Here is a 72,089-nt window from a genome sequence, read left to right on the forward strand (position 1 = left end):
AACCATCTCAACAATCCCATAACACCTGGAGAAATAGAAGCTGCCATCAAAAGCCTCCCAACCAAAAGAGGCCCAGGACCAAATGGATTCAGTGCAGGATTCTATCAGACATTTATTGACAACATAATACCAATAGTCTTTAAACTATTCCACGAAGTAGAGTCATATGGAACACTACCCAACTCTTTCTTTGAAGCCACAATAACTCTCATTCCTAAAGCACACAAAGACCCTACAATAAAAGAGAACTTCAAACCAGTCTCCCTTATGATCATTGATGCAAAATACTCAATAAAATACTTGCAAACCGAATCCAAGAACATATAAAAATGATCATTCACCATGATCAAGTAGGCTTAATCCCTATGATGCAGGGATGGTTTAATATATGGAAATGCATCAATGTAACCCAGCATATAAACAAACTCAAAGAAAAAACAAAACACATAATCATCTCACTAGATGCTGAGAAAGCATTTGACAAAATTCAACACCCCTTCATGTTAAAAGTCCTGAAAAGAGCAGGAATCCAAGGTCCATACTTAAACATAGTAAAAGCAATATGCAGCACACCAATAACCAACATCAAACTAAACCGTGAGAAACTTGATGCAATCCCACCAAAATTAGGAACTAAACAAGGCTGCCCACTCTCCCCCTACCTATTCAACACAGTACTGGAAATCCTGGCCAGAGGAATTAGACAACAAAAGGAAATCAAAGGGATACAAATCAAAAAGGAAGAAGTAAAAATATAACTATTTCCAGATGACATGATAGTATACTTAAGTGACCCAAAAATTCTACCAGAGAACTTTCACAGCTGATAAAATGCTTCAGCAAAGTGGTTGAATATAAAATTAAGTCAAACAAATCAGTAGCCTTCCTCTACTCAAAGGACGAACATGCAGAGAAATAAATTAGGGAAAAGATACCATTCACAATAGTCACAAACAATATGAAATATCTTGGTGTGAGCCTATCTAAGCAAGTGAAAGACACGTATGACAAGAACTTCATATCTCTGAAGAAGAAAATTGAAGATGATCCCAGAAGATGGAAAGCTCTCCCATGCTCATGGATTGGAAGAATCAACATTGTAAAAATGGCCAAGTTACTAAAACCAATGTACAGATTCAATTCAATCTCCATCAAAATTCCAACTCAATTCTTCATTGAGTTGGAAAAAGCAATGTGCAATTTCATCTGGAATAACAAAAAGCCTAGAATAGCAAAATCTATTCTCAATAGCAAGAAATCTTTGCAGGACTCACCATGCCTGAACTCAAACTATATTACAAATCAATTGTTTTATAAACAGCATGGTACTGGTACAGAGCTAGGCAGGTAGATCAATATAAGAGAATATCCAGAAATAAACTCTCTAATGTATGGTCACTTGATCTTTGAAAAAGGAGCTGAACATTTTCAATGAAAAAAGGACAGCCTCTTCAACAAATGTTGTTGGCTCAAATGGCACTCAGCATGCAGAAGAATGAAAATAGACCCTTTCTTATCTCCTTGTAAAAAGCTCAAGTGTAAGTGGATCAAAGATTTCCACATAAAATCAGGTACACTGAAACTATTAGAAGAGAAGGGGAAAACTTTAGAACACATAGGCACAGGGGAAAGTTTCCTGAACAGAACACTAATATCTTGTGATTTAAGATCAAGGATCAAGAAAGGGATGTAATGAGATTGCGAAGTTTCTGTAAGGCTAAGGACACTGTTAAGAAAATAACAACCAACATATTGGGAAAAGATCTTTACTAATCCCACATATGATAGAGGTTTAATTCCCAATATATATACAAATAACTCAAGAAGTTAGATTCCAGAAACTCAAACAATCCTATTAAAAATGGGGTACAGAGCTAAAGAAGAATTCTCAGTTGAGGAATATTGAATAGCTGAGAAGCACCTACGGAAATGCTTCACATCACTAGTCATTAGGGAATGCAACTTAAAACAACTCTGAGATTCTATTTACACCAGTCAGAATGGCTAAGATAAAAAACTCAGGTGACAGCACATACTGGCAAGGATGTCGAGAAAGTGGAACACTCCTCCACTGATGGTGGCGTTGTAAACTGGTACAACCACTCTGCAAATCAGTCTGGCGGTTCGACAGAAAATTGGACATAGTACCACTTGAAGATCCAGTGTTCCACTTCTGGTTATATACCCCAACGATGTTCCAACATACAATAAGGACACATGTTCAACCATGTTCATAGTAGCCTTATTTATAATAGCCAGAGGCTGGAAAAACCCAGATGTCCTTCAGTAGATGAATGGATACAGAAATTGTGGTATATTTACACAATGGAGTACTACTCAGCTATCAGAAACAATGACTTTATTAAATTCCTAGGAATATAGATGTATCTAGAGAATATCATCCTGAATGAGGTAACCCAGTCATAAAAGAACATACAAAATATGTAGTCACAGATAATTGGATAGCCAGACCCAGAAAGCTCTGAATACCCAGGAAAACAACTCACAGACTATATAAAGCTCAAAAAATTAAAAAGGTCAAAAAGTAGAAGCCTCAGTTCTTCTTATAAAAAAATAAGTGTATAGCACCCTGTCAGAGTGGGGTACACCTAGACTTTAAACTGTTAATTACTCAAGAGCTAAGAAGATAGCCTTGTAGCAATTTTTAATTAAAAATTATGTTTAATCTTTACATACCAAAAAATTTGAGTATTTCCATGCCGTTTTTTACATATATTTTATGATCTTTGTATATAATAAGATTTCAATGCATATTATCAAACCTTTAAAATAATCAAGTATTTTAAAAAATATATTCATAAATATTTACATTAAAATGCTTTAATAATCTTTATATGTATCTCTGTGTTTTTAAAATAAATTTGTAAAAAAAAAGCTAGTGCCCCCCAAAAAATTTGTTCATTTTACTCTGTGGTTTTAAAATACTTAGCCTAATTCAGAGCAGCACAGTCCTGGCAGCCTGTATTTTGTCTGAAAGAATTTATTTGCTATAATTGCAAGAAAAAAAAAAGAATCCAAAAAAGGTTCTCTTAAGTCTCTTAAGATCTTCTGCAGCATCAGGAGCTGTAGGCAGTTACTGGATCCAAGAGTCAAACTCAAGAGAGCACAAGTTGATGTTTCATTATGATAGGACCTGCAGGGGTCAAAGTCTCCTTAAAAAGAATGCTAAAATTTCAGAGTGCTCCAGAGATATGTTACTGTTTCTAATCCTCATGTTTAAAAACATGTATATTGGGAGAAACAGTGCTTCATGGCCTTATCAAGTAGGGCATAACAAGATTAGAAATTGGTTTGTGATTTATTGCACCTCTGGCAACACAGTGAAATGTGTAGTGAAATTAACTTTTGGTGCATATAGTTGCTGCTTGCACACCATAACTAAAGAAAGACCCAGTGAGGGGGGAAAGAGGTCATAGAAGAGTGTGGGCAGAAATGGAAAACTTCTACTAGCTTTGACAGCACAAGTGCGTGTTGTTGGGCTCTGCTAACATTTGCTTTCACTCTTTGAGGCTGCATGTTCCCTCTATTCTGTCCTCCAGCCATCTGGCCTTCTTGAAGTCCATCTAACACAAGGATCTCTTTCTCTGTTGACAAGTGGGGCTACCATTGGTTGGTAAGCAAAGAGAGTTGACCAGAAGTCCAGACTTCAGTTGCACAAGACCATACTATTGCAGCCATGGAGTTGTGAGACATGTTTTTGGCATGCAAGACACATTGAACACCCACAGGAGCTAGGGGTTGTGGAGTTTGCCACGAATAGCTAAAATATTTGATAGCAGGGCTTTATGGAAAGTCCCCTGTGGTAAACAAGAATGTGCAGTGTACTTTTGGTTTCATATTAAAATTTCTTGAATTAGACCCTAGGTCTGTATTGGGCTCTCAGATATTTTCCTTAATAAAACTCCCAAATGCAACATGTTAACATCATAATTGCATTTTGATAATATAAACCAAAAAGGGACTAATTTACATTTGTGCTTACACCATTAATATAAATAGGTTAATCACTCTTTCTGCTAAAGAGCAGCAATATAAAACATCAAGGTAGTTTTATTAACTGCATCCTGCCTTCTGAAATGTGCTGTGCACAAGGGTTACAATCAGTGATTTCTTCTGTATGCCAAAAAGACATTTACTGCACCTAATTAACATATTTATTAACAAATAACAGTCCCTTTTTCCATATTTTGTATTTTATAACATATCACCACAACAAAATTAATAAAGCAGTTCTGTGTCTGCTTTTGAGTTTCTACTGAAATACATTGTAAGCCTTTGTGGCTTTCCTTGTCTTCATGTCTCTGTAGGTAAGGGTAATTAAAAAAAGATGGTGTTTGCAAACAATGAGAATGGAAAATCAATAAAGATGTAGTTGTCTTAGCCATCATATCCTTTTCCTGAGACTGTGGACAGGTATGTGTAAGCAGGGATGAAGAAGGAGAAGGGACCAGATAGTACAGCTTTGTCCTCCACATTGACTCCTCTAGACCAACCTGGGAAGCTGTCATAGTTTTTTGCACTGTCTGCTTGAAGACACAGAAATCTTATATGATGTTGAGCAACAGAGATGGGAGAACAGTTTTTGAACATTAAAAAATAGTTTAAGTATATATTTTTTATCAAAATACTTCTAGCACTGAGATCTTAACATTTACAGTACTGATACCCAGGCATCAAATTTAAATAGAGCTCTCTAGAAGTGTGTCCTAGAAGTTCTCAAGTCACAGATGGCATATTGATGGCCTCTTGTGAGAAATTCTAAGTTCTTTCAAAATGTGGAAATACCTTTTTTAGGTATTTATTTCAAAAATCATATCACCACACTGAAAGTATGTACAACTTTAACATTTATTCCTAAAATTAAAATGGAAAAAAAGTGAATTTAGTTTGACAATTAGATATACAATTTAGTATAAAACCTAACTGGAATCTCTACTTGAAGGTCACTGGCCCTGGGCATGGGCCTGTCATACAATGAGCCCTTTTCTTTCATAGTGACTTCTTTTTATATTTAACCTTTAACACTTCTGAATTTAACTGAGTGGTATACCTGCTTCCAACACATCTGCTGGTCACACCTGCTGGTCACCTGCTGGCCATACCTACTGGTCACACTTTCTACTTTTCCACTGAGCACTTTCCTAATGGTCCTTTTCACTAGTCCTATGCTTATATCTAATTTCTTGACTATCCAGTTGGCAGTTCTTTGTTTCATTTGGAAAAAAATAGTTGTCAAAAGGGAGATTTGATATGAGCACAGTGGGATACTAAGAACTCTTCAGTGCCATCACCAATTACATAGTATCTAATATACGTAGTATGTAATGACCAATTTTAATTGCTATAAGAAGCACCTCTGAAATTCATCATATATTGGTGTTGGGAACATTCAAAATTATCTGTAAAGAAAACCTCTTGTTCTGTATGGAAACATCACTTGTCAATCAAAAATGCTGTTGGCCTATTAGCTGGAAATAGTAGAGTAGAAGTTCTGATACACAGAGAGAAATTCTTGGAAAATAGCAGACATGAAAGGTTTACCAGACACAGAAGAAAATGGTCATATGAAACTGAAGACCATGTAACCAGTCATATAGTATGACATGAACAATATAAATGAGTAATTACAATATAAGTTAGTCTGGAACATGCCTAAACATTCATACACATATAATTTGTTTATATTTCAGGGGACTTATATGAATAATGGCAAAGCTTGCAGTTAAAATTCTCTCTAGTATCTATGTTGAAAATCCAGTTACTATCAGACATATGTACACTAGTATACTGTATAATAGTAAAAGTTTTCCTCATTATAAGAAAGAAATGAAAGGCAAAAGGTAACTTTTCCTCTCCTTGCATCCACGAACTTCCCCCTCTTTTAATTCTTCCTTCCTACTTTCCGAAGGCATTGGCAACCACTATTTGATTCTCTGCATCTTTGATATTGACTTTTTAACTTCCCCATAAAAGTGAGAACACATATTATTTCTTTTTCTTGTGACTTATTTTACTTAAAATCATGTTATCCAGTTTCACTCATGTAACAAACAAAAAGACTTCACTTTTAGCAACTGAACATTGTTCTGCCATTTGAACACAACATTTTGTTTATTTATTAACTGATGAATCCTTGGCTGATTCCATATCTGGGCTAGTCTGAAAATTGCTCGAATAAACATGAATCTAGATTTCTCTTTAGCAGTCTCTTCATGTTTCCTGGGGTATATATGCAATAGTAGAGTTGTTGGGTTGGGTGATACCTCTATCCAGTTCCAGGTTTTAAAAGATTGTCAGTACCATTTTGAATATCATGTACTCTATTTTATGATCCCACCAACAGTGTATAAGAGACTTTATCTCTCTATCCTCACCAACACTCATTATTTTTGCTTTATCCCTCTGAAACTGTCTTTCTATATAGTTCTGGACAGCGTAGGACTCACTATGAGATCAGGCTGGCCTCAAACTTACAGAGACCTGTCTGCCTCTGCCTCTGGAGTGTTGGGATTCAGTCAGGCACCATGTATAACATGAAGATGCACCATACTGTAGTTTGGTGACTATTCCTATGTACTCTGATATTCATAGTTAAATGTCTAGGACATGGTCCAGGTTAAAAGTTACATCTTCAAGTTCTACCATGACCTTTTCTTCAGTGACTCATCTCCATGTAAGGATGATGGGAAGAGACCTGATGTGGAATGCTGAAAGGTATATATATATAAATCCAAAACTCACAATGAAGGGTGATTCTACTTATGGCTTTCTAAGGGTTTCTAGTTCTGAGAGATGATTTATTTAAGCCATTCTAAACTCATGTAACTGTCTGTTCTGACTCCATGACACTTAGGTACCATTAAAACATAGAGTCCTTTATGCTTTAAAATTAGAATTAGATAAGGATTATGTTTATTTTTTTAAGAAAAATAGATATCTCCAGGCCTTCAGAAGATACTAGGGTTTGTGTTCCTATTTCTAGATGAAGGGGATTTCTGGAGTATGTGCCACTTATCCATGTGTCTCATTTTTTTCTTGCCCTATTTTGCTTAAGACTTCATAGTTGTAGCTATGTCAGGAAATTCCTGAGGTAGTCTGTCCAGCTTCATCAGGAAGTAAATTCTTAACTGTCAGGTCATAGGTAATTCTACAGCACTAGTTTCTTTCTCTTCTGTCTATCTTGACATTAGCAAATTATATACATATATATATATATATATATAATTGAGTATGTAATAATAATACATATAATTATGAAAATAATATTATCAATTTAGCACTTTAATTTGGGGCTTAAAATTATGCCAGTTAGTTTTAATACCAAATATTAAGGAAAAGCAAAATAGCCATAAAGCACTTCATGGGCCCTTTGAAGGATTTGGCTGAGCTTTAGTGTGTGTGTGAAGTTCTTAGAGTTAGATGAAAAAAAAAAAAAAATCAAGTGCTTCTGCATATATTTCATGAGAGTCCTCCATCAGATTCTTCAGGTTACTTGTGGTCATGAGCAGATTAATGCCCACTATTGATTTTATAAGACATGGAAGCAATAACTGGACAGGGTAAGAATTTTCCATATAAGCTTTTTTCCATATATATATACATATATATTTTTCCATATATATATATATACACACACACATATACATATATCTTCCATAGACATCCTAAATTATAAGGATCTAACTTTCCAGTTTCAAAGCTCTTTAGACTGTTATTCTTAGTGTCCTGTCAGGCTATTCAGGATGGGGACCCTCTAGAACTACATGGATGCTGGGTCTACAGAGAGGTAGTGGGTATAGCGATGGGAGACTGTCATGAGGGATAGAGAAGCTGCTGAGATTGACACTGTCATTTGTGGGAGTGAGTTTTTAAACATGGAGTGACTTCATTCCTTTGAAACAGTAGATTCCAGGGGTTCTCTGAAGAAATGGAGAGCCCCATGGTGCTCCATAAATTTTATTACTCTTATTATCATCATTCTGATTTTAATTTAATATAAAAATTTTATTGGTACTAATTGGAGCAGCTATGAATGTTGATGTTATTTTATGCCATTTCTTTTTTTATTCCCTTGACATATTAGCAGAGCTTCCCTTAGGTTTTTTTTTTTTTTTTTTTTTTTTTTTTTTTTTTTTTTTTTTTTTTTTTTTTAAGGATTTCATAGTATGAATTGAAATCTTATTACTAACAATGAGCAGAGAGTACATGTAAAACAAAAATAAGATGGAAATAGTGAAAGTTTTCTTGGTGTGAAAAGATTAAACATAATGATTTTTAAATACTAAAAATTGCCACAAGGCTATCTTCTTAGCTCTTGAGTTATTAATGGTTTAAAGTTTAGGTGTACTCCACTCTGAAAGGGTGCTGTACACTTATTGTTTTGTTTTGTTTTGTTTTGTTTTTTCTAGAAAGGACTGAGATTTCCACTTTTTGACCTTTCTTTTTATGAACTTCATATTAGTCTGTGAGTTGTTTCTTGGGTATTCAGATCTTTCTGGGGCTAGTTTTCAGTTATCAGTGACTGAATATTATGTCTGTTCTTTTGTGACTGGGTTACTTCACTCAGGATAATATTCTCTAGAATGAAGAAAACATTTTCCATTAGCACAGCTAAGTACTCTCTGCGCTTTGGGTATTCAGAGCCAGAGCCTGTGTCCCAGGTTCTTTGCTGGAATTTATGCCATTTCTAATTTCTATAAAGAACACAGATCTTTGTTTCTTAATAATTAAAAAAATGTGTACTTAATGGATTCAGGCATTTGTATGAAATTTCAATCTGTGGATTTAAAATTATGGATTAATGCACAGAGTCTCAACTCTTCTTAAAATTATCTGAACACAGTAAATGTCCTATATGTATGTGTTAATAATCAGCTTTATTTCATTATTGAGGGAAATAAGTCATTTTAGCAAAAACAGTTGAAATAAACATTTATATGCAAAAATAAATATACTTTGTGAGTATACTTTGTCATTGGCTTTTGGTAAAGATTTTTTTTTTCCTGTTTTCATTATTGCCATATTGGAATCTGTCTTAGTCAGGGTTTCTATTCCTGCACAAACATCATGACCAAGAAGCAAATTGGGGAGGAAGAGGTTTATTCAGCTTACACTTTCATATCGCTGTTCATCACCAGAGGAAGTCAGGACAGGAACTCAAGCAAATCAGGAAGAAGGAGGTGATGCAAAGGCCATAGAGGGATGTCTCTTACTGGCTTTCTTCCCATGGCTTTGCTCAGCTTTCTTTCTTATAGAACCCAGGTCTACCAGCCCAGGGATGGCACCACCCACAATAGGCTGGGCCCTCCCCACTTGATCACAAGTTGAGAAAATTCCTTACAGCTGGATCTCATGGAGGCATTTCCTCAACTGAGGCTCCTTTTTCTGTGATAACTCCTGCATCTGTTAAGTTGACACAGAACCAGCCAGTACAATTGACCCCTTGTCAACTTGACATGTAAACATATCAATATTAAGCTTCAACCCTTACTTTCTTATTCATCCCCAAGATCTAGATAACCTTAATAGTCCCACAGTCTCTATAAATTCTTACATTTTAAAATTGCAATACTTTTAAAATATTAAGTCTCTTTAAAAAAAAGTCTTTTTACAATTCAAAGTTTCTAAACTGTTGGCTCCTCTTCTTTCTTCAAGAGGTAAATATATCATGGCACAGTCACCATCAAAGCAAGATCAATCTCTAACCATCCAGTATCTGGGAATCCACTTATGAACTTCTGGGTTCCTCCAAGGGCTTGAGTCACTTCTCCAGCTCTGCTCTTTGTAGCACATACTTTATCTTCTACGCTCCCGCTGCCTATTCTCCACTGCTGCTCTTGTTCTTGGTGGTCATCTCATGGTACTGGCATCTCCAAAATACTACTGTCAGTCCTGGGGCACTAATTGCCACTGAGGATGTACTTTCACCAATGGCCTTTCATTGCCTCTCACAGTGCAGAGCATCAGCTGCTATCCATGACCCCTTCATTCCTTCAAAACCAGAACCAGTTGGGTGACTCTTACACATTACCAGGTCCAGCCACAGCATGAGGTACAACCTTGGATATCTCTGGAACATATCCTCTTTGTGATCTCAGAAAACAGTTCCAGGAAGATTTCACCTCAGTAATGCTGGTCTTTTCTCAATCACCACTAATTTCTTAGCTCCAGCTGAACAGCATCAATACTCCCAGTAATGCAAAGATTTTGCTTTAGGAGTTCTGTTATCTTGTTAATCACAGCTGATTCTTCAGCCCCAGCTAACCAAAACCACAGAATCTTCACAAACAAAACAGCAACAGCCCTGATCAAAGAACTATTAATCTTCCCTCTGAAATTTCACAAGCCACAAGCCTTCATCTTCTGCACTGTTCTCAACATTATCATCCAAGCTCCTACTGAACAACACACAGAGATCTTAATATGCCCAAATGGTTCCTCTAGCTCAAAGTTCTAAAGTCCTTCCACAGTTCTCCCCAAAACATAGTTAGATTGTCACAGGAATACCCCACTATGCTTGTACCAATTTGTCTTAGTCAGGGTTTCTATTCTTGCACAAACATGACAAAGAAGCAAGCTGGGGAGGAAAGGGTTTATTCAGCTTACACTTCCATATCATTGTTCATCACCAAAGGAAGTCAGGACAGGAAATCAAGCAGGTCAGGAAGCAGGAGCTGATGCAGAGGCCATAGAGGGATGTCACTTACTGACTTTCTTCCCATGGCTTTGCTCAGCTTTCTTTCTTATAGAACCTGGGTCTATCAGCCCAGGGATGGCACCACCCACAATGGGCTGGGCAGGGCCCTCCCCCCTTGATCACTAGTTGAGAAAATGCCTTACAGCTGGATATCATGGAGGCATTTCCTCAACTGAGGTTCCTTTCTCTGTGATAACTCCAGCTTGTGTCAAGTTGACACAAAACCAGCCAGTAAAGGATCTCTGTAGATAATAGGTGGGATGTGTGTTCCACTGTGCATCATGTGCACCATAAGCATGAAAGAGATAAATCACACTTTGGCCCTTATTAAGTAGCTTACTATAAATAGAGGAATACTCAGGAAAAGTCTTGCAAAAGAGTATCCTGTGGCACTCTGTTTAGTGTTATGGTTATTTATGTAGAATTTAATTTTAAATTTTGGAATTCTAATTATAAAAGACTACTTCCATGAAGGGAAGTCATCTCAGGAAGGCAGAGGATGTGTACCTTTGAAATGAGACAGGTCTAGAGAGCATGTATGTAGGGGTGGAAATTAACCAGCTTATTTCTTGTAATCATATCATTTTTGGGGGGACCACTGTGTCTTGGGTTTAATTTAGATCATGGTTCTGGGATGGTGCACATCAAAAGACAATCGCAAATTGACCAAACCAAACCAAACCAAACCAAACAAAACAAAACTAACCAAACCAAACCCACAATGCAACTGTGTCTAGCAACAGGGAGGGAAGGAGATGACTGGTTGATATATGTGTGTCATACAGCAACTGGTGTTGGTAGAGAGTTGTTTCTGAAACTCTTTTATTTTTCTTTTACTTTTCTTTAAAGGGACTTTTAATTTATCTGTTTTTAAATTGAATAGCTTTATTTTATAAAACAAAGATAAATGTACAAATTTTAAGCATTTTTACATAAAAGTATATGAATACCTTTTTGTCATTGCTTGGCTTTTTTTTTTTAAGGTTTGATTGTTTGGATTAAGATCTTACTACTTACAATGAGCATAAAGTACATGTAAAACAGGATGTAACATGGAATTAGTCAACGTTTTCTTGGTGTGTAAGGAGTAAACATAATGGTTATTTCTTTTTTTTTTTTTTTTTTTTTTTTTGAACTTCACACAGTCTGTGAGTTGTCTCTGGGGTGTTCAGAGCTTTCTGCGGTCAGTATCCAGTTATCAGTGACTGCATATTATGTCTGTACTTTTGTGACTGTGTTATCTAACTCAGGATGATATTCTCTAGATGCATCCATTTTCTTAAGAATTTCATAAAGTCATTGTTTCTGATAGCTGAGTAGTACTCCATTGTGTAAATGTACCACAATTTTTGTATCCATTCATCTACTGAAGGACATCTGGGTTTTTTCCAGCTTCTGGCTATTATAAATAGAGCTGTGGTGCATTGTGGTGCATGTGACTTTGTTGTATTTTGGAGCTTCTCTGGTGTAAATGCCCAGAAGTGAAATAACTGGGTCTTCAGGTAGTATTATGTCCAATTTTCTGAGGAATCACCAGGCTGATATCCAGAGTGGTTGTACCATTTTACAATGCCAAGAACAGTGGAGAAGTGTTCCTCTATCTCCACATCTTTGGCAGCATTTACGGTCGTCTGAATTTTTGATCTTGAAAATCTGACTGGTGTGAGGTAGAATCTCAGGGTTGTTTTGATTCTCATTTCTCTGATGGCTAATGGTCAAACACTTCCTTAGATGCATCTCAGCCATTCAATATTTCTCAATTGAGAACTTTTTGTTTAGCTCTATACCTCATTTTTAATAGGGTTGTTTGATTCTTTGGTTTCCAGGGTCTTGAATTCCTTGTATACTTTGGATATTAGGGCTCTATCTGATATGGGGTTGGTAACAATTTTCTTCCACTCTGTTGGCTGCCATTTTGTTTTCTTGACAGTGTCCTTAGCCTTACAGAAACTTTCAATATCATTAAGTCCCATTTGTCAATCTTTGACCTTAGAGCAGAAGCCATTGGTGTTCTGTTCAGGAAATTTTCTACTGTGCTTATGTGTTCTAAGATTTTCCCAATCTTTCTCATCTAATAGCTTCAGGGTATGTGGTTTAATGTGGAGATCTTTAATCCACTTGCACTTGAGCTTTGTACAAGGAGATAAGAAAGGGTCTATTTTCATACTTCTGCATGCTGAGTACCAGTTGGACCAACACGATTTGTTGAATAGACTGTCCTTTTTCCATTAAATGTATACAGACCCTTTGTCCAAAATCAGGTGACCATATATGTGAGGGCTCATTTCTGGACCTTTTATTCTATTCCATTGACCCACATGCCTATTTCTGTACCAGTACCATGCAGGTTTTAGCACAGTTTCCTTGCAATATAGGTTGCAGTAAGGGATAGTGATTCCTGCAGATGCTTTCTTGTTATTGAGGTTGGATTTAGCAATTCTAGGTCTTCTGTTATTCCAGATGAATTTTCCACATTGCTCTTTCCAACTCAAAGAAGAATTGGATTGGTATTTTGATGGGGATTGCATTGAATCTGTAGATTACTTTTGGTAAGATGGCCATTTTTACAATGTTGATCCTTCCAATCTATGAACATGAGAGGTCTATCCATTTTCTGAGATCTTCCTCAATTTTTTTCTTTAGAGGTTTGATGTTTTTGTCATACAGGTCCTTCACTTGCTTAGTTAGAGTCACACCAAGGTATTTCATAGTTTTTGTGACTGTTGTGAATGGCATCTTTTCCCTAATTTCTTTCTCCATGTTTGTCCATTGAATATAGGAACACTACTGATTTGTTTGAATTAATTTTATATCCAGCAAATTTGCTGAACTTGTTTATGAGCTGTTCTCTGGTGGAGTTTGTGGGTTTCTTAAGTACACTATCATGTCATCTGCAAATAGTGATGTTTTTAGTTCTTCTATTCCAATTTCTATCTTTTTGAGGTTTTTTTTTTTTTTTTTTTTTTTTTTTTTTTTTTTGCTGTCTAATTGGTCCAGCGAGGACTTCCAGTACTATGTTGAATAGGTAGGGGGAGAGTGGGCAGCCTTGTCGAGTCCCTGATTTCAATGGGATTGCTTCAAGTTTCCCACTGTTAAATTTGATATTGGCTGTTGTTTTGCTGTATATTCCTTTTATTATGTTTAGGTATGGGCCTTGGATTCCTGTTCTTTTCAAGACTTTTAACATGAACAGGTCTTGAATTTTATCAAATGCTTTCTCAGTATGTAGTGAGATGACCACTTGGGTTTTTTTCTTTGAGTTTGTTTATATGGTGGATTTCATTGATGGATTTCCTTATATTAAACCATCCCTGCATCCCAGGGATGAAGCCTACTTTGTCATGGTGAATGATTGTTTTGATGTGTTCTTGGATTTGGTTTGTAAGGATTTTGTTGAGAATTTTTGCATCTATGTTCATAAGTGAGATTGTTCTGAAGTTCTCTTTCTTTGTAGGGTCTTTGTGTGGTTTAAGAACAAGGGTTATTTTAGCCTCAAAAAATGAGTTAGGTAGTGTTCCATCTGATTCTATTTTGTGCAATAGTTTGGAGAGTGTTGGTATTATGTCATCAATAAATGTCTGATAAAATTCTGCACTGAACCCATCTGGAACTGGGCTTTTTTTTTTTTTTTTTTTTTTTTTTTTTTTTTTTTTTTTTTTTTTTTTTTTGGTTCGGAGGTTTTTGATGACTTCTTCTATTTCTTTATGTGTTATGGGATTATTTAGATGGTTCACCTGGTCCTGATTCAACTTTAGTATCTGGTATCTGTCTAGGATTTTATCCATTTCCTCTAGATTTTCCAGCTTTGTTGAGTATAGCCTTTTGTAGTAGGATCTGATGGTTTCTTAAATTTCCTCAGTTTCAGTTGTTTTTTCTTCACTTTCCTCTCTGACTTTGTTAATTTGGATACTCTCTCTTTGCCCTCTAGTTAGTCTGGCTAAGGGTTTATCAATGTTGTTAATTTTCTCAAAGAATCAGCTCTTGGTTTTGTTGATTCATTTTGAATGGTTCTTTTTGTTTCTATTTGGTCTACTTCTGCTCTAAGTTTTATTATTTCTTGCAGTCTACTCCTCTTGGGTCTTTCTGCTTCCTTTTTTAATAGAGCTTATGGCTGTGCTGTCAAGTAGCTAGTGTATGATCTCTCCAGTTTCTTTTTGGAAGCACTCAGAGATATGAGTTTTCCTCTCAGTACTGCTTTCATTGCATTCCATAGGTTTAGGTATGTTGTGTTTTCATTTTCATTGAATTCTAGAAAATCTTTAATTTCTTTCTTTATTTCTTCTTTGACTCTGCTATCATTTAATAGAGCATTGTTTACTTTCCAAGTGTATATGGGTATTTGTTGTCTTTCTTGTTATTAAAAACCAGCTTTAGAATCTTAAAAGATGTATGGGAGTGTATCGATCTTCTTATATCAATTGAGGCTCATTTTGTGACCAATTATGTGGTCAATTTTCGAGAAGGTGCTGTGAGGTGCTGAGAATAAGGTATACTCTTTTGTTTTAGGATGATATGTTCTGTAGATGTCTATTAATTCCAATTGGTTCATAACTTCTGTTAGCTTTACAGTGTCCTTGTTCAGTTTTTGTTTCCATGATCTATCCATTAGTGAGAGCTGGGTATTGAGATCTCCCACTGTTATTGTTTTGGGCGTAAAGTATTTTTTGAACTTTAGCCGTTTGATTGTTTTTTTTTTTTTTAATGAATATGGGTGTATTTGGAGCATATATTTTAGGAATTTAGAGTTCCTTTTGACAAATTTCTCCTGTAATGAGAAAAACTGTCCTTCCTTATCTTTTTTGATAACTTTGGGTTGAAAATATACTTTATTCGATATTAGAATGGCCACTCCAGCATGCTTCTTGGGGCCATTTGCTAGGAAGATTTTTCCTAACCTTTTACTCTGAGATAGTGTCTGTTTTTGTCTCTCAGATGAGTTACCAGTATGCAGCAAAATGCTGGGTTTTGTTTATGTATCCAGTCTGATAGCCTATGTCTTTTTATTAGGGAATTGAGTCCATTTATGTTAATAGATATCAAGGAATAGTTGTTTATGTTTTCTGCTATTTTTGCTTTTAGAGGTTGAAGTGTCCCTGTATGTCTTTCTTCTTTTGTTTTTCTTGCTTAGGAGTTTTCTTGTTTCTATTAGGATGTAGTTCCCTTCCTTGTTGGGTTTTCAACCTATAATTCATTGTAGTGCTGGGTTTGTGATCAGATATTGTGTAAATTTAGTTTTTTTTTTTTGGAATATCTTAGTCTCTCCATCTATGGTGATTGAGAGTTTTTCTGGGTGTAGCAGCTTGGGCTGGCACCTGTGGTCTCTTAGGGTCTGCATGATGTCTGTCCAGACTCTTCTGGCTTTCATAGTCTCTATTGAGAATTCGGGTGTGATTCTGATTGGTCTGTCTTTATATGTTACATGACCTTTTTCCCTTACTGCTTTTAGTATTTTTTCTTTGCTTTGGGCACTTGGCGATTTGCCTATTATGTGTCTGGAGGAATTATTTTTTCTAGTACAACCTATTTGGAGTTCTGTAGGCTTGTTTTATGATCCTGGTCATCTCATTCTTAAGGGTAGGGAAGTTTTCTTCTACGATTTATTGAAGGTATTTACTGTGTCTCTTTGTTGATATTCTTTGCCCTCTTCTATTTTTATTATCCTTAGGTTTGGTCTTCTCATTGTGTCCTGAATCTCCTGGACATTTTTGGTTAGGAGCTTTTTGGCTTTTGCATCTTCTCTCACTGTTTTGTCTATGTTTTCAATGTTGTCTTCAGCCCCCACAGATTCTCTTTTCCATCCCTTGTAATCTGTTGGAAATGCTTGCATTTGTGACTCCTGATTTTTTTTTTTTCTTTTTTTTTTTTTTTTTTTTTTTTTTTTTTTTTTTTTTTTTTTTTTTTAGATTTTCTCCCTCTATGGTTGTCTCTTTTAGTGTTTTGTTTATTTTGTCCATTATAGTTTTAAATTCCTTCTTCCATTCCTTTATCTCTTTGGTTCTTTTTTCCTCTAGTTCTTTGAGTTCTTTGATTGTTTTTCTTGTTTCCTCTTTAAAAGCTTCTAATTCTTTATGCTTTTCCTCATGATCTTGTTTAAGGATCTCTATCATCATCTTGGGGTATGATTTCGGTCTGAGTGTTCATTTTCTGGATTGTTTGGCATTCTGCTGTTTGTTGTGATGGGAGTGCTGGAATCTGGTGTTCCCAGATTGTCTTGATTTCCCTCGGGTACGTTGTTTCACTTTCTCTTGCCATCTTGTTGTATGTGTTTATACATGGTCTTGTTTTCAGTGATTGGTTCTTGCCTCTCCCTTGTACCATGGATCTTCTGCTCCCCGGCTACTCGGAATGACTTCTCACCAGGCCTATGTCCCTGGTTCTCTGCTCTTCTGGTGGTGGATGATCTGTGTGCCTGTTCTGAACTCAAAGGCTTCTGGCTGGGAACAGCCCAAAGCCGGTTATTGGTTCCCTGATCAAAGCTGGGGGAAGGGCGCACTTTCCATGTGCTCAGCAGAGATCTCTCTGCAGCGATCTCTCTGCACCCCGGCTACTCGGAATGCCTTCTCACCAGGCCTGTGTTTCTGAGACTCTTTAAACAGCTCTTCTGCTTTTCAGTCAGATTCATTGACATGTGATATCTGGTACTTTTTTTTTTTTAATATTTCATTATTTACTTTTCAGATGTTATTTTCTTTCCTTCAATCCCATCTTACCTCCCCCTCGCATTGCCTCCATGAAGGTGCTCCATATTCTAACCATCCTCTCCCACCTCTCAGCTCCTTGGCATTCCCCTACACTGGGAAAAGGAGCCTTTGGTGAACCAAAGACCTCTCCTTCCATTGATGCCAGAGATTGCTATCCTCTGCTGTATATGCACTTGGCACCGTGGGTCTCTCTGTACAAACTTATTGGTTGGGGTTTAGTCCCTGGGAGCTAAATTTGGTATGGTCATTTGATAATTTTGTTCTTCCCATGGGGTTGTGTTGGACCCACGTGGCGATCTGGGTGTCCACTCCCACAGAGACACAGATAGACTGAGACACTAATGCAATAGGCAAGAGGTTTAGTTGCTAAGTTGAGTATACTGGGGTTGGTTCTGCAAGCAGGGCAGAGATGACCTCGAGGTTTCAAAGTAAACATTTTTTATCCAGTTCTGAGGGCAGATTTCAGCAACAGCATGTGGTAATTATGTCACATTGGTGGATTACAGTGAATTTTGCTTTCATTGGATGAGGGGGTTTAGACTGATGATGATGTATATTTGAGTCTTTTCTATGTGACTTTGTTGCCGTCAGCCAGCAAATTCTTTGGGGTTTTGTCCTTGTTTCGTTTCTCAGAATTGGCTGATTAGAGTATCAGCTAGTTTATGACATTGATCAGAACCCTATCTAGGGCTTTTTAGAGAGCCAGATGGCTGTATCTCAGGGCCTTGGGGTGACTGGAAAGTCCGTGATTCTGACTTCATCCATTTCTATGTCTTTAGAGCCTCATAGTTACAGACCCTTCTAGGTTTTAAAGTAAATGCCACTACCTACCTTGATTCTCCAAGACAAAATAAGAAGACTCAGCAGAGAATGTAGCCTGTCCCTTTGGATGAGTGTTAGTGTGGCTGGATCAAATTGGTCCATGCCTGGGCTGCATGCTGCAGAGGCATGGACAAGCAGCATAGGTGGGTTGTTTCTCTTTTGCTTTAAGACAAGATCTCTTTGTGTTGTCCATGTTGCCTTTGAACTTTTGGTCTCAAATGATTCTGCAGCCTCACCAATATCCCACTAGCTATAAATCCAGGCATATGCCACCATTTATGCTCAGTAGTAGGTTTCTGATGCACTGTTGAAACTCTGTGGTATAACCTATTAACTGCAGGGTTTGGGATAAAGAACCAAAACTCTGAGTCATTTAGGACTTGCTCATAAAACGAATGTTACAGAAAATAGGATAATGCAAGTCAGTCCTCAAAGGAGGTTGGTTCTATGTTACCAGAGAAATTTCTACAACTTTTGATTGGGTGCATTGTAATTTCAGCATTTTAGTGTGATTTCAGTATTTTAGCACTACTTTTAATTATTGAAGAAATTGAAATTAAAATATAATTACATCATTTTCTTCTCTCCCTTTTCTCTGTCCAACTGCTCCTCTGTTCACATCCTTGCTTTATCTTGGAGCAAGAATCATGGTCTTGTCTTCAATCTCTCTCTCTCTCTCTCTCTCTCTCTCTCTCTCTCTCTCTCTTTCTCTCTCTCTCTCCCTCTCTGTCACACACACACACACACACACACAAACCTCCTAAAAATATAATTGAATCTGCTAAGTCTGCTTGTTGTTACTTGTGTTTATATGATTTCCAGCCTGACCACTTGATGTTGGATAACCAGTTGGTGAGGATCTTTCTTGGGAAAGATTATTTCTTTCATTTTCAGCATTCCTTAATTGTCTGTAGTTCTTTGTCTAGGAATGGTGCCACCTGAAAGTTACCCCTTCCAAGTTAGCACATCTGTTGGTATTATTTAGGCAGCCTTGTTGTTGAGGCATCATGGGTATAACTACCCTGATAGTTCTAAAAAAAAAAAAAAAAAACACAGTATTATGGCAAATATTCTGTTTCTCTGGTTCTTAAAATATTTCTTTTTTTTAAACAACTTTATTTTACATAAGAAAGATAAATGTACAGATTTTAAGCATTTTTGCATAAAATTATACAATACATTTTTGTCACTACTTTTTTCAGATTTTAAAATAATTTTTACATAAAACTGTATGAATATTTGTTAGTCAGTACTTGATGTTTTTTTTATTTTTTAAAACGACTTTATTTTACAAAACAAAGATAAATGTACAGATTTTAAATATTTTTGGCTTAAAATTATACATTTTTGTCAGTACTGTTCTTTCAGATATTAAAATAATTTTTACATAAAACTATGTGAATATATTTTTTAGACAGTACTTGATTTTTTCAAGGGCTTGACAGTATGCATTGAAAACCTAATAGATACAATGAGCGTAAAGTACATGCAAAACAAAACGCAACATGGAAATAGTCAAAGTCTTCTTGTTTTGTAAATATTTTTTTTTTGTTTTTTTTATTTCTTGGACTTCATACAGTCTGTGAGTTGTTTCTGGGGGAGTGCAAGTCTCTAAGGTTAGCATCCCATTATCAGTGACTGCATATTATGTCTGTTCTTTTGTGACTGGGTTATCTCACTCAGGATGATATTGTCTAGATGCAGCCATTTTCTTAAGAATTTGATTAAGTCATTGTTTCTGGTGGTTGAGTAGTATTCCATTGTGTAAATGTACCACAACTTTTGTATTCATTCATCTTCTGAAGGACATCTGGGTTCTTTCCAGCTTCTGGCTATTATAAATAGAGCTGCTATGAACATTGTGGTGCATATATCTTTGTTGGGTATTAAAGTGTCTCTGGGGTATATGCTGAGAAGTGGAATAGCTGGGTCTTCAGGTAGTACTATATCCAATTTTCTGAGGTATTGCCAGACTGATTTCCAGAGTGGTTGTATTAGTTTGAAACCCCACCAACAGTAGAGAAGTGTTCCTCTTTCTCCGCAGCCTCGCCAGCATCTGCTGTCATCTGAGTTTTGGATCTTGGCCAATCTGACTAATGTGAGGTGGAATCTAAAGGTTGTTTTGATTTGCATTTCCCTGATCGCTAAGGATGTCGAGTACTTCCTCAGATATTTTTCAGCCATTCGATATATCTCAACTGAGAACGTTTTGTTTAGCTCTGTACGCCATTTTTAATACGGTTATTTGATTCTCTGGTGTCTAGCTTTTTGAGTTCTTTGTATACCTTAGATATTAAGCCTCTATCTGATGTGGAGTTGGTAAAAACCTTTTCCCATTCTGTTGGCTGCCATTTTGTTTTCATGACAATGTCCTTAGCCTTACAGAAACTTTGCAATCTCATTAAGTCCATTTGTTAAACTTTGACCTTAGAGCATGAGCCATTGTTGTTTTGTTCAGGAAATTTTCTCCTGTGCCTATGTGTTCTAAGGTTTTCCCTACTTTCTCATCTAATAGTTTCAGTGTATCTGGTTTAATGTGGAGATCTTTGATCCACTTACACTTGAGCTTTGTACAAGGAGATAAGAAAGGGTCTATTTTTAAGATGTTGATCTTTCCAATCCATGAGCATGGGAGATCTTTCCATTTTCTGAGATCCTCCTCAATTTCTTTCTTTAGAGGTTTGAAGTTCTTGTCATACAGGTCCCTCACTTCCTTAGTTAGAGTCACACCAAGGTAAATCATAGTTTTTGTAACGATTGTGAAGGGTACATTTTCCCTAATTTCTTTCTCCACATGTTTGTCCTTTGAGTATAGGAAGGCTACTGATTTGTTTGAGTTAATTTTGTATCCGGCCACTTTGCTGAACTTGTTTATCAGCTGTAGGAGTTCTCTGGTGGAATTTTTGGGGTCATTCAAGTACACTATCATGTCATCGGCAAAGAGTGATGTTTTTATCTTTTCCTTTCCGATTTGTATCCCCTTGATCTTTTTATGCTGTCTAATTGCTCCAGCCAGGACTTCCAGTACTATATTGAATAGGTAGGGGGAGAGATGGCAGCCTTGTCGAGTCCCTGATTTTATTGGGATTGCTTCAAGTTTCCCACCATTAAGTTTGATGTTGGCTGTTGGTTTGCTGTATATTGCTTTTATTATATTTAAGAATGGACCTTGGATTCCTGTTCTTTCCAGGACTTTTAAAATGAAGGGGTGTTGAATTTTATCAAATGCTTTCTAAGCATCTAGTGAGATGACCATGTGATTTTGGTCTTTGAGTTTGTTTATATGGTGGATTACATTGGTAGATTTCCTTATATTAAACCATCTCTGCATCCCAGGAATGAAGCCTACTTGGTCATGATGAATGATCATTTTGATGTGTTCTTGGATTCGGTTTGCAAGGATTTTGTTGAGTATTTTTGTGTAAATTTTAATAAGTGAGATTGGTCTGAAGATCTCTTTCCTTGTAGGGTCTTTGTGTGGTTTAGGTACGAGGGTTATTGTAGCCTCAAAAAGTGAGTTGGGTAGTATTCCATCTGATTCTATCTTTTGGAATAGTTTGGAGAATATTGGTGTTATAACAGCAATAAATGTCCGATAAAATTCTTCACTGAACCCGTCTGGACCTGGACTTTTTTTGGTTGGGAGGCTTTTGATGACTTCTTCTATTTCTTTAGGTGTTATAGGGTTATTTAGATGGTGTACTTGGTTCTTGTTTACCTTTGGGATCTTGTATCTGTTTAGGAATTCATCCATTTCCTCCAGATTTTCCAATTTTGTTGAGTATAAGTTTTTGTAGTAGGATCTGATGATTTCTTGAATTTCCTCAGTTTCAGTTGTTATGTCTCCACTTTTTTTCCCTGATTTTGTTAATTTGTATACTCTCTTTGTCCTCTAGTTAGTCTGGCTAGGGGTTTATCAATCTTGTTGATTTTCTCAAAGAACCAACTCTTTGTTTTGTTGATTTTTTCAATGGTTCTTTTTGTTTCTATTTGGTGTATTTCTGCCCTCATTTTGATTATTACTTGCTATCTACTCTTCTTGGGTATATCTGCTTCCTTTTGTCTAGGGCTTTTAGCTGTGCTGTCAGGTTGCTGATGTAAACTCTATCCAGTTTCTTTTTGGAAGCACTTAGGGCTATGAGTTTTCCTCTCAGTAATGCTTTCATTGCATCCCATAGGTTTGGGTATGTTGAGTTTTAGTTTTTGCTGAATTCTAGAAAGTCCTTCATTTCTTTCTTTATTTCTTTTTTGACCCTGCTATCGTTTAATAGAGCATTGTTTAGTTTCCATGTGTACATGGGATTTTTGTTTTCTTTGTTGTTGTTAAGGACCAGTTGTAGACCATGGTTTTCTGACAGGATACCTGGGAGTATTTCAATCTTCTTTATTGATTGGGGCTTGTTCTGTGTCCAATTATGTGGTCAATTTTTGAGAAGGTGCCATGGGGTGCTGAGAAGAAGGTGTATTCTTTTACTGTAGTGTTATATGTTCTGTATATATCTATTAATTCTAGTTGGTTCAAAATCTCTGCTAGTTTTGCAGTGTCATTGTTCAGTTTCTGTTTCCATGATCTGTCCATTGGTGAGAGTGGGGTATTAAAGTCTCCCACTATTTTTGTGTGGGGTGAAATGTATTTTTTGAGCTTTAGTAGGGTTTCTTTTATGAATGTGGGTGCTGCTTTATTTTGAGCATATATGTTAAGAATTGAGAGTTCCTCCTGACAGATTTCCTCAGTAATGAATACAAAGTTTCCTTCCCTATGTTTTTTGATAAGTTTTGGTTGGAAATTTACTTTATTCGATATTAGAATAGCCACTAAATCTTGCTTCTTGGAGCTGTTTACTTAGAAGTTTTTTTCTCACCATTTTACTCTGAGATCGTGTCTGTCTTTGTCTCTGAGATGAGTTTCCTGTATGCAGCCAAAGGCTGGGTTTTGTTTATGTATCCAGTCTGATAGCCTATGTCTCTTTATTGGGGAGTTGAGTCCATTTATGTTAATAGATATTAAGGAATAGTTGTTTCTGTTTCCTGCCATTATTGCCTTTGTGGGTGGAGTTGTGTCTGTGTCTTTTTCTTCTTTTAGTTGTCTTGTTTAGGAGTTTTCTTGTTTTCACTAGGCTGTATTTTCCCTCATTGTATTGGGTTTTTCCACCTATAATTTGTTGTAGTGCTGGGTTTGTGGTCAGATATTGTGTAAATTTTGATTTGTCTTGAAATATCTTCATCTCTCCATCTATGGTGATTGATAGTTTTGCTGGGTATAGCAGCTTGTGCTGGCTCTTGTGCTCTCTTATGGTGTGCATGATGTCTGTCCAGGCTCTTCTAGCTTTCACAGTCTCTGTTGATAAATCCGGTGTGATTCTTATTGGCCTGCCTATATATGTTACTTGACTTTTTTCCCTTACTGCTCTTAGTATTCTTTCTTTGCTTTGGGCACTTGGTGTTTTGACTATTATATGTCGGGAGGTATTTATTGTCTGGTCCAACCTATTTCGAGTTCTGAAGGCTTCTTTTATGCTCATGGTCACCTCATTCTTGAGCGTAGGGAAGTCTTCTTCTATGATTTTGTTGAAGATATTTACTGTGCCTCTTAGTTGATACTCTTCTCCCTCTTCTATTCCTATTATCCTTAGGTTCGGTCCTCTCATTGTGTCTTGGGTTTCCTGGACATTTTGGTTAGGAGCTTTTTGTTTTTTGCATCTTCCCTGGCTGTTTTGTCTATGTTTACAATGTTGTCTTCTGCCCCCGAGATTCTCTCTTCCATCTCTTGCAATCTATTGGAAATGCTTGCTTCTGTGATTCCTGATTTCTTTTTCTGGTGTTCTGTCTCTAGGGTTATCTCTTTTAGTGTTTTCTTTATTGTGTCAATTTCTCTTTTAAATTTCCTCTTTCATTTCTTCATTTTTTTTGTTTCTGCTTTCCTCTAGTTCTTTGAGTTCTTTGAGTGTTTTTCTTGTTTCCTCTTTAAAAGCTTCTGAATCGTTTTGCTTTTCCTCCCATTCTTGTTTAAGTATCTCTATCAGCATCTTGAGGTATGATTTCAGTTCTGTGTCTTCTTTTTCTGGAGTGTTTGGAATTCCGACGTTTGCTGTTATTATAGAGCTGGGTTTTGGTGTTGCCATGTTGTCTTGGTTTCCTTGGGATGTACTCTTTTGTTTTCCTCTTGCCATTTTGTTGTCAGTGATATGTTCTCACCTTTCCCTTGTATCGGTTCTGTGTCACTGGATCTCCACTGGTCCAGGTGGCAGATGGGCCCTGCCCTGTTCTTTTCCTCAGAGTTGCAGGGTTGGAACAGAGATTCTAAAGTTCTGATTCTGGTCCCCGGATCAGTCAGGTTGGAGGGTGGGCCCAGCTTGTGCACTCTGCAGATATCTCTCTGCTCCCTGGACGCACAGATCTCCCTCTCACCTGTCTCTTAACCTTAGTAGCTGGCGGTCCGTGTGGCAGATGTGCTGGGCTCTGTTCTGCGCACTGAAGTTGCCGCCGGGTGGAAACAGAAGTTCCAAAGTTCTGTTCCTGGTCTCTGGATCAGTCAGGTCTAGGGTGCGCCCTTAGTGTGTACTCTGCAGAGATCTCTCTGCTCCCTGGCCACCCAGATCTTCCACTTACCAGTTTCTCAACCACTAGGGGCTGGTGGTCCACGTGGCAGATCAGTTACTCTATTTTAAGGTCATTTGATAGCAATTTTATTTCCATATGTGACCTCAAATTGTTTAGTTATCTATTGTAACATAATTCCACATTCTAAGGTTAGTGTATGAACAATGGAACGACATTATTCTACCTAGCACAGATAGAGATATTATGTATCTGGCCTAATATAAGAGCAACTGTCTACCTAAATCAGCCATTGAAGTTGCATAGCCATCTGTGGTTGGTTTTGACCACCTTAGAGACAGTGCTACTCAGTCAAGTTAGATAATGTCCGCCCAAAAAGTCCTGGCTCTTTTCACCCTCTTCCATGGGAACAACCCCTTTACAGTGGAGGAGCCTTATATTTAATGATTCTTATATTTTATTTTTTCTTCTTTGTGTGTTGCATGTGTGTGTGTGTGTGTGTGTGTGTGTGTGTGTGTACAGGTTCACACAAGTATGGGTAAATGTGGACAAGTGCACATAATATGTTTATATCTGAGGTTGACAGTAGGGGTCTTATTTGATTTCTCTTTGCCTTATATATTAAAGCTAGGCCTCTCCATTGAATCCAGAACTGGATAAATAATTTCATTGGCCATTTTGCTCTGAGGATCTTCACTTTTCTTCTTCCAAGAACCTGAATTACCATGGAGTTGCTATAGCCACAGAAAATTTTTAAAAAATTATTTATTTATTGTGGTTCAGAGAAAAAAAATTATCAGGGAGGACAATGCTAATACCCCAGTTTTTTGTTTTTTGTTTTTTCACATTCTTAGGGCATTTGTGGAAGAGATCATGGACATAGTCATACATTTCCCAATTCTAGGCATTTTTAGCCATATAGTAAATATCTTTTGGGATACACTATTATAGACCTATTCCCCACTCAGCAACTAAAACAAAGCTGACATTTATTTCACATGACAAGGAAATTTTTTTTTAACCAACAGAAGCCTTATATACAATGAGCAAAATCTCTATACTAAGCTGAATGTGGTTCACCATTCCTTTTAGAAATTACATTAACATTTAAGATTTTTTAAAAAGTGAAGTGTTGATAATAAATAAATCACAGAACTATATATCATACTTGAAAGATACAGGTTGGAATTCATTAATAATTAAAAAATTAATAAAGTAATAAATTTGATATAAGTCCACAAGGGAAGGCCACTGTAAGGTATATGTTGGAAATTAGAAAACGTATGCATCATGAATTTTGTCCCAAAATTAATGATAGATATAACAAACATTGATTAAACATTAAATCACCCCCACTTTTTACTTGCTTCCTTGGGAGCAATTTAAGTGCTCTGAGTTTTTTACAGAAGCAATCTAATATGAAGTTTCAACCAGTCTTTTCTTTCTCCAGTACAGTAGATTTGTGTACACAGAGAACAGGCACTGTTGAGCTGTTTCACAGATCTTAAAAGTGTGTTTCCAAATGAGTGTTGTTGTTGATTATAGGACTTTTTCCGAAATTGTCTTCTGAAATGAGATTGATTATTTCATTCAAAATTATACAAAAAATAATGAAATACCTGGGAATTATCTTGGCATTTTTGTTCCCGCCCAATATGAGAAATTCACAAAGCTGTACTAAAGAAAATGAGAAAAAAATCCATGTTTTTGTAGCAAATATTTGTAAGACATTAATGTTAATTATTTTCAAAATAAGTTAATAGAAATCTATTTTTTGCCTAAGTTATTTTATGAACTTAACAAAATAGTTTGGGGCTGAAAATGGAAACCACCTCCCCCAAATCTTTGACCAAGAGTCACAGTGGCAGAACACTACTTGTACCATCATGCACTGCAGGGCTTTACACCATATACAGAGTTAGTATAGACATTGTATGAGAAACCCAGAACACAAGCATGGGTGAGAATGTAGACAAGCTGAACTCTTACGCTCTGTTGGTGAGGATATCACATGCTATATAGCTCCATTGAAGATGACTTGGCAGCTTTTCAAAAATTCCCCTCCTTCCCCCGCAAAAGAGGTTTTCTCATTACTTACATTCTTCATTCTCAACTTACAATATAAACAAACATTGGACTTTCATCATGGTAAGTACTTTCATACTCCTGTTAAAAAAATTAAGCATAGAATTATTCTTCAGTCCAGCACTTCCACCACAGGGCACATATACCAATTGCACACAGAGGATGAATGAATATTATTCATTTTTAAGGCCAGATGTAGTGAGCATACCTCTCAACCCAGATAGTCTAGAAAGTGATACAGTAGAACCATAAGTTTTAGGGTCTGTCTGGCCTAGTGAGTGAGTGTGAAGCCAGTCTGTGCAGTTTATCCATACTGTTTAAGAATAAAATTTTAAAAATGGCTGGGGTTACTGAAGGGAGCAAATGCAGAGATCCACAGCCAAACACAAGGCAGAGCTCAGGGAAGCCTGTGGAGGAATGGGAGAGCACCACACAGAAACAGACCATAGAACCAGCTAACCAGGCCTCATATAGGGAGCCCATGCTGCCTGACAATGGGTCTGATCTAGATCCTTTTCATGTATTATGATTGTGTAGTGTGGTGTCCTAACAGTGGATAATAGAAGACTATCTCTGAACTTTTGCCTATTGTTGGAACCCTGTCCTCCTACTGTGTTGCTTCATACAGTCTTAAGATGAGGGGAGGTGCTTATTTTATGGAAACTTGATATGCCATGTTTGGTTGATATCCCTGAGAGGGATATTATCCATTTCTGAAGAAAAAGTAGGAGGAATGGATCTGGGGAAGGGGAGTTGGAGGGAAGGGACAGGGAAGGTAGGAGGGAGAGGAAACTGCAGCCAGGATGTCATATGTGAATGAGTGGTGGCTGGGGTGGGGGACTAAGCTTAAAAAAAGAAAAAACAATTTTAAAAGGCTGAGAAAATAGTTTAGTGACAAAAGTAAGGTTAGCATGTAGGAAGTGCTAGGTCCAATCCTGCCAGGAGAATGAGTCAGAAACTTAAAGAAGATATGAGAAAACAAAGCAAGAGAACACTACACTACACAGCACAACACAAGAAAACAGGAATGAAGTGTCCCAGATTCCTTTCACTGAAGAGTACAGAGGGAAGGGTGGCTCTGTGGAGAGTGAGAGCTATTGTTCTCTGGATTCAGTAAGAGGAGCTGGCTGCTGTGGAGTGATGTAATTAGACTGAGTGCTAATGAACCATGCGCTTGAAAGTAGTTGAGTGATAATGTTTCTCATCTTCTATGTATCTTACCACAATAAACAACTAAGTACAGTAGTGTGGAGTTTCTTTAGCTATTTTTCTTGATGCTGACAAAAATGTTGAGAAAGGAAGGGTTTATATTTTGCCCATAGTTTGAGCATACACCATTCATCATGAGGTGAAATCTTGACAGCTGGATTTTCCATGTTGCAGGAGAAAGCAGCTGGACCTTCTAAGGTCCTTATAGCTACTGGGGCTCTACTCACTTGATCCTTGTTATTAAATCTAGGATACCAGCCTATGGAATGATGCTATCTTCATTCAGGGTGGCCTTTCTCTATGCAGCCGAGCTTACTTGGAAACACCCTCGTAGATACTCCCAGAAGGTAGCTCCTAAGTGATTTTGTTTCTTAAATCCCAGCAAGCTGATGATCAGGACTAAGGATCATTAGATGTAGAGGGTAATTCAGCTGTTATTGCTTAAGACTGACATTTAGTTCAATACATAGTGTCAAGGAAGTACTGTATGTTAATGAACTTAATATCTGATAAAGCCATCACAGGGAAAATCAGAAAAAGTAGATTATGAATACTGGGACAATTATTGAACTATTTCTGGTAAAAAGATATACTTAAGCTCTTACTGTAGTCTAAAATATCAAGTGATGGAGGCCCTATTCATAGAATGGAGCTGTAGGTATCTGTGTGAATAGAAATGAGAATTTGTCTTGATTCAAAATAGAGAGCTACTTGGTGAGTCTTATGCATAAAAGTATTTCTGTGAATCAAAATCATCATGAAGTGATAAGGTGAAAAAATATTCATAGAAAAAGGGCTTATTAACATCATTCTATAATCAGTTCCTATAAAAATACATGATTTAAAGAAGGGCAAAGATGAGTTAATACTAAAGTTTACCCTCTGCATAAATCTAACCATCACTGTATATTATTATCAATTAATATTTTGAATATTTAAAAATTCATTTTATTCATTTATATTTCAATTGATATCTCCTTTCCGGGTTATCCCTCCATAATCTCCCCCATTCCATCTTCTCTCTCCCCTTTCCCCTATGAGGGTGCTCCTCCACCCAGTCACACACTCCTGGCATCTACCTACACTGGGGCATCAAGCCTCCACAGGACCAAGGGCTTCCCCTTCCACTGATGTCAGGTAAGGCCATCCTCTGTTTCAAATATATCTGGAGTCATGGCTCCCTTGATGTATAATCTTTGGTTAGTGGTTTAGTCCCTGGGAGCTCTGGGTGGTCCATTTATTTGATACTGTTTTTTGTATGAGGTTACAATTCCCTTCAGCGTATTCAGTCTTTGCTCTAGCTCTTCCATTGGGATCATAAGACTTAGTTCATTGGTTGGCTGTGAATATCTAAATCTGTATTGGTCAGTTGATGGTAAAACCTCTCAGAGAGCAGCCATACCAGGCTCTTGTCAGCAAGCAGTTCTTGGCATCAACAATAGTGTGGGGGTTTGGTGTCTGCAGTAAACTTGGTTGTTTTTGGTCCTATCTTTAATCAAATTAATGAGTAAAGTTGGTGGCATTGAGGGTTTAGGGAGGTAGATGGGCACGCTGATTCACAGCTGCTGACAGAACAAATTTGAACAGGCTTCAGAATGCTTTCAAGCATAATTCTGAGTTAGAAAGTTAGTTTAAACTAGTTTAAACTAAACAAAGAAGGCTTTTTAGGAGGGGAAGTAAGGGAGGAGAGAGGATTATGCAACTTAGACATTCACAGATGGGAGTGGCCTTGGATGAAGTAGCTGAGTGGCTCAGGTTCAGTCTTAGGTTCTCCTTGTATCTCACAGCTCTAGCCTGTTTGTGTTCATTCCTAGGTAGGTTCTTTACAAAGTAAAGGGAGCTGTGGGCAGATCTGAGTTAACATGATCTTTCTCTCTTGTTCCCCCATAAAATGAGAGAGCAAGTATTTAAAAAAACAAAAAACAAACCAGCTTTACCAAAATATAATTTGCAAACTACCCAATTTAACCAATTAGAGCAATGAAGTGGGTTTATTGTATTCACAGTCTTGTGCAGCTATCACCACAATCAACTTTAGAACATTCTCATCACCCTAACGGAAACCTCATGCCAATTAGCAGTACTCCTTGTTTTCTCCAACTCCACACTAGGAAAACACTAATCTACTTTCTGTTTCTATAGATTTGTCTGCCAGCTAGCATCTTTTATGTTCTCTCTAGCCAGATCTCCATGATTCTCTTGCTGATAAGGTTTGGGGTTAAATATTCACTCCTGATCCAATATATAGCTCAGTGGTATCTGTACTCTCATTGGCTAGGCAGGGTTACCATGTTAGGTAAAGTACTTACTCTTAGGTAGAGTAAGAAGGCTGGATCAGGACCCTGTGAGCCACACCCCTCCTTGGCCTATGGGAGAGAAGTTCTGTCCCCCTGCACTCAGCAGTCCACTGCACACTCCGCTGCCCATTCTTCTACACTCAGCAGCTGCCCCACTTCCCCTTTGTGACTTCTGATGTTATTCCAATCTTTCTCCCTTTGAAACAAAACTATTCTTTTATCCGATTTTTCTCCTCATTTAGAGCACCATATGGAAGCAATTTCTAAGCCACTATCCATCCTACCTCAGATTTCTGTAAACTCACTTATATTTAGTCTGCTTTAGGATACTTAGAGACCTCCCTGGTTTCTCTCTCTTCTCAGGGGCAGATGCTGAGAAGGCAGAGTTCTGCAATGATAGCTGTGGTATTGATAATCATGTTGCTGCTGCCACACAGAGACTGACCTTTGTCTGAAGAGAATCAGAACAGGACAGGGCTTGTCTGTTGAATCAGTTAGATGGGCCTGTAGAGATTGTGTGTCTACAAATTCTTTACTCTGTAATGATTACTTGGGGAAAAGAATTCTCCAAGAAGGCAGCAGGATCAGGCATAATTTTAGTCTGATGACCATCTTTGATGTAAAAATAAGGTGTTGATTTGTGCAGATTGCCATGTCCCTTTCTCAGAGAAGCCTTCTTAGGTCCTCTATTTAGGTGGGTGTCTCCCCATCCCAGTATTTTTTCTCTTTTTCCAACTCTTACCATCTATCTCAGTTGTGCTTATTATAATCTGGTATGATTTTTTACCTCTTGGTTACCTTTATTGACTACCTTCTTCCTCAAGTGCTATGATGTCTGAGGATCTGTGTGAGAGGTGTACATGAAAAAAATGAACCTTTCCCTGGGTTTTTCCTCAGCTTCATGGACTAATGTATGTATTCTTAGAAAAGCTGAGGAGCTAATTTCATAAAAATTAGATCAAACACTGGTACCCATGCTGTAACTTAATAGATCCAGCTAATCCAAAAGTGGCTTGTAAGTCCTGCTGTGAGCACCTGAAACAGATACATCTGTGTCTCTCTACAGTGTCAGAATGTATTGAATAACAGCACATTTATGAGGCTCCGTGGTTTCAACAATTTTTTACATAGTTCAGCCTTCTTTGGTAATCTGACTGAGGCAGTTTCCTTTATTAAACCATAAATCACCAATATGGACTCTCATGGCACACATAGCTATATGTTTAAGTAGTTTATAAAATAATTCAGAAGTAGGCTGAGAGTCTGCAGTGATCTGGCCAGCGCTGGAAGAAAGTTGCAACTTTGCAACTGGGAATTCTGGAGTCAGTGGATGAGTGTGAAGTTGCAGATCAGCAGTGAGATGAAAGGCCAAGTCAGGTTCGGGAAACAGCAAGTTGTGGTCTAGGTCTTCATGGGTGAAGATGAGAGTAAGTAAGGAGGCAGGGAGGCCATATAAACAATGGGAAACCAAGATGAACTGAAGCTCAAGGGACAATCAGGAAGTCCTCTGTTAGGCCTTGACTTAAATTCTAGGTGTGAGATGGAAAGTTGGTGTAGGGCTACGCTGTTGTAGTTTAGGAGTTTAGTACTTTATGGATCATGATGAGGGACTGGTTCCCTTTTTTATTCAGTCTGGGCCTGAGTTACCTGATATAATTTCAAAAAAGACATGGGTGCCTATATATTCAAGTTATCCCAACAAATAAATAGGGTGGTCCTCTTTCAACTCCCAGGAATCTCAAATTGTTGGTCTGTGTAGATGAGTGTTCTACGACACATATGGTTTGTAGGTCAATTTATGGACCTTAGTAATCTTTCTCTCTCAAAAGAAAGTAGAAAGTCTTTTTTAAATGGAGTCTCCTAGCACAAGTCACAATCTAAAGAGAAAACCATACTATTTTATATATCATGAAGAACCTTAGAATAGGTAATGGGGGTCTATCCTGATCTCAATGTGCCCAGAGGCCCTTCTTCAGCTCTATGGAAGCTCCAGATCAGGTCAGTGTATGAATTCCCAAAATATGCCACTAAGGAGCATTTCAGCTATTGTGTCTGAGGATGTCATAGAATACTTAAACCTAGAGGTAATTATGTCCTGTTTGGTGGTTTATGACCAATCTTCTAAGTCTATCCTTGGACCATAAATCAGACAGAATGGCATATTCTTTCCATTGCTCTCTACAGAACAGAACAAATGCATTGTATAATTATCCATAACCTACATGAGGATACAGAGTGAGGGAGCAGAGGCCTTAGACTTCAGTGATAGCTAAACACTTGCTTGAATGTCAGTTCTTTTATTTGTTAGCTTTGGAATGAGCTCAGAGTATTTAACTTTTTAGCCTTAATTAATCCATCTGTCAAACGAGGATAATCATTATGGCTGAATATGTTGAAATGTTTCTCTTAGAGTCATCTGTACTGTGATTGGTTACCATCTGATGAGCTTTTGGGATGTGAATAGATCTTGAGAACTTTAACTTAGTCAGTGGACAAATTTCTTGCCTTTTTATTGGGTATTATCTGTACTTACATTTCAAATATTATCCCTTTTTTCCTTACTTCCATCCCCATCTTCTTGTTTTCATTAAGGTGCTTGCTCTCCCAACCACCTTCTCTCAACCTCAGTGCCTTGGCATTCCCCTACCCTGGGAAAACGTGCCTTCACTGGACCAAGGACCTCTTCTCCCATTGGTGTCTGACAATGCTATTTTCTGCTACATATGCAATTGGAGCCATGGGCCTCTCCATGTATACCGATTGGTTGGTATTTTAGTCTCTGGGAGTTCAGGACAATTTAGTTGGTTAATAATGTTGTTCTTTCCATGGGGTTGCAAACCCTTTCAGGCCCTTCAGTCCTCTCTCTAGCTCGTTCATTGGGGTCCCCATGTTCAGTCTGATGGTTAGCTGCAAGAATCTTCAACTGTATCTGTATGACTCTGGCAGAGCCTCTGAGGAGGCATCCATGTTTGTCTCCTGGCAGTAAGAACTTCTTGGCATCAGCAATAGTGCTTCAGTTTGTTGGCTGTATATAGGATGAATCCCCAGGTGAGGCAGTCTCTAAATTATCTTTACTTTAATCCCTGATCCTGTATTTGTCCTTACATTTTCTCCTGTGAGTGTTTTGTTCTCCCTTCTGATAAGGACTAAGGCTTTCACATTATAGCTTTTTTTCTTTTTGAGCTTCAAAAGGTCTATGAATTGTTTATTGGGTATTGTGAGCCTTTGGAAGCTAGTATCTGCTTATCAGTGAGTACATATTATGTGTGTTCTTTTGTGACTAGATTACCTCACTCAGGATAATAGCTTCTATTTCCATCCATTTGCCAAGGAATTTCATTAAGTCATTGTTTCTAATAGCTGAGTAGTACTCCATTGTGTAATTGTACCACAATTTCTGTATCCATTCTTCTGCTGAATGATAAATCAGTAGCCTTTTTCTACTCAAATGATAAATAGACTGAGAACAAAATTAGGGAAATAACACCCTTCACAATAGTCACAAATAATATAAAATACCTTGATGTCACCAAGCAAGTGAGAGATCTGTATGACAAGAACTTCAAGTCTTTGAAGAAGGAAATTGAACAAGATCTCAGAAAATAGAAAGACTTTTCATGTTCATGGATTGGAAGAATCAACATAGTAAAAATTGTCATCTTGCTAAAAGCAATCTACAGATTGCATGCAATCCACATCAAAATTCCAACTCAATTCTTCATAGAGTTAGAAAAAGCAATTTGTAAATTCATTTGGAATAACAAAAATCCCAGGACAGCAAAAACTGTCCTCAGCAATAAAAAAACTTCCGGGGGAATTACCATCCCCAACTCCAAGCTGTATTACTGATCAATGGTGATAAAAATTGTATAGTGTTGGTACAGACAAGGCAGGTAGATCAATGGAACAGAATTGAAGACCAAAAAATGAGCCCATACAACTGTGGTCACTTGATCTTTGACAAAGGAGCTAGAAGCATTCAATGAAAATAGGACAGCCTATTCAACAAACGGTGTTGGTTCAACTGCAGTTACAATGCAGAAGAATGCAAATAGATCTCTTCTTATCTCCTTGTACAAAGTTCAAGTCCAAGTGGATCAAAGACTTCCACATAAAATCAGGTATACTGAAACTAATAGAACAGAAAGTGGGGAAAGATCTTAGAACACATAGGCACAGGGGACAATTTTCTGAGCAGAACACCAGTGGCTTATGCTTTAAGATCAAGAATCAACAAATATGACCTCATGTAAAAAAGCAAAACTTCTGCAGGGCAAAGGACACTGTCAATAGGATAAAATGGCAACCAACAGATTGGCAAGGGATCTTTACCAATTCTACATCTGAAACAGGGCTAAGATCCAATATATACAAAGAACTCAAGAAGTTAGAATCCAGAGAATCCTATTAAAAATGGGGTACAGAGCTAAAGAAAGAATTCTCAACTGAGGAATATCAAATAACTGAAAAACACCTAAAGAAATACTCAGCATCTCTTCTCATCTGGAAAATGCAAATCAAAACAACCCTGAGATTCCACCTCATACAAGTCAGAATGGCTAAGAGCAAACACTCAGGTCACAGCAGATGCTGGCAAGGATGTGAAGAAAGAGGAACAATTCTCTATTTTTGGTGGGATTGCAAGCTGGTACAACCACTCTGGAAATCAGTCTGGCAGTTCTTCAGATAATTGGACATAGTACTTCCTGAGGCTCTAGCTATACTACTCCGGGGCATATACCTATAAGACATTCCAACATAAAACAATGACACATGCTCTACCATGTCCATAGCAGCCTTATTTATAAATTACTTGCCTTTTAAAAATGTGTGTGTGAACACAATATTTGGAAGTCAGTTCTTTCCTTCTACCATGCAGATTCTTGGGATTGAACTCAGGCTTGACAGCAAGTGCTATGACCTTCTGAGAAATCTTAGCAGCCCTAGATTAATTTCTTGAAAGATTCATGATGTAATAGTCTAAGTGGAGGATAAGAAAAAGTAGTATATGGCACGTATAAAGTGAAAATGTAAGGGTTCTTTGGTAAGTTTGTTGGATGGTGTTTTGCTGAGGCAAATATATGAAGAAACATTTTGTTAAAGTGGACACAAATATGAAAGTCTAAGGCCAACTCATGAAGGAACATTTCACTAAAGCAGTCACTAGAGAAAGGATGTTCTGCTAAAGCAAGCACATGAAAGAACAGATGATTAAAGATTCTTTGCTAACAACAAGCAAGTATTTGCCTACCTTACATTACACAATTGCGTTGAATTTGTCGGGACTCCATAGAAAGGGACACATCAAAAACTTCTGGTGGAGGGCTACAATTTATTTCTGCTTCCTTGTACTTGAGCTGATGGGATTTATGTGCTGAGCCAAGACCTGTGCTCAGACAAGGCATATGGAGGACACATGTTGTTTGGTGGAAATAAATAATACTCCACACAGTGAGGGAGAGAGAGCTTGGTATGCAGGTACAGTTAACTGTGCAACGCTTAGTTTTCACTTTTCTGAGAAAGGCACAGCCAAGAACTTCTCCTGGTATTCCTATTGGTCCCTTCTGCTGACTTGACCCAAGGCTGAGACCTGGATTACTCTGCTAGGTCATATCATTGCTGTTGCTAACCTGACTCTACTGAACTGGGATGCTGGTGTATTCACAAAGTGTTTGCAAGTAGATTGAGTTGCTGCTGTGTACAGACCTATAAAATGAACTGCAGATTTCCAGACAATGTTGGTAGGAGTTGTTCGAGAAAACCTTTCTAAACAAGTCCACTTTCCCATATCCTTTCCTTTCCAGTACCTCTGGTGGGTGGTAGTTTACAAGGAAGGTTAAAGTATTTAAGAACCATCATTAAAAATAAGATTTGAAATAAATTATAGTTACAGTCTATCTGGAGAAAATATGTCATAGTGAGTGTGTCCTCAGATTGTTCTGGCCTCATCTCACATCTTACTCTGCCATGAGTTGAATGGTCTCTCACACACACTTCCTGTTATCTCACTTCAGGTCCAGAATCACTCGAGCTAAGGGCTCTGGGATAAACCCTCTGAAACTGTGAGCCTTCTTCTTCCTGATCTTGGTCATGCCAGGTATTTTGGTTATAGCAATCAGAAGTAATTCATGGGATAGACACGTGGTAATTAGAGCTTAAGGTTTTGCCATAGTCTTACACTCTGACTATTATTATTGGGGATGGGCAATAGTTTGTGATTCAGGGCAGCCAATTATAGAGAGAGGTGGCTTTTTCAGCTGGTGGAAATGAGAATCTTTTGTTCAATACAGATCATCTTCTTTCCTAGGCTCCAGCCATACCCACATGCCCTTCCAAGTGTCCCTTAGTCATACTTTTTCTCTAATGTCTGTTTCACAGTATTGTGTTTTACATCAAATAAAGAATAGGATTTAGTTATTTGTTTATTCTCAGTGTGTAGTGGAGAGCTTGCCCTGAGTGGGTCATGACCTATGGAAATGAACTGAATCTATTGTTATTGGTCTTGACTGGCTGTGATACTTTTTGCTTACCTTTTCTTTGGGTCTTAGAGTATTTTTACCATTCCTAGTTTTTTATGCCTCATATTATTTGTCATTTAAATAAAGTAAGGAAGCAAATGGTCCACTTCTCTGAATCTTTCACTTCATTATTAGAGACTTAGATCTTCTTTGATGTAGATTACATAAAATATTCCTAAAATCTGAAACCCACCCCTACTTATGTATGTGAAGTATAAATTCCTTTTTAGAAAATTCACTAGTTGCCTACAGAGAAGAACTATGGTTGAGCTCTAGAATTCCAATCTAAATAATTCAGGGATCTTTAGTGTTTTGGGGATTTATCTCTAAACATGGCTTCAGTATTTTCATGGTTTGATGACCATACATTTGGAAATTGATTGTTGCAATCCTCTGAATCAGTCCTCTTAAGTCTAAATGCAGTTTGACTGTGTGATGACAGCTTTAGTGCTCAGAGAAAACTGATTATCTCAGGGAACTGTTGGATTGTCAGTTTGTAGATAAATACAACATTTTTTTTGATTTAAAGAAAAAATAAATGGGTGATATTCCCAATTAAATGTTTCTTCACTCAATTATACCATCTTAGCAGTTACATTTATGTTGCCATGATAAAAATCCCCCGACCAAAAAAAAAAAAAAAAAAAAAGAAACTTAGGGAAAAGAGGACTCATTTTTCTTTTGGTCCCAAAGGATGGAGTCCATCATCGTGGGCTAGGCATAGCAGCAGGCAGACAAGTGTGGTGAAGCCTGTCTTCAGTGAGCTTCAGGCTCTGCCTCTTAAAGGTTCTGTGAATTTCCCAGACAGTGAGGAATCACATGTTCAAATACAGGAGCCCACTGTGGCCATTTATCTTTCAAACTACCACAATTATTCTGCTGCTAGTGGGGGAAAGCTAGCAAGTGAAGCCTGTAAAAATTAAATGAAAGTGGATCTGAGGTGAGTCCTTAAAATATTACTATGCAATCAATTTCCTTTTTTTATTTTTTTATTTTTGGATGCAGTGAACTTTATGATGGTATTCAAGAAAGTAGGGACCCTTAAGCCTCTCCTATATTTCTGGGAGTTTGGGATGGAAACTGTGAGGGAGCTGCTCAATGTCTAGGGCTGAGATAGGACAGGGACTTCTCAGAAGCTGAGGTTTTCTCTTTTGCTCTCATGTGTCCTTGCTGGGGTGGGTGGGCCAGGGGAGTTCACTCTTTGAAGGTCCTGTAGGACATGAGGTCTATCACCTATAGCCATATTCATTGTCATACCAGGAAATGAGCTTTACATAGTTTTTCATTGAGAACAGTGCCAGCCCCAAATCAAAGGTAGAAGAATAAGAGACACTGTTAAAGTTGCAGGAGAAAACCTGGTTCTCAGTGTAGCCTAGACTCCCCTTAAATGGGTCCTTGGGTGCCTGCTTCATCACCTGCTTGATGTCATCACACCTGGCAGCTTTGTTGAGGTGGCATGACAGATCCACAATGGATACATTAGTGACTGGAACACAGAAGGCAATGTTAGTGAGCTTCCAATTCTGCTCTGTGATGACCTGGCCCACAGCCTTCCCTGTACCAATGAATATAGGGATGATTGATGTTATGGACAACCTCACATACATTATACTACAGCTTTCCAGAAGGAATCTCCATAGTCTTCTGGGTGGTAGTATTGCATGGATTGTGGTCACAAGTCATCCATAATGCCAAAGTTGTCGTGAATGACCATGGCTGGTGGGGCTAAGCAGTTGGTAGTGCAGGAAGCATTGCTGACAATCTTGAGTAAGTTGACATATTTTTCATGATTCACACCCATTATAAATATGGGTTCATTCCACTTCTGGGCATATACCCCAGAATCACTTTAATATACAACAAAGATACATGCACAACAATGTTCATAGCAGCTGTATTTATAATAGCCAGAAGCTGGAAAGAACCCAGATGTCCTTCAGTAGATGAATGGATACAAAAATTGTGGTACATTTACACAATGGAATACTACTCAGCCACCAGAAACAATGACTTAACCAAATTCTTAAGAAAATGGCTGCATCTAGAAAATATCATCCTGAGTGAGATAACCCAGTCACAAAAGAACAGACATAATATGCAGTCACTGATAGTGGGATGCTAACCCCAGAGGCTCGGACTGCCCCAGAAATAACTCACAGACTGTGTGAAGTTCAAGAAAAAAAGAAAAGAAAAGAAAACAAAACAAAACAAAAAAAAAAAAAAGTCATGCTCAATCCTTACAAACCAAGAACACGTTGACTAATTCCGGGTTACACCCTGTTTTACATGTACTTTTTGCTCATTGTAAATAGTAAGACCTTAATGCAGAGTATCAAACCTTAAAAAAAAAGAAAAAAAAAGCCAAGCACTGACACAATTGTATTTGTATACATTTATGCAAAAATGTTTAATTTTTTTCTTTTATCTTTGTTTTTTAAAATAAAGTTTAAAAAATAAAAATAAATAAATAAATAAAAATAAACATGGGTTCACCGGCAAAAGGGACAAAGATGTTAACCCCTTTAGTCCCACCAATTAAGTGAGTCCCAGATTTCTCAATTGTGGTGAAAGCATTATCATTCCATTTGATGTTGTCATGATCTAGCTCCTGGAAGATAGTGATGGCCTTCCTATTGATGACAAGCTTGTGTTTCCAGCCTTGACTGTGCTATATAACTTGCCATGGGTAGTGTCATACCAGAACTTGTAGACCATGCAGTTAAGATCAATGAAGGGGTCATTGATGGCATAATATCCTCTTTAGTAGACATGAAGGAAATCCTGGTAACTATGCATTTTCACCATCATGTCTCTGGAACAAAATTGGCACTGCACAAGAAGATGTAGCTTTCTCTAGAATAGGAGGAGCAGAGAGCCTGTCATCCATTTCTTAAATATAAGACTGTGTATATCTCTTTCAGTTAAATTTTACTGCTGGCTAAATTTTACTTTATGGATGAATTCAATATATTTTGAATTAGACATATGTAAGTAACACAGATTAATATAAAATTATGCTTTATATTTGCATGCATTTATGAACATGACCATTCATTAAAATATTTCATTATTTTTGGTAATGTGATAAATAAACCGAGTCTTTGCAGTCAAAGCTTAGTGTGTAATATGAGCTTTTTCGGGGTGCAGTGACTCCACTAAGTTAGTGCTCCAGTTGTTTCAGGTGTGGCAGATATCATACCAGGTCTGAGTGTAATGTAATTCACTGTATAGATTACATCTCCTCTGGACACATAGTGAAAGTCAGTTTACTCTTCATACTGTTTACCCCAGAGGGTGAGAGGACAAGACATTCAAACCAATTAATTGCCACCAATAATTCTGGAGAGAACCAGACATGCTCAGAGGCTTGATTTGAAGTGACAATGCTGAATTCTCTAGTCCTCACCTCTTCTCTTTCTGTAGGCTGTTTCTCAACACACCCCCACTCCAAGTCAACAAACAGACTTAGTGGAAAGATGTACTGTCAGTGGTGTGACCTTGGGAAACCACCTGTTTTTGACTATATTGCTACTGTAGTTTAGATGTGAAATTTCCCCAAAAGCTACTTTGTTAAATGTTTGGTATCTAAATCCTGGTGCTATTGGGAGTTGGTAGAATTTCAAGGAATGGAGCCTAATTAGAGGAAATCCAGTCACCGAGAGAATGCAGCACTTGAAGGAGATATTGGATACAGCTCTTTCTTTCTCTATCATCTCTAGATCCTGAGGTGTGAGTTTTATTTATGCTTTTATGTGACATGTTCCAAAGTGACAAGCCAAATGATTATTGAAATTTCCAAGACTTTGATCCAAGACAAAGCTTTTCTCTTTATTAATTGACTTCTCAGAGATATATGTTATAGTAACCTAAGGCTAACATAAATATGTTTATCTAAATATTGGGAGACAAAACTCCAAGATCTCTTCTGGCTTTTAAGCAATAAGGGGAAGCTTTGACTGTCTGAAAGCCTAAAGAGTTGTAAGAACCTTGTTGTGTCTATGACAGTAGAAATGCCTATATCTGTTTACCACTTTTCCTGTTAGTTTTCTAGTCAAGAGGGCTGTTTGAGAATGACAACTAAATGGATATTAAAGTCCAGTTATATCAATGGGTGACCAATGAATACCAACCTTTACAGAGAAGGTCTCTGGCGAGGCCATAGGACTTACACTAGGCATTTATCTTCTCATCTTTGGATTTAAGATGGTCACCACAGATGTAGAGTTGACTCTGTCCTAACCTACTGGCATATGAGAGATGTAATAAACATACTGGAAAGAAAATTTGGTGAGGTCAGTCTTTTAAAATCAGTTTATCCTGAAATAGAGGGTGTGGTGGGTGAGAGTTTATGTCAGGTTTCTAGAGGTAGATAGGGAGGGTAAGAGACGGCTACAAATGATTTATTAAGGGAAGAACCATGGGGAAAACCTGTATAGCAGTGCAGGAAGAAAGTAGGTGAGGTGAAAGAGCCAAGCCACACCGTAATCCCAGCTTCATGAAACAAGCTTTATCTTGTAAGGAACTGGAGGACAGTTTTGATTGGCATTGTTGAACTGGTTTATTCTCTGAGGGTACTGTGATTTTATACTCCTACAGGTTCAGTCACTGATGAAGGCCTGATCAGTGCGCAGGGTGGTAGGAAATCAACTGAGGGAGCTCCCTCTTTCTCTCAAATATACATCTGTATTATATATAAAATATATCTATATTATATAATATCTCTTTCTATATTACATAGATATATTATTTAATACATATTAATCTGGGGGTGTTTATAACTTTATCTTCTGAAGAAGATGGTAGACTCATCTGACAGGAGCAATGCATCCTGGGAAGCTGGGGACTGGAGCTCAGAGCTACTACAGGAAACCCAAGTGTGTGGCGATCATGCACAGTGGGTTGAAGAACAGGCAGAACAGAGAAGGAATCTCAGAGGCCTGGCCTGAGAAAGCCAAGTTTTACAGTTCTCACCTTTCATCTGTAGTTGAGTGCTCTGCATTCTGACCCACATGATTGTTTTTCCTTTTGGGAGGGAATTCTATGGACGAGAAGGAAGAGAGGCAAGTAAAGAGCAGACTCATGTGATATCTGTCTCACTGATAGTCCTCTGTACCTTCCTCAGAGAGCAGTTCATGGAACTAAAAACAATAAATGTGAACCCATAAAATCTCAGCTACTGTTAGCTGTTGTTAATAAATAATTTCCCCAAGTTACATAACCATGGCAGTGTGAAGGTCAGAGATCATGTTTAGATATTTTAGTTTAGAGATATTTTTATTGAATTATGTGATTCCCTTGTAATTATCACAGCTCTTTGTAATCCAGGATAAGGAAAATCGACTTTGCAATGGTTATTTTATGATGTAATTCTATAGCTACTCCATCTCCTCCAAGATTAAGTAGTTTCTGAAAAGCTTCAGATTTCATTTCTAGTGGTGCAATCACTTTTCCAGAATATAAGCAAATGTTTTTATTAATCTTGGCAGAGTGGGTTTGAGATTGTTTCATGTAAAAAAGTGACACTATTCCAGAGACAGATGATCAAGGCAGGAGATCTCTGGTTTATCATTGGAGGCAAGAGTAGTGGTATTAGTGACACTTATATTTGACTCAGGGACCACATTTTCTGAGTCAAACTTTATGTTATATGGTCTGGTAGAGTGATACACAGTGATATGCTATATATGTTATATATTTATTCCTATTAAATTTACATTCACCAAACTTTTCATAAATATAAAACTCAGTGAAGAAATATATTTAGAAAACAGGATACTTCAGTAGTTAAGTGTAGAGTGTAGCTTGTATTATCTGTATCTGAATTCTCTAACCCCTATTTGCTAACTGAATAGGCTTAGATATATTACACAAGCATTTTGTGTTTCAGTTCTTTCAACTATAAAACTTGCTTAAAAGTAGTTCTACATTATGGAATGATCATGGAAACTGTATAAGTGTGAAAGCACCTTGCAGTCCTTGGCAAATATTAAGCATTATATGCCTGTTAGCTAATTATATATATATATATATGAATGATATATTTATGCACAATTGAAGTAGACATTATCATAGTTAGTCACATAGATGTATTCTGTTTTATGATTCTTTAAAACATATTTAGCCAACTTTTAACGTTTTTAAATTTTATTTATTCTTATTTCATGTGTGCATGTTTTGACTTTAAGTGCATGCTCCCTGTGATCCAGTTTCTGCTAACTAGGCTCCACTCTTTGAAGTTTCACCAACTCTCAATAGCACCATGATTTGGATACCAAGCCTTTAACACATGAGCCCTTTGAGAATCTTTGCATCCAAACTACATCAGCAGTGTAGCCTAAACCCAGGAATATATATTTCTGTATCATATTTGTACATAATGCTTTCAAAGAATAAGGCATTGAGTTCCCTCAAATGGAATTCCGGATATAAGCTGGTATGTGGGTACTGGGAATTGAATATGGGTCATCTGGAAGAGACCCAGAAACAAATCTGGGTCATCATTCCTAGCCACTGAACAATTGCTCCAGTTCCAGTTTTTACTGGGTTTTGAATTATACTGTCAAAACAGCATTTAACTGCACACAGTGGCTCCTGTTTGTAAACCCATCGCTCATGAGGCTGAGGCAGGAGGATTAATTTGAGTATAAAGCCAGCCTGGGGTACATAGTGAGTTCAAGGCCAATATGGAATTATATAGGGAGACCCTGTTTCAAAAACAAAAAACAAAACAAAACAAAACAAAAAAAAAAAAAAAAAACCTAACTAAACATTAACATTCTCAGACATCATCCAAATAGCAACGCTATGGCAAGGAATTTTATTCAAATGTTTGTAATTCCACCTGTTCCCCTTCCCCAGCTAACTAACTAAGACTTCTAAAATTAAAGGAAAGAAGAGGCTAATACTTAAGGACTTGGCTTGGGCCATTACATATTTGGAATGTGTAAAAATGATGACACTTGACTCCTGAAACTTTGGGTTGGGGAATTTCTGAAGCTCTGAAGAGGAGAGGAAGAAAGCAGGACTCTCCACAATTCCTGCTCTGCCCGTAGAATTTATGCTCTCAGGATAAATATTGAACATATCATTTACAGCCCCTCTGTCCCCTGATCTTTCTTAGGAAGTGTGCTCTTGGCTGGGTCTCAATGATCAAAAATGGCAGATAGATGAGGAACTCAATTCTGCCCTCTTGGCTTGAGGTAAATTGTCAGAGTGTAAATAAAATGCTCTCATATTTGTCAGAATTGGATGATTTTTTTCCAAATGAGAAAGAAGTTATTATTTTATCATGAAATGTCTTTTGTCTCTGACTGTCATAACTGTAAGTGTCTCTAGAGATGGGATGAACCTACAAACCTAATTCACAACTAGTGTAGAGCCACAATAAAATTATGTCTTTAAAAATGTTTTTTTCTCAAATAATTGCTCTAATTCACCTGCTATTGATTTGAGATACTAAATTGGTAGAACGAAAGCCACATTACACTCACTCAGGAGTTTTAGACTGATTAAAGATGAATTTCAAACAAAGAGGCAAGTTGGGCAAATCATAATTAGCATAGTGTTTGGCATGAACTTGTATGGCCCCTATTTCATGTTCTATGTGCAGAATTTCCAAGAAGGTTATGACTGGATGTGGTAAAAATAGAAAATGGAGATATTAAGATGGAGTTATGTCCAAATGGGTAATAGGTAGTCACCACCAGCAGTCCAGCAATATCTGCTTCCTATGCAAATGATAGCCTAAAGGCTGACAGTCATTAAAGTCTCTGTAAAATTCTGACTCAATACCATCTGTCTCAAGTAGCATTGTATAAATGAGCAATGTCATAGCACCTGGGGTAAAGTTTTTTTCAGTACGTTTTGATTTGAGTTGCTCAAACAGGTTCAATCTAATTAAAAATTGGTTTACAGCTGCTAATATCTTGAAACGCTCCTCCTTTTATACCTAAGTATGTTTGCTTTTGCTAACCTTCTGTATTTTTTCAGTGATGTAGTTTGAAATGATTAGTCTGAATTGAGGTAGAGACTACTATGCAGTTTTTCTTATTTTTGAACCTAAGGAGGTCATTCACTCATTCATTCATTCATGTTGACTACTTATTCAACAAGCATTTATTGAGTGTCTACTCAATCTCAGGAAATTCAATAGGACTGAATAAACCTAGTGACCAGAACTCAGTAAAACCCAGTCCTCATAGGTATAAGCTACATGGAAATATGGACGGACAGTAATGATTAAATACAAGTATTTTTGGTTTTGATAAAACTGTGGAAGAAATAAGTTCATTTGTTAGAGAGTTTTGAGGGTATTTGGGTCATAAGTTGGCTAATGGAAGTCCCATTTTAAATGAGCTGGTTAGGAAAACAATAGGTTGAGATGGTCAGTCACTAAATGTCAAGTGGTTGAATGCCAATTTTCCAAGAGCAGATTCATTTTGTGGTTCAATTCACTGAAGAACTAATTTACTAGACCTAATTTATTTCATCTGTACTATTTAGTTTTGGTTTTCATTTTGATTTCTTAATAGGATTTTGAGGGCTTTTTGACTGCTTGTTTTATAGTCTGGTTTAACAGCCTGGGGGACAGGAAACAGGAGAAACTGAGAGGCAGAGAGAGAGTCCTGAGAGCTGTGATAAAAATATATCTACAGAGGTCTATATTCAAGTAGGAAAAATTGTTAAAATATATTTTATTGTCATTATCATTCATAAGGAAAATGCATTCATATGAATTCTTTACATTTAAAAATATATGCAAGAAGACCATTTATAAAGAATATATTCATAAAGCAATATATTCATGAGGAGAATATATTCATGAACACACATTTAGGTTTTCCCTGCCCTGCTCCCCACTGTTATTGCTGGAGGATGGGGGATTGGATTAGAGGCAGATGAATAAAATGTCAAATCACAAACAGTGAAAAAAACCTGAGAGGGATTAGTTTCTCTTTTTAAAATGTTATTGTTATTTATTTATGTTTTAATAAGTGGTTGTTTGAGAATCCCATACATGCATATATTGCATTTTGATCAAGCCCATCTCTATTTCCCTCTATTCTAATTCCTCTTCCCACTTTTACATTTCAGTTTTATGTGTTTTTTTTCTGAACCCAGTGAGGTTCCTCAGTACTCCCAGTATGTGCCTAAGTGTGTGAACTATCTACTGAAGCACAAGTAGCCTCTCAGGGGCTATATCCCTAAGGTAAAAGGGACCTTTCTTCGTTCTAACCCACCAAATGCACTTAGAACTCAGCTAGGGATGGAACTGTAGGCCTTCCTTCCTTATGAAGCTGGCATTCTAAATGGCTTGATCTTACACAGGTCTTGCACACTCAGTCACAGCAGCTTTGAGCTTATGTTTGTATGCGACTTCTCTATCATGTTCAGAAAGAATCTGCTCATTCTAATTATCTACTATCTCTGGCACTTGTAATCTTTCTTATGTCCTTGATACCTCAACCATAGGAGAGAATGACCTGATGTAGCTATCCCATAAACATGAGCACTGACTCATTGTGGATCTTTGTGCTAGCTGCTGTCTATTACAAAGCAAAACTTCTATGATGAGGGCTGAGAGATGCACTGATCTATGTGTATAAGGAAAAGTACTTAGGAGGTGATACAGAATTACATTCATTTAGCAGAATAATAGTAGTAGGTTCATTTTTAGGGCACATGGCCTGTTCAGTCATGGGTTCTTGGCACTGTTAATGGTATTAGGTATGACCTCCATTTGGTTAAAAAAGAAAAACAAGAAAAGCCTAAAATCCAATTATAAATTGTTGGTTACTATCTTATTTACTTTTCTATTGTGATGAAAAACACTATGACCAAGACTACCTATAAAAGAAAACACTTAATCTGCGCTCATGGTTCCAGAGGGTTAAAGGGTATGACCATCATGGCAGGGAATAGGCAGTAGTAAAGCATGGAGCTAGAGTAGTAGCTGAGAGCTTACGTCTGATACACAAGAATGAGGAGTGTACAATACATATGATAGATCAGTAGATAGAATGAGTGAACAAGATAACTGGGAATGGCATGGGCTTTTGAAATCTCAAGACTTACTCCCAGTGGCACATCTTCTCCAATAAGATTGCATTTCCTAACCTTTTCCAAACATTCCCACCTGCAGGGAACTAAGTAGTTAAATATATGTGCTTATAGAGACTATTCTTATAATCCAAGACACAGCAGTTACTCTCACAATATTTTGCCATTTTTGCACCACTGGCTATATCTTTCTGGGCTGGCCATTATTATAGCTTGAAACTTTCACAGCTGGGTAAGGCTGTTGATTGCTGTACTGCCATGATAGTGTGCAAGGCTCCTTTCAGTACTAAGAAAGATAGCTACAAGGCACGAAGCTTCCAGGTCAGTATGAGCTTCATTTAAATTTTTGATCCTATATTAGTTTATATTTTTGACTCTTTCTTTATGCTGTGTATATTAAGAAATTCACCCATTTCTTTTGGATTTTCCAATCTGGTGGAATAAATGATTAAAGACATTAAAATTACATTAAAATCTTCTAGATTTCACTGAATTATCTTGCCATATCTCATTTTTTATTTTATTAATTTGGACCATCGATATTTCTTTTGGTTAATTTGGCTAAGGGTTTGTTAATCTTATTAATCTTTTTGTTTCTTCAATGATTCATTCACTATCCAGTAGTGTGTAGTTCAGCTTCTATGATTACTTCTAGTTTCTGTGGTTTATATTGATATCCAGTTTTATTCCATTATGGTCAGAGACACATACTGTTATTCATTTTTCTTATATTTTTTGAGAGATTCTGTATGTTTCAATGTGCAATCTACTGTAGTGATGGTTTCACTGGCTGATGATAGGAATGTGTACTCCTCTGTGTTTGAAAGGAATGTTTTATAGATACCTATAAGGAGCATTTGATTTATGATACCTTTAGAACCATATGTTTTTGTTCATTCTTTGGTCTAGATATGCTGCCTACCTGGAATACTGAAATCACTTAAAAATATGCCAGGACCTTCACATATAACCTTGGTTGGTGTGGAATTCGCTATGTTGATGAATTTGGCTTCAAACTCAGAGATCTACTAATCTCTATTCTCCAGGAGTCACTATTAGTGTGTTAAGTTTTGTGTTGGTTCCAATTGTGCCTTTGTCATAGAATCTTTTACCTTCTCTTTTGATTATGACTGATAGTTTTACTGGGCATAATGTTCTGGGATTGTATCTGTAGTCTTTCAGAACATGCAGAACATCTGTTCAAGCCCTTCTTGGCTTTGAACAGTTCCAATTAAAAATGACCTATTATTCTAATAGTCATGCCTTTATATGATGTGGTCTGTTTTCCCCTGTAGCTTTCAATTTCCTTTCTGTAACTTAGTGCTTTGCTCATTATATAATATAGGAAATTTCTTTTCTAGTCTTATCTATTTGGTGTTCCACATGTCTCTTGTATATTGATAGGCATGTCTTTACCTAGATTTAGAAAAATAATATTATTTTGTTGAATAAATTTTCTGTGTTTTGATTTGAGTCCCACCTACTTTTTCTATGCTTATTATTTTTAGATTTATCTTATATTGTCTCAGAATTTTTGCATGTTCTGTTCATTTTTATTCAAAAAAGCAATTCAATGATTTTTATTGTTTTCTTTGATTATTTCAGTTTGTCTTTGTTAAGCTCTGATATTTTGTTTTACTTGATGAAAACATAATATTGGCAAAGCTTTACATTTAACTTTTTATTTTTGAATCATTCAAATTTTTACTTCAATTTTATTTCAGTTCAAGTTTTCTGCAGAAATCCTATCAGATCCACAAGCATGAAGAAGATATGCAGACAGAGAGAGAGAACAAGTTAACTGGAAATAATGTGGACTTTTGAAACATCAAAACCCACCCCAAGTGACACAGCTCTTTTAACAAGGCCATAATTCCTAATCCATCCCAAACAGTTATACCAGCTGGGAGCAAAGTAATCAAATATATGAGTCTATGGAGACAATTCTTATTAAGGCCAGCAGTTACTCTTGTAAATTATGTTTTTATTAAATTCTGATTTTTATCCTGATTTTTCTTTATTTAATTCATGCTTTTTGATATTCCTTCCACCATTTAATTATTTTATTCTTTGTGTTCCTCTGTACTTGCAATTTTTAGTTAATTTACATTATGTATCATCTAAGATGTTTTTCTCATGAAACATTACTACAGAGCACTAATTTCTGGATAAGACACATTACCTTGCTTATTCATGCTTATTTATATAGTTAGACCAATAGTAGTGTTTCTTTGTATGAATATCTGCCCTACTTTTGTTGAGTGAATTTTAGATCTTTGTTTACTTTTACCCTAATTTGGTAATTTTGTACCAGCCAAATGATATTTGGGTTTAGTCTAGGGGCCACTAAGTGTTGATGTGTAAGTTGGTTATCAGAAACAGTTCTGGTTTAGCTAGAGCTGAATGGAACTTCTACAGTAAACTGTCGGTTGAGTTATATTCTTGTTTTATATATATACTTAGAAGACTATGGAAGGTTAATGGGGTTCTACTAATGTTCTTAGTAGAAGGTCACAGGGGTTAGGAGCTGCAGGAGAGTAGAAAGTACCTCCTGGAGAAGGTATGTAGAGTTCAGTTCAGTTCTCTGGTAGCAGGGCAGGATCATGGCAGGGCTGTGTGTTGATTGAGACTTAAGTGTCTAACTCAAGCATCAGAGAGCTAGGAAATTTTTTTAAAACAAATATATTTTATTTTATGTGCATTGGTATTTTGCCTGTATATGTGTTTGTATGAGTGTGTCAGATCTCCTGGAACTGGAGTTACAGACAGCTGTGAGCTACCACATGAGAGTTAGGAATTGAGGTCCTCTGGAAGAAAATCTAGTGCTCTAAATAGGAAACTTTGATCTAGCCCCTGATTTTAAAAAAAAAGGTCTCCCCCCGTGTGTGTGTATGTGTGTGTGTGTCTGTGTGTGTGTGTGTGCGTGTCTGTTTGCATACACAATTCTGGGTGGGTAGTATGTAGAAATGGAGAACAGAGGTCAACTTTGAGTGTTCTTCCTCAATAACTATATACATCGCCATTTGAGATACCAGTTCCTACGAGTCAAAACATTACAGTGTAGGCTATGCTGTCTGATCAGTGAACTCCAAGAATCTGCTTGTCACAGTCTCCCAATACCAGTGTTACAAGCACATGCGCATAGGTCCCCACATCTAGTTATTCTTGATGTGGGTTCTTCAGACTGAACTCTAGTTCTTGTGCTTGCATGACAAGACTTTAATGACTGACCTATCTCCTCAGCCACTATTTAAATATTTTAAAAGTGGTATTATGAAAGCAAAATAAAAACTGACTAAACTAGAAAGTGAAAGGACATAAAGACAGTGCACAAATTGGTCATTTAAGGAATGGGTCATTAAAGAAATTAGCTATTTGGGCAGTTTGTCATTGGGGAAATTACAGACTGACTAAATTTTCCCTTGAACTGGGGTGATTTAGAGAGTGAATGGGCACAATTAATAACTATTATTGACCAGAAGAACTGACTATGAGATGTGAGGTCAGCTGCTCTTCAGCTTCTATGCTTGGCTCACCCAGAGCCTGGGTATGCACACATAAAGGAATAGTCTGGCAGTACCTACTCTTTCAGTGTAGCTGCTTGGTTGAACTTGACATAAAATGTGTGAGTTATCATTGTGAATACCATTGTCCATCTGAAAGCACCAATTTTGAAGGGTATAGGACTAAGAAAGCTAGAACTTCTTGGGTAGTGTTCATGGCAAGTATCAACTTTTACAGAAGATTCTCAATTCTAGATTTTAAGACCAAGCTCCAACTTCAAATTTCCCAACATGAGGCAGAAATGTAGCACAGGAACTTCAGACTCAGCATATGCCAAGTTGAACTGCTGGGAGAATACGTTAGAGAGACAAAAGCTGGAAGATGTGGTTCCAATGATTTATATGTGTAACAATCTGAGAACTTTCTTTTTCCTCTTTTTCACTTGAAAACAACCTGTACATTGAATCCTGGTATAAATCTCATCCTTCTAGAATATTATCTTCTAGATAGCCATGTTTCTCTCTTTTTTTTCCTCTTACAACTTTATTTTTTTTAAAAAGAGGGATAAATGTACAGATTTTTAAAGGCAATTTGGCATAACCCTATATGAATATATTTTTGTCAGTACTTTATTCTTTTAGAGGTTTGATAGCATGCATTGAAATCTCACAAGTTACCATAAGCATAAATTACACGTAGGACAGAATATAACATGGAAACAGTCAGTTTTCTTGGTGTATATAAAGTATAATGATATCTGAATACCAAAAATTTCCACAAAGCTATATCCTTAGCTATTGGATTATTAATGGTTTTAGGTCCAGGTGTACCACACTCTGAGAAGGTGTTATACATTTATTTATTTTCCTAAGAAGGACTGAGGCTTTCACATTTTGGCCTATGTTTTTCTTGAGCTTCATATGGCCTGTGAGTTGTTTCTAGGATATTCAGAGCTTTCTGGGGTTAGTATACAATTATCAGTGACTGCATATCATGTCTGTTCTTTTGTGACTAGGTTACTTCACTCAGGATGATATTCTCTAGATGCATCCATTTTCCTAGGAACTTTATAAAGTCATTGTTTCTAATAGCTGAGTAGTACTCCATTGTGTAAATATACCACATTTTTTTTTTGTATCCATTCATCTACTGAAGGACATCTGGGGTCTTTCCAGCTTCTGGCTATTATGAATAGGGCTGCTATGAACATTGTGGTGCATGTGCCCTTATTGTATGTTGGAGCATCTCTGGAGTATATACTCAGAAGTGGAATAACTAGGTCTTCAGGTAGGACTATGTCCAATTTTTTCAGGAACTGCCAGACTGATTTCCAGAGTGATTATACCAGTTTACAACCCCACCAACAGTGGAGAAGTGTTCCTCTTTCTCCACATTCTTGCCAGCATCTGCTGTCATCTGAGTTTTTGATCTTAGCCATTCTGACTGGTATGAGGTGGAATCTCATGGTTGTTTTGATTTGCATTTCCCAGGCAGATCCCGATTCCCTATGCCAGAGGTCCTGCCCCTCCATGGACAGGAGGGGCATGTTTTCCGCGTGCTCTGCCTAGCCCTCTCTGTGCTTTGGTTACTCACAGCACAGTGTCACCAGGCCTGTGTCCCTGTATCTCGGCTGTTCCAGATGGCAAAGGGCCCTAGTGTTTGATTGTTTCTGTCTTCTTTATCTAAATCCAGCTACATAATAGTGGCAACTCAGACTGATCATCAGTAAATCCTGTGATCATTACCATAATATCTGAAGTTGTATAGTTTTTTTTAAATGTCTTAAAATATTTATTAACCACTAGACTAAGCAGGAAACAAGATCTCATTTTTCCATTTATTCCTTGGATATGTGTTTACTGAATGCCTATTATGTACCTGGCACCATACTAAGTTCTGAAATACAGACATGAATGAAACAGAGGCCTTGGTGTCTTGGCACTGAATTTTAAAGGAAAAATTTGTCTATGAACAAATAAATAGATATAAATATTGGTAAATGCCATAATAATCAATCAGTTCAAATGACCCTGATTCATCTTGAGCTAATTTTTAGTATCATCTCTCTTTACCCTCAGAAAGTCAGTGTCTGCATATTGTTTTTTTTCATAAGGTAGGTTATCAGAGAGCCTTAGGACATACAATTTAACTCATGAAGTGAAAAGTCTCTGTTGGAGAGGGACAGAGCCACTTGGATATCTAGAGAAGAGTGCTCCAGGAAGCATGGATAAAGATCCTAAGGTGAGGGTCCATCACTAAATGCTGATATCTGTCTTTAGAAGTCCATGAAGGAGTCTAGCATGGCCAAGCTCATCTACTGTGTGGAAAAGTGGTAGGATGACAACCAATGAGGCAGAAGCAAGATCTAAGGGTCAGATCACAGAGACACGGATTTAGGAAGGCTTAGAGCCCCAGACTGATGTACTTGGATATGTATGTTTATGACTTGTTTTTAAAAAATTATGTGCATATGTGATTCTGTTTATTAGTGTGGGCCCATGACTGCAGGCATCTGCAGAGGTTATCAGATCACCTGGAGCTGAAATTTTAAGAGGTTGTGAGCTGCCTGATATGGGTGCAGGAAATGGAACTTGAATCCTTTGCAATAGCAGAGAACAGGCTTAACCACTGAATGATCTCTCAGGTCTCTTTGGTGTATAAATAACAAGAATCGCTGTGGCTGGATTGTGGTGAAAAGGTTATTGGGAGAAGAGAATGTCAGCCAGGAAATCCACAGATACTTATTACAGTTATCTGGACAAGAAATAAGGATTTGGCAAATACTTGCTTATTTTTGTAATCTGGTAGATACCTTGAATTGAAGTCTTTTAAGAAAAGAGAAAAGGAAAGATACTTTGGAAAAGACACTTAGCTTTTCTGAAACTTTCTATCATGTAAATTAAGCACATACCAAGTATGTAGCCTACCTCTGCAAGCCCCTTTGAAGATAATGTTTAGGAAAGATATTGTTTGCTGTCTCTGTGGGCTTTAGAGAACATAAAAATGTTAATGGCTCTTGCCCTAAGTGGTGCTTAGTTCTCTCCTGAATGACAACATCTCAATTTTTCCCTAGATTCAAGCATTTCTTTTCACCATGGGGGCATGTGTGAACTGGTGCTCTAAGACTTGGTCACAGGTTCTGTCACATAATCACTGAAAATATTGAGTGTCTAGGTGTGTGGTAAGGCAGTGCCTGTTCTCCGTGTGCTGGACCTGCCTTGCTTCTGATTCCCTGTTATTCCACATGCCTCAAACAAGTCCCTTTCTCTTGAGGTTGTCAGAATTGCTTTCTCTTGTTGGTAGCCAAGCTTCTCTAAAAGCACCTTGGATATTTACACTGGTTCAGAATTTAGGGGGACCTTGGCACTGCCATGGGGTTCCAGCCCTCTGTTGTTTCAGTTTGCCTGTGGTTTGCTGAGGACCTCTTTTGAAATATAGAATATTCACAAGCTCTGTGAAAGAAAGTTATAACTTTTTTCACTTACACATAATAGTTGGATAAATTTATGAGATTTGAGTGATGTTTTAGTATATATATATATATATATATATATATATATATATATATATATATATATATATATAAATCAGTTAAGAAACAGACTATTGTAATAAAGCCAAGTGACATCTACTAGCTAAGGCCCACCAGCCATTAAAGCACATCATTAAATATCATTGAGTGAATGAATAATGAATGAGACATCTAGAGAGCTGAGTTCCAGTTCTTTGCAATTAAGTACTTATGGGAGCCAGAGTAAATGCATGGCTATTCGTTTCCCTACCTGCTAAGTGGTCTTAATGATATCAACCTTGTATGTTTTTTGTTTGTTTGTTTTTGTTTGTTTTGTTTTGAGACAAGGTCTCAGGTGCTAGTAGCTTAATATGTAATTGAGGGTAATCTTGAACTTTTCATCTTCTTGCTTCTACCTTCTAAGTACTAAGATTTTACAAGTGGGCCACCATGCACTATTTTATGGGAAGCTATACCCAAAGGCTCATGCATGTTAGGCAAACACTCTATTAACTGAGCTCTGCCAGACCTTTGCTTTACAGTTTTTACAGTGTTCTGATAAGATTCTCCATGAACATATTCAAAGGGAAACGTTATAACATGGAAGCATGTTGAAGTCTCAGACTATGAAACAAAGTTTTAAGAACGGGAGATTTGTATTGAGAACAATCTATACCCAAAATGAAGGAAGACTAAAGGCAATCTAGGCAGACACAGAGCCACCAGAGTCACATTCCACATATACAGCTTGGGAATAAAAACTGCCTGAAGTAAGATCAAAAGATGCATAAGAAACAACAGGAAGCAAAAGCTGACTGCAAACAGCCTTGATAAATCAAAGCCAACAGTATAGACAGGCCTGTATCTGGCAGCTTTGGAGGACTGCTCATCAGATCATCAAAGGCCTTTCCTGGCCATTAAAGTAAAAACCTCTCAATCAAGAAATGCTTCTGGCCTCTCCCCACTGCCTTAGATCATTTCTGTTGATACTAAATGTCTTACTTTCTTTTTGCCATGATAAAAAAAAATAGCAATCAATGGAAGAAAGAACTCATTTTAGTTTATGGTTCCGACGGGATGAGGTTCATCATACAGGAAAAGATATAAAGACAGCAGGCAGGGATGGTGTGGTAGTGGGAGCAGAAGGCTGGCTGATCACACTGCATACCAACTAATGAAACTGAGTGTGAACAGGAAGTGGGGCTGGGCTCAAAAACCTCAAGGTCCATCTTCAGTGATCCATTCTCTCCAATAAGGCTCTGCCTCTTAAAGAGTCCAGAACTTTTCAACCAGCACAACCATCAGGAAACCATGTGTTTGCATACATGAATTTATGGAGGAACAGATCCTACTCAAGCGACTTAGAAAACTAGTGACTTATAGTGACTCACTAATAAGTGAGTTAGAAAACCTAGAAATTTATTTAACCCATGGTTTTGGAGGCTGGGAAGTCTAAGAACACAGCCATGGCATTTACTCAGCCTCTGGAGAAGTTCTTTCTGCTGCTTTACATCATAGAAGGGAATGCCAGAAAGGACAACAAAGACACTGCCATTATAATATAGTCCATTTACCATAGATGAAGTAATCTAGAGACCTCAAAAGGTCGCAGCTTTTAAATATCATTAACATATAACTTTGTGGAGTAAATTTACAACCCATAAAATTTGGGGGACATATTCAAATCTTAGAATAAGATTATTCCTCATATATTCATGTGGCTACTTTAAAAATTGTGTCTCTCTCTCTCTCTCTTTCTCTCTCTCTCTCTCTCTCTCTCTCTCTCTCTCTCTCTTTCTTTCTCTCTCTCTCTCTGTGTATGTGTGTGTGTGTGTGTGTGTGTGTGTGTGTGTGGCACAGTGTGAATATGTGTGTAAATGGGTAGAACTCAGTTATTTCTCTTCATCATGTTGGTACCAGTAAGTAAGTGCCTTTAACTACTGAGCCATCTTGCTGGCACCAATCAATACTGATTTGAGCTTTAAGTCCTTTTTGGTTGTAATCTAATTTAGCTCTTTTGCTTTATAACACACTGGCTCTGATGGGAATGGTATGTCAGCATCTGTATAATCTAGAACGTCAGATATATATGCAGGATGAACCTTAGAAAGAACTAGTGATGCACTGGAAACATTTGCCAATTTCTGCAGTGTAAATATTCCCACCATGGCCATCTTCAACCTACCAGTGATCTGGCAAGCTTCTTGAAAAATTTATTATTTAACAGTCAGCTCTTATCACCTGTGGAGAGCCAACTCCAATACTTACTCTGGATGAGAACAAAAGAGAGAGAGACAGACTGGGACCTGAAAAGATTTCATGTCTGATTAATTAATTTGTCTTTTATGTTTATTTTGATTTATTTATAGGTTGATTCCTGATGATGACACTTTAATGACTGAATAATTCCAGGCCTGATGCTATCCTGTTACAAAAGCCCTCTCACAACATTTAAAATAGTGCTGGAATAACAGGAGAAGCCAATAGGGAATTGGTAACTTGTAGTGCATTCCCTTTGGTGAAATAAAATATAGCCATTAAAGAGGATGTTATAAATTTGTAAGTATAGATGTGTATATGTATATAAGAGTTGTAATAATGATGATGATGGAACACAAGCTGAGCTTATTTTCTATTACAATAGCTTTGTAGTAATATAAATAATAATCTGCAAAGCCAAAAGTAAAGATACAGTGATTAACTCTTAATGATTGGATCCCCTTTTCTTTTCTGTCTCTCTTAGCTGCAGTCTCTAATTTTACTAAATAGATATAAATTAGGAGATGTAATTTATTAGCCAGGTTTCTCGAGAAAAACACACCAAGAGTGTGCATGTGTGTGCATTGTTATGTATTAGTTACAAATATTTAGTGAAGTGGTATTTGATGGGATGGATAGGGGCTAGAGAGTCTGATAATGGCTCTGTACTTGCTAGAGAGGCTGCAAAGATGGTGCTGCCCATTTTACAGAGCTGAATGTCTATTTTAGTCTCGTACTGAAGGCCTGACCTCACTGGAGAGTTGCCTACATTGAGACCATATTTAATGTCGCAGAAGCTGGCATTTAATGTTAGCAGGGAATGGACGCAATGGTAACAGTGATGTTTATGCAGAAGGCAGCGAAGGCAGGCAGCTGAACACAGCTTTCTTTTGGACTTCTTCATATCTTGGTATCCACTGGAAAGTACCACTGCCTTTGAGGGTGAATCTTCCCCTTTCTGTTTACCCTTTTTGGAAATATCCTCATAGATATGTTTAGAGATGCATCTCCTAGACCAGTGATTCTCAACTTTTCTAGTGCTATGACCTTTAAATACAGTTCCTTTTGATCCCCCATTTACAAAATTAATTTTGTTACTAGTTTATAACTTTAATTATACTGTTTTCATGACATGTAACTGTATTTTCAGATGGACTTAGGCAACCCCTATAAAAGGGTTGCTTGATCAGCAGGTTGAAACTGCTATTCTAGATCATTATAAATCTTCTCAAGTTAATAATCAAGACTTACTGTCATTAAATGGAGTTAACTAAAATTACAAAAATAAGAAAAAACAGAAGAGATGCAAAGGGGATCAATCCTCGTGTCTGCTGTTCTCCAGTAAGAAGCTTGTTTAATATCTGTGGCTTTCCGCCCATAATCTGGGCTGACATTTCTCAGGAATCCAGAGGAGGTCCAATCATGGTTCAACATGCATAAGAATGCTACTGTGTGGGGCTCAGGTGGTGGTAGAGTCAGCTCTGCTGAGGCCATGGTTTGTAGTGGTTGTGGTTTAGCCCAGGCAGCAGGAGTCTGGAGCAGAGTATTTGCCTCAGTCTGCTAGTCTGTGCTGCTTAGGGGAGAAGCCACACTGGGTTCTTCTAGTCTATAAAGAGACCTGTCCCCCAGCAGTGATGCTGAATGACTGTTATAAACTTAAAACAAGGGATTCTTTCTTAGGGACAATCAAAGTCTTCTTTTTCCTTCTTCCCATGAAGATAAATTTCTGGTGCTTTCTCGGGTTTAAAGAACAGGGTTCTGACAGACCTATATAAAGGAGGAAGAGAGAACTAGGCTTGGAGAAAGAAAGGACGAACAACATCTAGGGTTGGAGCCATGACTTAAACGCTGATGTGCTTTCTAGTGCTACATTATTTTGCAGCTTTTGACATGAAACCTGTTTTACAAAATTCTGGAGGATGCACTCCATGTGAGAATTTTTGGGAATGTTTGTCCTTTGCTGCCCCAGCTGAATATCAATCATCAAGAGGGAGCCAGGAACTCACCTGTGTCAGGAAGAAGGTTTCTGCTCTCTGTATCCTGCCCTGTGCATTTGCTGAAAGAAAGCATACTGGGGTGTTCCACATAGCAGGAGTAAAGGGTTCTCAACTTCTACTTCTGCCTGAAACAGAGGATCATTTTACTTTGTATCTTGACATCCCCCATTAATAATGCTATGCTCTACTTCATCATTCCCAATATTTAGGAGAAGTCTGGGACCTGACATATTTCATCTGATTTGTCATCTGTGAAGTCCTCAGGATGTTCAAATTCATAAAGACATAGTTGTACTCCGGTCATCAGGACCTGGGGAAGAAGGGACTCCTTTTCCAGTTTGTGGGACTAGAGTTCAGTCCCACACATCCTGTCTGAGGGAGTGCAGCTTCATACAGTCCATATGAGGAGATACAGCTTCTGCAGCTTTCAGGCCTAAATGCAGGAACTCAAGCTGGGAACAAATCCCAGCGGGTGTTGATATCTAGTCTGGGTCTGAACTCCAGCAGGTCAATGTTCAGTGGGGTGCTGAGATTAAAGCCCTGTCAGACAGGCCTGTTGACCCTGAACTGGCTTTCAAAAACAATGAAGAGCTGGCAAAAAGCACCTAAGCAGAGTTCCCCTAAGACCACATGGGAACAAAGGAACCCAGACTGAGATTTCAACATATGAGCTTTATTTTTCAGAACCCTTCTCTCATTTGTTCTGTGTTTTTAAACAGCTCAGGATTCAATTACCCACTCCCCATTGGTTTGCCTCTGAGATTGGCCAGAGCCGTTTGTCTAGGGCTTACGTGTGTGTGTGTGTGTGTGTGTGTGTGTGTGTGTGTGTGTGTGTGTATGTGTGTGTGTATGTGTGTGTATGTGTGTGTGTATGTATGTGTGTGTGTCTGTGTGTGTGTGTGTCTGTGTGTGTGTGTGTGTATGTGTGTGTGTCTGTATGTATGTATGTGTGTGTGTGTGTGTGTATGTGTGTGTGCATGTGTGTGTGTGTGTATGTGTGTGTGTATGTATGTGTATGTGTATGTATGTGTGTGTGTGTCTGTGTGTGTGTGTGTGTGTGTGTGTGTGTGCAGGGAAGGGACTTAGGGGGTGGCTGATATGGCTAGAGTCTATGTCACCTCCTCCTGTGGAGGCGGGACTTAGTGTGTAACTAGAGCTTTGTAAGGCTGTGCCACTGTAGTAGCATTAAGGCAGAGTGGGTTCCCAAATCCAGAAATCCAGAAAACCCCTTCCTTTTCCTCTTTGCTTTAGCAATAGTTTTTGGGGCATCAACTAAACTCTACCAGTTTTTTCTCCCAGCACTGCGTGTCTGCTTCATACCAGTCTTGCAAGATAAACATTATGTACATATATGAAGATGTCATAATGAAGCCATTATTATTTCTAGAGGTTATATGCTATTATAAACATCAAAACATAAAAAAGCTATAGGAGCTTAGGACCAAGGGTCATCTTCCCACCCTTATTTTCTCACCCATGTTCTTGTGAAATGCTGCCATCTTGTTATGATGCCAGCACCTAATATGCCCACCATACAGTAGATGCTCAGCACATGTAGCCAATCCACAGCTGGCTAGTAACTGTGTGGGCCCACATTAGAGGAACTAGGATCTGAGGTCACAGCACAAAAAATAGTGCCAACCTACCGCAGTCTTCCAACCCCATATAATTAGACATTGCCATCAGAAAATAATTTTGTGCCATGCTTCATTTTTAAAATAAGAATTGAGCTAGCTATTTGTAAGTATTTGTTCTGAAACACAGTCGGGAAGGGATGGAAACAACTTTTCATTAGGAGTCACCTGGATGTGTGTTTCCTTTTTTAAGGCTGTGGGATGCTTCTTTGTCATCTCAATTTTTATTCAGTGACATTCCATGGCTGGCTCCCACCTTCATATATCATTAAAAATATCTCACAAACTCCTTTCCTTCCTCACTCCCCTGCTCCCATCATTGACATGTTTCTTTGTTGTTTTTTTTCCAATGTTGAGGAAATTTTAATGTCATAATTCATATTGAACAAATGTTCTTTTGTAATTCCGTAAGATTACAGAGAAGCATGTCCCAAATCCAGTGTGGCTTCATTTCATAAAGACTTAAAACAGCTAAACAAAAACGAAGACAGTAGATTTGGCAACCCACCCCTACTCTTTCTCTGTTCAAGGTTTTCTTGGATCACACTATTTTAAAATGTGTCGTGCTCCATCCAATGACAAAATTCTAATTTTATTTTATTTTATTAATATTTAATGGAACGGCTTTATTTTGAAAAACAAAGATAAATGTACAGATTTTAAGCATTTTTACATAAAAGTATACAAATATATTTTTGTAAGTACTTGCTTTTTTTTAAAGGTTTGATAGTATGCATTAAGATCTTACTAGTTACAATGACCATAAAGTACATGTAAAACAAGATGTAACCTGGAATTAGTCAAAGTTTTCTTGGTTTGTAAAGATTAAGCATAATGGTTTTTCATTTTCTTTCTTTTTTATATCTTGAACTTTATATAGTCTGGGAGTTGTTTCTGGGGTTTTCAGAGTTTTCTGGGGTTAGTATCAAATTATCAGTGACTGCACATTATTATGTCCTTTTGTGACTGGGTTATCTCGCTCAGGATGATATTCTATAGATACATCCATTTTCTTAAGAATTTCATAACGTCATTGTTTCTGATAGCTGAGTAGTACTCCATTGTGTAAACAAACTGCAATTTTTGTATCCATTCATCTACTGAAGGACATCTGGGTTCTTTCCAGCTTCTGGCTATTATAAATAGAGCTGCTATGAATATTGTGGTGTATGTGTCTTTGTTGTATGTTGGAGCTTCTCTGGGGTATATGCCCAGAAGTGGAATAACTGGGTCTTTAGGTAGTATTATGTCCAATTTTCTAAAGAATCACCAGACTGATTTGCAGAGTGGTTGTACCAGTTTACAACCCCACCAACTGCGGAGAAGTGTTCCTCTTTCTCCACATCCTCTCCAGCATCTGCAGTCATCTGAATTTTTGATCTTAGCCATTCTGACTGGTGTGAGGTGGAATCTAATGGTTGTTTTGATTTGCATTACTCTGATGGCTAATGATGTCAAGAACTTCCTTAGGTGCTTCTCAACCATTCAATATTCCTAAATTGAGAACTTTCTGTTTATCTCTGTACTCCATTTTTAATAGGGTTGTTTGATTCTCTGCTGTCTAGCTTCTTTATTTCTTTGTATACCTTGGATATTAGGCCTCTATCTGATGTGGGGCTTGTAAATATCTTTTCCCACTCTGTTGGCTGCCGTTTTGTTTTCTTGACAGTGTCCTTAGCCTTACAGAAGCTTTGCAATCTCATTAAGTCCCATTTGTCAATCTTTAACCTTAGAGCACAAGCCATTGGTGTTCTGTTCTAAAAATTTTCTCCTGTGCCTATGTGCTATGTGTTCTAAGGTTTTTCCTAGTTTCTCATCTAATAGTTTCAGTGTACCTGGTTTAATGTCGAGATCTTTGACCCACTTGCACTTGAGCTTTGTGCAAGGAGATAAAAAATGGTTAATTCTTCTGCATGCTGAGTTCCAGTTGGAGCAACACAATTTGTTGAAAAGGCTGTCCTTTTACCATTGAATGTTTGCAGCTCCTTTGTCAAAAATCAGTTGACCATATATAAGAGAGCTCATAACTGTTTCCTCTATTCTATTCCATTGATCCAAGTGCCTATCTCTGTACCAGTACTAGGCAGTTTTTAGCACAATTGCTTTAATATAGGATGAGATCAGGGATAGTGATTCCTACAGATGTTTAGTTGTTGTTGAGGATGGATTTCTCTATTCTAGGTCTTTTGTTATTCCAGATGAAACTGCACATTGCTCTTTGCAACTCTATGAAGAATTGTGTTGGAATTTTGATGGGGATTGCATTGAATCTGTAGATTCCTTTTGATAAGATGGCCATTATTACAATGTTAATTATTCTAATCCATCAGCATTGGAGATCTTTCCATTTTCTGAGATCGTCCTCAATTTCCTTCTTTAGAGGTTTGAAGTTCTTGTCATACAGGTCCTATACTTGCTTAGTTAGAGTCACACACAGGTATTTCATATTTTTTGTGACTATTGTGAAGGGTATCTTTTACCTATTTTCTTTCTCCACATGTTTGTTATTTGAGTAGAGGAAGGCTACTGATTTGTTTGACTTAATTTTATATCCAGCCACTTTCCTGAACTTGTTTATCAGCTGTAGAAGTTCTCTGATGGAATTTTTGGGGTCACTTAAGTACCCTCTCATGTCATCTGCAAATAGTGATGTTTTTAATTTTTCCTTTCCAATTTGCATTTCTTTGATTTCCTTTTGCTGTCTAATTTCTCCAGCCAGGACTTCCAGTACTATGTTAAATAGGTAAGGGGAGAGTGGGCAAGCTTATGAAGTCCTTGATTATAGTGGGATTGCTTTAAGTTTCCCACCATTAAGTTTGATGTTGGCTGTTGGTTTTCTGTATATTGCTTTTATTATGTTTAGGTACAGGCCTTAGATTCCAGTTCTTTCTAAGATTTTTAACATGAAGGGGTGTTGAATTTTGTCAAATGCTATCTCAGCATCTAGTGAGATGACCACATGGTTTTTTTCTTTGTGTTTGTTTATATGGTGGATTACATTGCTGGATTTCCATATATTAAACCATCTCTGCATCCCAGGGATAAAGCCTACTTGTTCATGGTGAATGATAATTTTGATGTGTTCTTGGATTCAGTTTACAAGGATTTTGTTGAGTATAGTTGCATCAATATTCATCAGTGAGATTGCTGTGAAGTTCTATTTCTTTGTAGGGTCTTTGTGTGATTTAGGAATGATGGTTATTTTGGCCTTAAAAATGAGTTAGGTAGTATTCCATCTGATTCTATTTTGTGCAATAGTTTGGAAAGTATTGGTATTAGATCCTCAATAAATTTCTGCTAAAATTCTGCACTGAACCCACTTAGACCTGAACTTATTTTGGTTGGGAGGCTTCTGATGACTGCTTCTATTTCTTTATGTGTTATGAGTTTATTTAGATAGTTGACCTGCTTTGGTTTACCTTGAGTATTTGTTATCTGTCTGGGAATTCATCCATTTCCTCAAGATGTTCAAGCTTTGGTGAGTATAGCTTTTGTGGTAGGATCTGATGATTTATTCAATTTCCTCAGTTTCAGTTGTTATGCCTCCATTTTCTTTTCTAATTTTGTTAATTTGGATACTCTCTCTTTGCCCTCTACTTAGTCTGTCTAAGGCTTTATCAATCTTGTTAATTTTCTCAAAGAATCAGCTCTTGGTTTTGTTGAATCTTTGAATGGTTCTTTTTGTTTCTATTTGGTCTATTTCTGCTCCAGTTTGATTATTTCTTTCCATCTACTCCCTTGTGTGTATCTTCTTTCTTTTGTTCTAGAGCTTTCAACTGTGCTGTCAAGTTGTTAGTGTATTCTTTCTCCAGTTCCTTTTTTGAAGCCCTCAGAGTTATGAGTTTTCCTCTCAGTACTGCTTTCATTGCATCCCATAGGTTTGGGTTTGTTTGTTTCTATTTTCATTAAATTCTAGCAAATACTTAATTTTTTTCTTTATTTCTTCTTTGAACCTGCTGTTGTTTAATAGAGCATTGTTTAGTTTCCATGTGTATATGGGCTTTCTGTTCTCTTTGTTGTTATTAAAGATCAGCCTTAATCTATGGTGATCTGATAGAATGCATGGGAGTATTTCAATTTTTTATATCTATTGAGGCTTGTTTTGAGACTGATTATATGGTCAATTTTTGAAAAGGTGCAGTGAGATGCTGAGAAGTAGGTATGTTCTTTTCTTTTAGGATAATATGCTCTGTAAATATCTATTAATTCCAGTTTGTTTATAACCTCTGCTAGTTTTAATATGTCCTTGTTCAGTTTCTGTTTCCATGATCTGTCCATTGGTGAGAGTGTGGTGTTGAAGTCTCCCACTATTATTGTGTGGGTACAATGTATTTTTTGAGACTTAGTAGGTTTTCTTTTATGAATATGGGTGCTTTTGTATTTGGAGCATATATGTTAAGGATTTTGAGTTTCTACTGACAAATTTCACCTGTCATGAGTAAATAGCATCCTTCATTATCTTTTTTGATAACTTTTGGTTGGAAATCTAATTTATTCAATATTATAATAAACACTCCACCTTGCTTCTTTGAGCCGTTTGCTTAGAAGTTTTTTTTTTTTTTTTTTATTCCAACCTTTTACTCTGAGTTAGTGTCTGTCTTTGTCTCTGAGATGAGTTTCCTGTATGCAGCAAAATTTTGGGTTTTGTTTATTTATCCAGTCTGATAGCCTCTATCTTTTTACTGGGGAATTGACTGCATTTATGTTAACTGATATTAAGGAATTGTCATTGCTGTTTCCTGCTATTTTTGCTTTTGGAGGTAGAATTTTGCCTGTGTGTCTTTCTTCTTTTGGTTTTTTTGCTTAGGTATTTTCTTGTATTTAATGTGTCAGAAGGAATTTCTTTTCTGGTCCACTCTATTTGGAGTTCTGTAGGCTTCTTTTATGCTCACGATCATCTGATTCTTAAGGGTAGGGAAGTTTTGTTCTACGATTTTTTTGAAGATATTTACTTTGCTTATAAGTTGAAATTCTTTGCCCTCTTCTCTTCCTAATATCTTTAGGTTTGGTCTTTTCATTGTGTCCTGGATCTCCTGGAAATTTTGGGTTAGGAACATTTTGATTTTTTCATCTTCTGTAACTGTTTGTCTATATTTGCAATGTTGTCTTCAGTCCCCACAATTCTCTCTTCCATCTCTTGTAGTCTGTTGGAGATTCTTGCATCTGTGACTCCTGTTTTCTTTGTAGGTTTTCTACCTGTATGAGTGTGTCTTTTATTTTTTCTTTATTGGTTCCATTTCCGTTTTAAATTCCTTCTTGCATTCTTTCATTACTTTGACTCTGTTTTTATCTAGTTCTTTGAGTTCTTTGAGTGTTTTTCTTTTTTCTCTTTAAAAGCTTCTATTTCTTTATGCTTTTATTCTCGTTCTTGTTTAAGGATCTCTATCATCGAGCTGAAAACTGGAAAAAGACACCCTAAGGCAGAGTACGTGCTCCCCTGAACCAATTAGAGGTGCACACTTTCTGGGAGCTCAGCACAGACCTCTGTTCCCTGGCTACTAGGAACACTGTCTCTCCAGACCTGTGTCCCTGGATCTCCACTGTTTGTGGTGGCAGATGGCCTGAGCACCTGTTCTGCATGTACAGGCCGCCAGCTGGAAACAAACACCATAATGCAGGGTTCCTGCTCCCCTGAACCAATCACAAAGGGGCACACTCTCTGCGCACTCTACAGAGACCTCTCTGCTCCCTGGCTACTCTGAACACTGTCTCACCAGGCCTGTGTCCCTGGATCTCCGCTGTTCCTGGCTGCAGATGGCCTGAGCGCCTGTTCTGCATTCACAGGCCTCCAGCTGGAAACAGACACCCTTAAAACAGGTTACCTGCTTCCCTGAACCAATGGGGGGGACGCACTTTCTGCACGGTATAGAGACCTCTCTGCTTCCCCGCTACTCGGAACAGTGTCTCACCAGGCTTGTGTCTCTGGATCTCTGCTGTTCTTGGTGGCAGATGGCCTGAGCGCCTGTTTTGCACGCATGGGTTGCTGGCTGGAAACAGATGCCCTAAGGTAGGGTTCCTGCGCCCCTGAACCAATGGGGGGGGGCACACTTTCCATGTGCTCGGAATAGACCTCTCTGTTTCCTAGCTACTCTGTGTACCGTCTCACCAGGCCTGTGTCTCTGGAGCTCCTCACCTGTTTCTTGTACATTCAAATGTCCTGAAAATTGCTGCAATCACAGGTAATCCATGGGATTTGACCTTATTAGTAGTGCAGCCGTGGGCTAAATAGAATCCCCATTAGTCTGATATAAGTTACAGCCCTGTGGAGGGAGCCACTCCTCTCTTCATCTCCTTCCTCCTCTGCATTATTTTCTCAGTCTGAATTCGTTTGGTTTCCCTTCTACTTTCTGGATCTTCCTCCTTTGAATTGACAGGCAGCTTCTACATATCTTTGCTTGAACTGTGTTATCTGGCATCACCTTCCATTTAATTGATTATCTGGTCAATTCCATCAAACACAATAAGGATTTTGTTTTGTTGTTTGTTTGTTTTGTTTTTCTTTTTTGTGTGTTTCTTTTAGCTGACATTGAGCTGTGATCAATTTGATTAATGAGTTCAGCCATAACAGCTATATGTGTTGACCTGTCTACCTGTGCATCAAGGAAGTTTACCGCATATCCTTGTTGCCCTTCCTCTGTTTGTTCAAGCTTCTGAGAAAGCTTTGCCTCATGAATTCATGTGCTTTTCTTTAACTTTTCTATAGATTATGTTCTGGACCCCTTTTCTTGCAAGGACAAACAAGATGTTTTCTTGTTTCTAATCCTCTAGCAGAATTCATTGTGCAAAAGTAAAAAAAAAAAGCCAAAACCAAACAAGAAAATCTACTTCTACTACTACAGCTGCTTCTACTAATAATAAATTAATAATAATGATAACAATAACAATAACATGCTACATATGTCTTTCTATAACATCCAGGAAATTTTGTAAAAACAATGTGTGGTGATTTGAATATGTTTGGCCCCGAGAGTGGCACTATTAGGAAGTGTGACCTTCTTGAAGAAAATGTGTAACTGTGGGGGGTGGGCTTTGAGAGACCTCCCTTCTCTATTCTTGGAAACCAGTTTTCTCTTGTTTGCCTTTGGAATAAAATGTAAAACTCTCAACTTCTCTAGCACCATGCCTGCCTGAATGCTCCCATGCTTTCTGCCTTGATAATAATAGATTGATCCTCTGAACATGTAAGCCAACGTCAATTACATATTGTCCTTGTAAGAGTTACATTGGTCATGTGTCTCTTCATAGCAATAGAAATGCTGATATATTTATTACCTTCAATGACAGTTTGAATAGTCAAATTAAGGTATGTAGTCCAGTTAGTTTTACATAACTAACTACTAATAATCCTTTTCTTCTATTAAAAACCATGTGATTAGTAAATGATAAGCATTTTTAGTGGTTTTTTTTTTTTTTTTTTTTTTTTTTTTTGCCTCAGTCCTGTTCCATCTTGGCTTAAGTTAACTATTAGTGGCTACAAGTCACAATGCATTCTTGCTAGAATTGAGTCTGGAAATGCTGGAGCCCTTCCATGTGACGTCCTGTCAGTGGTGGTGGAGCCCAGCATGGTTTCCTGACTTTTCTTGCACCTTCCTTCCCCCATAGATGCATACAAAACTAAATACTCTGCATGTGTTCCTGGTACTTTCGAGCATAACTTTAATAGAGACTATACCATATATATGTGTCATGCATCATGTAACAGTAATACCACAGGGGCATCAGTAGCTGGGCATAAAGTGCTTGAGTGACTGCCTTTATTCAGGCTACTAGAACAAAATGACACACATGGGTAGGTGAAAAACAGCAAAAATTGATATCTCACAGTCCTAGAGGCTGAGTAGTCTAAGATGAAGAAACTGTTCAGAGAGGGTTTTCTTTCTCATAGACAATACTTTTTACTATGTCCTCATATGGGAAAAGGGACAAGGCAGCTCTTTGGGTCTTTTATATGTGATCATCACTGTTATTTATGATGACTTTATACTAATACCACATAATCAGAGTTATCCAAAGTTCCCACATCTTAATATATATTACACTGGTGACTAAGTATTAATAGATGGATTCTTAAGCAGGAGTAGAGCATATAGATATTCAAACCACAGCATTATTGTTTTGAGTAATTCAATGTAAAAGAATCATATTTCCCCCTCAATTCTTTGCTAAATGAGAATTTTCTAAAATATACATGGTATAGCTTAGTAGTTAGAGCACATAAAATATTGACTTTCTGTTAATGGCATAGGCCATCCTTTGAAGAACACTGGTGGGTTGTGTAAGCAGGTGCTTTTGGAGCTGAGTTTAATTTTGTCAGACTTCTTGGTTGTGAGTCACAGGAGTGGGATTTTTATTAATTAAGAATGGACAAGCTTATATACATGTATATAAGGCTGGAGAACCTAGTCTCTAGGGTAATGTTGTAATAAAGAAGCTCAAATACTGGTCACAAGTCTGAACTTGGAATGAAATATCATTGCTGCCATCACTGAGGACCAATTAAAGTAGGTAGTTGTTTCATTTTGTTTTTGTGGTTCTGCAGGTTGAACTAGGAATCTCATAAGCTAGGTGAGCTATCTATCTCTCCAGCCCAAGGTATTATAGTTTTATTTAAAAATTAATGTTGCCTAGCTGCATTAAAATATAATCATCTGTCTTAGAGTGTCTATTGCTGTGAAGAAACACTGTGGCTATGATAACTTATAAAAGCAAACATCTAAATGGGGCTTGCTGTTTCAGAGGTCTCGTTCATCATCATCATGGCACCACTCACGAGAAAGAATGCTAGAGAAGGAGATGAGAGTTCTACACCTTGATTCTACAGGCAGCAGAAAGAGACAGAGTAACTTTTGGCATAGATTTAGCACATATGAGACCACAAAGCCCACTTCCGCAGTGATAAACTTCAGAAGGCCACACCTAATAGTGCCACTCCCTATGGGCCAAGCATTCAAACACTGGAGTCTATGAGGGCTATTCCTATTCAAACCACCATATCAGCTAATAAAAATTATAGTTATATGTACTTATTCCACATATATGTACATATTTTAAATAATTTAACTCAATGGATTACATACAAATCACCTCAAAATAACTGTTCTCATGATTATCATCCAAGTTTACTGTGCTGAATAAGAGACCTAGAACTTTCCCACTTAGTGTGACTATTCACTTTTACCAACATCTTCTCGATCCTTAGTTATTCAGTCTTTGAATTTACCCCCTAGTCAATGCCAATCACCATTATGCTTGCTGTCAGCTTGTGCATTATTTACCATCATAGCCTGGTATGTTCCACTCAGCAGCACATCTTCCATGATCATTAGAGCTATTGTATAGAGCAAGATGTCTTCTTTTTCAAAGGTTGAATAGAATTTCAAGTCTGTGTATATGTATGGATAGATGCATCTTTGTTTATACCTGGATCTGTATGTCTTTATAATATTTCATCCATCCAACTGATGGGTTGCTTCTGTATCTTAATTATTGCCTATAGTGAAAGAAGTGCTGAGAACATAAGATGCAGGTATTTCTTCAAAATGCTTATGTAATTTCTTTGGATATACTCAAAATTTCAATGGGTGGGTCATATGGTCACTGTACGTTTAGTTTATGAACACCCTTTATACTATGTTCCATGATGACTGTATTAATTCATATTTCTACTAACTGTACAAGGCTGTATACTTGCTAACACTCATTGTTATTAATTTTCTAACCAATGCCACATGATTTATCACTATGGTGATTTTCATCTCACTGACTGGATGAACGTTTTCTATCCCCTTTGACTGTTAAAATATCCTTTCCAGAGATATATTTGGAATATACCTTGTCCATTCGTGATAAGGTTGTTTATTTTGTCTCTAATTTCCTAATATTATTTAGATAGTAATTTCTTAAAAGGTGTCTGGTTTATGAATATTTACACTGAGATGCATTTTCTAGCTTCAGTACCACAAGCTTGGTCTTGTAGCCACTGCTGCTGCCTTCATAGGGGAGGCAGAGTAGAGAAGAAAGATGTAAATACAGAGAAAACAAGATGAAGCAAGACAGAGCTTTCAGTAAGAGAGAGCTTTCTGAACTGAGTCTAACATCGTTTTCTGCCTGGTGAAACTTATGCTTCACAGATATGCCTTTGTGATGAAGGACTAACATTTTTACTTCCCGTTGTGAGAAACAGTTTGCCTTTTCTCTCTTTTGAAACTTAAAAAATTCAAAGTGTACACATTGCAGAGATCATGGTGAATATCATGTATCCACTTTACGTCCGATATTGTATTAGTCAGGTCCCACTGGAAGAACAGATGAATAGATAAATATATGGTGAAAAGACTGTTTGAGTGGCTAACACAATGCACTTTGGGTGGCTCAACAATGGCAGACTTCACACTGGAGATACTGAGAGTCTGATAGCTGCTTGGACCATGAGGATAGATGTCTCACAACTGCCAGTCTGGGGCTGAATTCCTGAAAAATTCCTGGGGAGCACCTGGTCTTTATTTTACATTGAAAAGCTGAAGAAGATGGAGTCTGATGTTAGCAAAGGTTTAGATCCTCATCATGACTATCATCATTATCACCCTCCCTATCATCATCATCATTATTTTCAAAGTGGTCCTTTGATCACTTTACATAACATGGCATACATGCTATTCCAAAAACACCTCATGTGCCTTCCATGTAACACACACACACACACACACACACACACACACACACACACACACACACACACACAAACAATGGAGCCGTCTTGTGTAACTACTAGATGAAGATGTGATTCGAAGCCAGTATTGACATGTCAGGTGTTTGTTTAGAGTAAAATTTTTTTAATATTATCATTGAAATTTTTATCACACTAAGATTGTTTCCTCATTTTAGAACCCAGAGCTACTTGTTTTAGGTCTATGGAATTTATTGATTATTGTTATTTTTTGTGGTCCTATAGAATATTATATTTTATTGTAGTCTGCTAAAGACATGGTATATTTTTAAACAAGACACTGATATCCATTTTTTAATTTTTCTCAACTGTTAGATAATTGTGAGATTTAGAGTTCTGGCTAATTTAGAGTTCTGAATTAATTATGGCTTGCTATCTGGTTACTAGGAGATTCAGATGACACTGACTATACATGTCTGGGAAACTAATTTTCTCAGATTATTTTTCAAAATGGCAGTCTCCTGCTTGAGTTGAACTGGGCATTAGCAAGTAGCCAAATGGAGGGAGAAGTTTTCCTGGCCCTGAGGCTCTGGCCTTTTTACTTCCCACACCATTGAATAGCTATGAACACTAAATTCCTGACTTTTCTTAATTTCCAGTCTTTTTGGTATTTATTATACCTCCTTGAGATTTTCTATTTTATGATTCTTAAAAGCATTGCAATAGTTTTTGATGAGAAAAATAAGGGGGCTTATAATCATCATTCAAAGTTAAAATGCTGTATGTCAACTTGGGCAAAGTGGATAGCTTCCCTGAGCTCTAGTGTTTTACCATGCAAGGTGATACAATAATCTTAGTTTAGTCTTTAAAGATTAAAGGAGATAAAGATGTAAATTTCTAGTTATGTATAAAGTGGTCTATGAATGCTGGACCTGCTCTTCCATAGCCTTTTATTTTTTCCATGTTTGTCATCCCTGCCTCCTCAAGGTGAGTTCAGCATCTTTGTACAGTGACGCCAAGAAAGAATGTTGTTGATCCAGAGTTTGACAGGCCCTTTTTCCTGAGTAAGTCACATGTCACTCTTGGAATCATGATGAAATTATCAACTTCTTTTTTCATAATTTGATGGGAGTTAGGGAATTATATGCATTCCAGAGACATTCCATTATAGACGTTCTGTATGAGAAAGAACAAGAGTCTGAAAAATTAACCCCTCCAAGGAATTACTTTGATTTTGAAAGACTAGTATGTTTATTTTGCTTAGCACTATATATATATATTCAAGATAATGTAATAATTTAAAAGAAAGAACCATCCTGGTTTCATTTTGCCTGGAAGGATCATAACTTTTGTCATTAGGATTTCTGATTTGAAAATTAGCATCTGTGTATTCTTTGTCAACCCTTGAAAAAATTCACTTCTGGGCAGAAGAAGAGGTTGATACATAAAAAGTAATTCGTTCATAAAATTTATAAGCTGCTAGAAACGAGGCCCTGGGACGAAAGTGCCAACTCAGCTTTAAGTTGGAGATAATAATCAAAACAGCAATTAT

This window comes from Micromys minutus (genome assembly GCF_963924665.1).
Source record: "Micromys minutus genome assembly, chromosome: 20".
Taxonomy (NCBI): domain Eukaryota; kingdom Metazoa; phylum Chordata; class Mammalia; order Rodentia; family Muridae; genus Micromys; species Micromys minutus.